Source organism: Vipera ursinii, assembly GCF_947247035.1.
Source record: "Vipera ursinii genome assembly, chromosome: 14".
NCBI classification, from domain to species: Eukaryota; Metazoa; Chordata; class Lepidosauria; order Squamata; family Viperidae; genus Vipera; species Vipera ursinii.
This window is the reverse complement of record NC_139527.1, coordinates 3,855,926-3,926,902: the sequence shown is the minus strand read 5'-3', so window position 1 is coordinate 3,926,902 and position 70,977 is coordinate 3,855,926. Positions and strand designations below refer to the sequence as shown.

Genomic DNA, 70,977 nt, shown 5'->3' with positions numbered 1-70,977 from the left:
ATGTTGCTAGACTGGTAAAAAAAAAAATCATTGGTTGCATTAAGTAGATGATTGGGTTAAATGTGTAGGTGGAATGGGGTCAATGGAGGGAAAACAGATGTGGGATTGTGTCAAAGGTTGCTAAGAGGGAACCTGGCAGTTTATTTATCTAAATCCAAATGACTGCTGGAGAAATTGTGTGAAAACACCTGAGTAGCTGAGAAAGGAGCTAATAATAGCAACTAAAAGCAATGTATGGATAGACTCCCTTGGGCTACCCAGAAGTTTTGATGTTCAAGAACTTGGATGTTGTAAAAGACGAGTGAAGCTACATTGGCAGCCAGCCACTCTATGAAGCACCTACAATCGGATGGAGAGTTAGAATTTGGGGCTGGTTTTTTTTTTTTCCTTAATTTTTATTTTAACAACTTGTCTTTGTTTGGGATCCAGAAAATGGAAAAGAACTTCTGTGACGCTAGAAGTTGTTGGAAACGTGAACATCTCTGGTGTTCCGTGGCAAGCAGTTGTTGGAAATGCAGAATACTGAATTATAACAGAGTTGGAAGGGCCCTCGGAGGTCCTCTAGTCCAACCCCTTGCTTGAGCAGGATGCCATTCCGGACAAATGTTTGCAAAGGAAGACCATTTTCACAGGGCCAGTTCTAAGACTTCGACTCATCCTCAGAAGACATAAGGATCAGTGAACTTCATGGACAGAATTTCCCTTGATCCAGCTAACTAGGGGGAAATAGTTTGTGCAACAGCTGGCCAACATAGGATTTAATCTACATAGGGATGAGGTGGCTTGTTGTCCCTGGGCGCAGAAGAACTACCCAATCACGTGGTCGTGATGGTGACACGCTGCAGCAATCTTTAGTTGTTTGCTACCATCTAGTGGATTTTTTTTGCTACCCGTCTATGTATCTGGAATATGGTCAACGGGTTTATGACAACAGGGCCCTTCTCTAACCAAGGTCATACGTTCTCTGAAATCAAGAGCGTCTCCTGCTGCGGGATCCATTATCTGCCCACCTTTCGGGGGGGAAATGTCTATGGAGATTCTCAGTCATCCAGGTCATTGTCGTCCCAAAAGATCAGTTCTTCAAGAAGCTTCTTGGATGAGGAGTGAAATGCTTTCAAGGAAAAAACAGTTGCCCTTGGAAAAAGCGCCTTTAGGATTTTCAGAGGGAAGACTGTCTTCCGTGGCACTCCATCACTGCAGCTTTTTAAGAAAAGACTGCACGGCCATTTGTCTGGAAAGGTATAGCTACAGGCGTCTCCTGCTCGGGCAGCGGGTTGGACTAGAAGACCTCCAAGGGTCCCTTCCTATTCCGTCACTCTGTCATTCTCTAAAGGAGAACCCCTGCCCCCAATCCTATACCTGGAGGCCATTCCCAAACCAGAAGACTCATGAGCCGTAACATCCAATCTCGTTCTTGATCCACCCTTGCCAGAATTTGGGGAAGGAAAAAAAGATGCAAAATTCTAAGGGCCACCTCGGGGGGGGGGGGGGAAAGGAAGGCCGGGGTCCCCAGTCCTGGGCCAAATCTTTTCCCGTGAAATCGCAGACAGAAAAAAAAAAGGAAAGCCAGGTTGAATTCAGCACACCTTGGTACATCTGCGTCTACGCCCCATTCCTGTGTGGTTCTCAACCTGCAAGGAAAGATGGCTTGTTCAGGCTTGATTTCAATGAAGACTGCCATGCTTTTTTTTTTCTTTTTCTTTTCTCCCCAGGCAGTATTATTGCTCGGCAGCCTGCCTCCCCCCCCACCCCCCCGCCCCTTCCTCACTTTCTCTCCTCTCCTTGTTTGATTCATTAATGAATTGCTGTTTGGTTTTTTTTTTAAAAAATAAAATAAACAGCTTTGAAAAGAATGCGGTCTTTTAACTTCATGTTCTTCCCCACCAGCTCTTTGGCAGTCAGACAGCGGCTTGCAAAGGCTATGACGGAATCAGAGGCTTGTTAAGTTGTCCTTTTTTTTATTTTACCCTCCATAGCTAAACAAGAGTCAACACATTCCTCCCACACCAGACAGACAACAGCAGCTCACACCCTGAAGTGAAGCACAAGAGGACTGGCTTCGCAATCCTTCGCCTTCCCGCCAGGCCTCCTTGGCTCTGCTTCTCTGCGCTGGCTGCTGACGTGTGTGTGCTGAAGAGGTTGGTCTTCTCCTAGGAGGGTCAATCAAGACAGCTCAGCATCAACGTCGGCTGAGAGCTAAGAGAACCACAGAGCTGGAAGGGAGCTTGGAGGTCTTCTAGTCCAACCCCTTGCTCAGGCAGGAAAACCCTATCCCATTTCAGACAAATGGCTGTCCAGTCTTTTCTTAAAAACCTCCAGGGATGGAGCACCCACAACATCTGGAGGCAAAGCTGTTCCACCGGTTCATTGTTCTCACGGTCAGGAAATTCCTCCTTAGTTCTAGGTTGCTTCTCTCCTTGATGAGTTTCCATCCGTTGCTTCTTGTTCTGCGTTCAAGTGGTTCGGAGAATAGGTTGACACCCCTCTTAACAGAATAACAGAGTTGGGAGGGGGCTTGGAAGCAAGACAAGAAACAATGGATGGAAAGTAATCAAGGAGAGAAGCAACCTGGAATTGAGGAGAAACTTCCTAACAGGACAGTCAACCAGTTGGAAAAGCTTGCCTCCAGAAATCGTGGGCCTTCATCATCGGAGGTTTTCAAGAAGAGATTGGGCAGCCATGTGTCTGAAATGGGGTAGGATCTCCTGCTTGAGCAAAGGGTGGGACTTCTAGATCTCCAAGGTCCCTTCCAGCTCTATTCTGATTCATTGATTGATTGATTGATTGATTGACTGATAGTGAGAACTTCAAGGCCAGATCATCAGGTTAAGGAAATTCATATCTCCATTCTGCTATGTTCCCTTCATCAACCCTGGATTTTATGCAAGTCTGCTCAAGCTGAAGAGGCTTGATTCTGCCACTAGAGAGCAGTAAAAGATCAAACATGGCTTTATGGGGGGGTTTTGCTTGAAGTCAGAGACAAAACAAGGGAGGGAGGGAGGAGGGAGGGAGGGAGAGAGAAGGAAGGAAGGAAGGAAGGAAGGAAGGAAGGAAGGAAGGAAAAGAAAGAAGAAAGAAAGAAAGAAAGAAAGAAAGAAAGAAAGAAAGAAAGAAAGAAAGAAAGAAAGAAAGAAAGAAAGAAAGAAAGAAAGAAAGAAAGAGAAAGAAAGAAAGAAAGAAAGAAAAAGAAGGAAGGAAGGAAGGAAGGAAGGAAGGAAGGAAGGAAGGAAGGAAGGAAGGAAGGAAATAAGTATGAGAATGTTGGAGGGAAAGAAGGATAATGAGAGAAAGAAGGAAGGATAATGAGAGGGAATAAAAGAAGGACAATGAGAGGGAAGGATGGAAAAGAAGTAAAGACAATAGAAGGAAGGAAGGAAGGAAGGAAGGAAGGAAGGAAGGAAGGAAGGAAGGAAGGAAGGAAGGAAGGAAGGAAGTTGTGCCAAGTTCAGAGGATACGTGAAAACCTTTTCCCTTCTAAGCATCCCCTCTCCACAGACGGGCACCCTCTTGGGTTTGCATTCAGTCTCATGGCATTAAATCTCATTACCCAGACTGGCTCCTGCCCCTGAGAAGCAACTCAGGATTTCTCCCTCCCCTGAAAAAAAAAAATTAAAATTGGAGGGGGGAATCTTCACCCCATTTCCCTGCCTGCAAATCTGGACCAGTCTCCCCCAAAGCCGTTTGTTTGGGTTTTTTTTTTTGCTCCAGCTCTGCTTGAAGACCCACTGGAAGTAGTCCTCACCCCACCCCGCACCGCCCCACCCCTAGAGGGTGGCAATGCTCCAGTTTGGAACCGGTTTAGCCAACCCTCGAGAAAGGGAAGCATACTGATTCCCTCAAATGGAAAAAAGAAGCTGGCGCTGCCCTTTTGCCTCTTCCCATAAGCAAGGTGATTAAAAGCCATGATTGATCGTTGCAGCGCTTGGGGGGGGACCGGGGGGGGCGGGAAAGGAGAAGACATTAGGGGAGCTGTTGATAATGGCTGGTTTGTTTTTTCCCAGCGGCTCAGGACAGAAATGGGGGCCAATAGCACCTCGCTAGTCTCTCAAGGGAGGGGAAATAAAATAACCCGCGTGAGTTTTCAAAGCAAGTGGGAGAATTCAAAATCAAGGTCGCGACTTAATTTAGGTTTTGAAAAGTGTGGGGTGGGGGAGGTGGGGGGGTGTGTTTCTATGAAAACGTACGACATAGAATCCCAAGGGCTGGAAGAGGGACCTCGGAGGTCATCTAGTCCAACCCGCTGCTCAAGGCAAGGAGAACTTATATCACCCCAGTCAAACGGTTGTCCAACCTCTTATTGAAAGCCTCCAGGGGTGAAGAGCACCCACCACTTCTGGAGGCAAGCAGTTCCCCTGATTGATTGATTGATTGATTGATTGATTGATTGATTGTCTCACTCTCGGGAAATTTCTCCTTAGTTCTAGGCTGGATCCCTTTTTCATCATCTTCCACTTGCTAATTCTGATCCTGCCTTCCGGTGCTTTGGAGAATAGGTCAAGCTGAGCAACTAGAATGATTAAGGGTCTGGAGACGAAAGGAACTGGGTATGGCCAGTCTAGAGAAAAGAAGGACCAGGGATGACATGATCGAAGTCTTTCAATAGTTGAAGGACTGCCACAAAGAGGAGGGAGTTAACATATTTTCCAAAGAACCAGAAGACAAGAAACAATGGATGGAAACTAATCAAGGAGAGAAGCAACCTGGAATTAAGGAGAAACTTCCCAAAAGTGAAGGCAATCAACCAGCGGAACAGCTTGCCTCCAGAAGTTGTGGGTGCTCCATCACTGGAGGATTTTAAGAAGGGACTGGACAGCCACTTGTCTGAAACGGTGTAGGGTCTCCTGCTAGAGAGCAGGATGGACTAGAAGACCTCCAAAGTCCCTTCCATCTCTGTCCTTCTGTACTCTGCCTCTTTCAGTATCCTTGACTTTCAAATATTTTCCATGTCCTTCATTGAAATATCCAAAACAGCCAAGGATATTTCAGCCAAGGGATTTGTGCCAAGGCAAAGATCAACGGGTCCTTCTTGAACCTTGTCCCAAGTACCCTAATTTAAATCCTGCCTGCCAGGAACGGAGGAGGGTGGTGGGAATCCATGGCTGCAGACAGTTTGTCAGTCTGCCTTGGATCCCCAGTCTCTGATTCCAGAGAAGAAAGAATTCCTGGTTGTTCATTCGTGTCTTCCTAAAGTGCAGGAATGATAAAACACTCTTCGGAGAAGATAAACAACAGTGGGATGCATGCAATCCCGGCCTTACCTTTTTTAAAAAAAAAAAAGCCCAATCCCTAGTTTGGGGAGGATTAAAAACATGGCAGCGGGGTTAAAACACAAATTCTTCAAAGGTGATTACTCTGCAAAAGAGAGAAGAGACAGATTGTCTCCCGGCTGGAGACAGGATCACAGCTTGGACTTTTGAACCTTCCCCATTGTAGGAAAACTTTGATCAGTGATGGAGACAGTCCTTATGGCTGCTCCTCCGATCAATTTATTAAAGCGACACAGGCCTCGTCTACCCAGAGGGCAGCTGGTGTCATTCTGATCGGCAAAACCGGCAAAGAAATGGTGCGGTTTGGGACAACGGGGCTGGGCCGGGTTGGCTGAGAGCAAAGGCTTATATTGCCTTTCAACGATGTTGCAACAAGAGTTATCTGCAGCGGAATAAAATAAGATTGGACAGGGGATGAAGGCTGAGTGACGATATTCAGTTCTGCTGTTACGGGGGTTTTGTTATTAAAAAAAAAAACAAGTTCCGTACTTAGGACTAAAACATATGAAGAACAGTTGCAGCATTTGGGTTTGGCTAGTCTAGAGAAAAGAAGGGGTGACCTAAGACCAATATTCTAGTATTTCAGGGGCTGCCACAAAGAGGAGGGGTTCAACTTATTTTCCAAAGCACCAGAAGGCAAGACAAGAAGTAATGGATGGAAACTAATCAAGGAGAAAAGCAACCTAGAACTAAGGAGGAATTTCCTGAAAATGAGAACAATTAATTGACAGAGAATGAGGTGGCTGGATGGAGTCACTGAAGCAGGAGGCGTGAGCTTAAAGGGACTCCAGAAGATGGTAGAGGACAGGAAGGCCTGGAGGAACGTTGTCCATAGGGTCGCAATGGGTCGGACACGACTTCGCAACTAACAACAACAACAACAATCAGTGGAACGACTTGCTTCCAGATGTTGAGGGTGTTCCAACATTGGAGGCTTTTTAGAAGAGACTGGACAGTTCCTTGTCTTGAATGGTATAGGGTTAGGGTTATGTCACCATGATCTCGGAGAGCAAAATGGACATTGCCAACAAACTCGGAGTGCTTGGGTATGGTTAGGAGAGCACTTACCTTTCTAGCCTGCCCTATCTATGTTTCCTGGTAAAATACATGGGAAAATCCCATTGGAGGAAAATTCCACTTAGGGTTAGGGTTAGGTCACCATGAACCCGGAGAGCAAAATGGACATCGCCAACAAACTTGGAGTTCTTGGGTATGGTTAGGAGGGCACTGACCTTTCTAGGCTGCCTTATCTATGTTTCCTGTTAAAATACATTTTATATTTTCTTGAGAGTTAGACTTCCAAATTCCATGAACTCGGAGAGTTCATCCGAAGGAATTCACCCCAGATCAGAACGCAATCTTTTCGCCCTAAATTTGTATTCCTGTATTGTTGTGAGAATCTGAGTCCCGCTCTAATCTCATTTTGATTTCCTTAAAAAAAAGTGGCACTTACCATCAAAAAACAGACTCTGAATGTGGAGAGGCAGCAATTTGCTTCCTGTAAAGCTGGGCCTTGACAGCTAATCTCTTCTTTGTCCTGTACAGTTGTCTCCTAAATCTGAACATTAAAGGTGATTAGATATCGGAGGGACTTTGCATGTCATTTGTTAATGCTACAAGAGCTTGGGTTGGTGCTGCCAGCAGTGGGGCAGGCCTACACATCACCTTCCCTCAGCAGGCCTGCACAGTCTCCAGATAATGTGACCCACCAGTGTTGGCCTCTTCGCATATTGGAAGAGGCTGGAGACGGGGTTCAATTAAAGATGGACTGCCCTCGGGTTGAGAAAGGAAACAGGGTGTCAGCCATGTCAAAAATAGATATGGGTTGCGCAGATATATGGAGGAAGAGGTGGATGCCATCGGGGCTATTAATTATCCAGATGGCCTTTAAAATGTCACAGCAAATCCTCACCCGTTCTTTTTTTAAACTTAAATCGCTAAAAGAGGCAAGGTTTCACCAAAAAGGTACGAAGGGAGGGAGGGAAGATCTTGCCTTGATCTGGCCTTGAATGGAAAGAAGAAGGAAGGAAGGAAGGAAGGAAGGAAGGAAGGAAGGAAGGAAGGAAGGAAGGAAGGAAGGGAGGGAGAGAGGGAGGGAGGTTCTTGCCTAGAATAGAATAGAATAGAATAGAATAGAACAGAACAGAACAGAACAGAACAGAACAGAATAGAATAGAATAGTATTGGAAGGGACTTTCCTGCAATCTAGCAGCCATCTCTTACCCAACTGGCAATCAGCAGGGAAATTAGGACTGTTGGAAATGAGTTATATCCCCCAAATTCCCAATCTTTCTTTTTTAGTTCATATCATCCACAAAATAAAAACTTTACATGGAGAGACTCCAGATAGCAGGATTGTGATCAGGCCCTGATTTTTCATCTCATTTGTCAAGCAGATCCTCGGAGTGACAAATTCGCAACTTCATAGTTCACCATCCTTGAGAATCGATTCCGCTTAAATAAATATCTTTGGTGGAACCTTTCTGACATCATCCATAAACCACAAGAGTGAAGCCTGAGGAGTTTATAATTGTACCAGGATCCCAAGCTTTAATGATAGCTACGTTGGCAGCGTTCCATCCGTTGTACATTGTGAATTGAAGAACTGAGATTTTGATAGAGAGAGACATGCCAGCAGGACTGGGTGTTGGGCGAACACAGGGCTTTGAAATAGAAGCTGGATGAATTCATGGAGTGTTGTGCATGGTGAGTGTGAAGCTACAAACTCCTGTTCCTGGAGAAAGAGCCTTCTCAAGTCTTTGGAACTTCAGAACTCTTCATACAACAGTATCCAATGAAATCATGTTTTACAGCGAGACTTTTTTCCAACAAAATTCAAAGGTGGATGTGAACTGCTGGGCATTTAACTATTTGTGTTCTTCTCAGTGATCCATGGTGTTCCTGATGGAGATCTTCCTCCTCCTCCTCCCCAGTTGAAACTGAAAAATTAATAAGCAATTGTTAGACAATCTGTTTTATTATATATAAATGGTAGCAGATTATTATATAGCCACATAGATGGGTAGCAGAGGATGGTTACATAGCCATACAGATTAAAAGTCACAATAGGCCTTGCTGCTCAATGGTTTTAACTGTCTCAACTGTCACGAGAAACTCTCCTTTAGAACATAAAGAAACCATAGATTATAAGCATAGATGCGTACTAAACACTGCCATCTACTGGCTGAATAATTCTGCAGTTGTTGCAATCCAAAATACTTCCTAATATGTATTCCAACAGCACTATATATACACAGACTCATAATTAGAACCCCGTGCCAATGAGGATCTCAATACAAGTAGTCTTCATACGACAAGCATTCATTTAGAGACCATTCAGAGTTGCAACACCAGTGGGGGGAGAAAAAAATGACTTAAGATCAGTTTTCACACTTATGACCTTTGCAGCATCCCCGTGGGCACGTCGTCAAAGGCTTGACAACTGGCCTGTGTTTACAACAGTTGCAGCATCCCAGGTTCGTGGGATCACCATCTGTAACCTTCCCAGCCAGCTCCCGACCAGCAAAGTCAATGGGAGAAACCACATTTGCTTAACAACCGTGTGTGATTCGCTTAACGACTGCAACGATTCACCGAGCGACCATGCCAAAAAAAAACCCTTACAAAATCAGCTGAGTGACCTCTTTGCTTAGCAACAGAAGTTCAGATCCCAGCTCTGGTTACACGTCAAGCGGTACCTATGTGTAAAAAAATATCTGTGGTCCATCCTTGGTTTTCTGTAGGGCAATTCCGACCAGACGCCCTCCTCTTCAATCGAAAAGAGCTTTGCAGCACATTCAAAAGGGGAATTTTTTGGGGGTGGGGGAGGAACCCCTCTCATGCCACTGATGAGGACCACACGGGAAAAGTCCCTCTGCAACAAGTGAGTCCACCCCTCTTTTTTCCCCCCCCACCTCCCTGCGGTTGGCATCTTCCTCATAATCATTCATTCTTTCTATAAACAGATCTCTCAGTAATGGTTCCCATTTTCTTTGAAGTGTCCCCTTCGTTCTGTTTTTTTTTCTTTCTCTCTCTCTCTCCATTCATGTGTTCAAAATTTCTTGAAGTCGGAGGGGTGAGGGAGAAAAAAGAGGGAGATGGAAACATCTAAAGAGCTTGAAAGTTGGGACATGGGAAAGGGATGGGGGGGCGGGGAAACCGCTCTTGAAATTCTCAATTAATCAGAGCCTTTATTCCCCTTTGCAGCCAGGCGATGACGGTGAACCATCATTATTAACTTCTTGAGCCTGAGCAAGGCTCTTTAAAGGCTCGCCCATAAGTACAGCAGGAAGAGAGATGCACAGTTCCACTTCAGTGGAAAGCTGCCACCCAAAACGTTTTTCCTCAAAGCAATTCTCCTAAAACCACCAAAGATGAATAGTTGTAGCTCAGGGTTGAAGAGAAGCTTCCTTGGCGCTCTCTGAGCTGGGTGGTTTTCTTGCAGATGTTTCCGTATCCAACGAGGTAACCTCATCAGTGCTAGAAGGGAGCGTGCTTTGTACAGGAGGAGGAGGAGGAGGAGGAGGAGGAAGAGGACGGCTGTGCAGTCTTTGGTGCTCTCTGAGTTTGGTAGTTTTTCTTGCAGACGTTTCATCACCCAACTAGGTAACATCATCAATGCTAGAAGGGAGTGGGGTTTGTGGGGAGGAAGAGGAGGAGGAGGACTGTGGGATCCTTGGTGCTCTCTGAGCTGCGTGGTTTTCTTGCAGACCTTTCATGACCCAACTAGGGAACATCATCAGTGATGATGTCCTAGCACTGATGTTATCTAGTCTGGATAATGGAATGTCTGCAAGAAAACCACCAAACCACCATGGACCCCACAGTCCTCCTCCTCCCCTTCCCCACAAACGTCACTGCCTTCTACCACTGAAGATGTTACCTAGTTGGGTCATGAAATGTCTGCAAGAAAACCACCCAGCTCAGAGAGCACCAAGGAGCCCACATCACTGATTCCCTGAGCTGGTCACACTAAGCTAGGTTTGCATCTACATGGCTTGCTGACTAAGCTTTTATTCGCTGGGTTCCAACATGCTGCTAATCTACACATCATGGCTTAGCAATATCATGACTCCCCCCCCCCAATGTGTAGATTTTAGGATACAATGTGGGACTTTTTTTCATTTGCCAACAAAATTACCTTTCTTCTGGCTAATTTGGGGAAGCCTATCTTCCTAGCTAGGCAGTACTTCTGACTGTCTGTCCAAAGGACTACTACAGCTTTTAATTCATTAGTACAACTGGAGGTTAATCAACAGGTATGTCTTTGGGTAAGGTTTGGAACCAATTTTTACCTGATGTTGAACATGGCTGTTAACCCAAAAGTTGGTGGTCCTTCCAATATCTTGGGCGGGGGGGGGGGGGCAACCTGTTCTTCAAAACACCTGAAGGCAGGACAAGAAGCAACGGATGAAAACCGACCAAGGAGAGAAGCAACCTAGAACTAAGGAGGAGTTTCCAACTGTGAGAACAGTTAATCAGTGGAAGGGCTTGCCTCTGGAAGTTGTGGATGCTCCAACATTGGAGGTTTTTAAGAAGAAATTGGGAACGATATAGGGTCTCCTGCTCCAGGTTGGACTAGAAGACCTCCACGGTCCCTGCCAAGTCCCTTATTCTGCTATTGTTCTGATGCAGAGGTCATAGTCAATGACCTTGAAGGACAGGATGAAGAACTGCTACCAAGGCAACAATCAGATAAACGTGATTTGTCCCTGATCCAAGAAACTAATTTAAGAAAACTTCTCAGACAAGCCCCCCCCCTCCTCCCCTCCCTCCCATGAAGATAAAGTGGGGGAGGAGGGGAGCCCCTTCAGACTTGCAAGATTGTGTTCTAATAAAAGCAATATTAGGGTTAGCGCATTGGTGCCTTAGTCTGGCCTACATTACTATTTTCAGTTATTATATTAGGGTTAATCTTCAATTTGATTCACAGACTGGGACTGGTAAAAACTTTACAGTTCAAGTCCTAATCAAGGACCTAAGAGAGCTGTTAAGCGAGTGTCTGAGTATATAGCCAGTTCCAGGTAGGGTAGGGTGGGCTTTTTGTTGTTTTTTTGGAAAGTCAGAATATGCAGGTCTAACAAGTACAAAATTTTCATTGATCTAGGCAGCCCTTTGGGTATTGTTCCAAGGGCTCCTATTATTATTGGTACAACCTTTGATTTATTTTATTTTTTCCTTCGCAATCGCTCAACTCCAATTTGCAGATCCTGGGTATTTTGTTATTTTTCCTGGCTGTTTTCTTCGATTCGTACATCACCTGGTTTTGCAATATCAATGAACCAGCTTCACCCCCCCATAGTCATTCAGTTGTTGTTATTAACAGTATGTCCCACCTTTATTATTTTTTTATAAACAACTCAAGGCAGTAAACATTGCTAATACTCCTTCTTCCTCCTCCTATTTTTCCCATAACAACAACCCTGTGAGAGGAGTTGGGCTGAGAGAGGGGAACTGGCTCAAGGTCATTCAGATGACTTGCATGCCTAAGGCAGGACTAGAACTCACAGTCTACTAGAACTCACAGTCTCCTGGTGATTGGACCCAAGTCACCCAGACAACTTTCATGCCTAAGGTGAGACTACAACTCACCAGCCTGGTGCCTTATCCACTACGAGACAGTCACTTGTCTGAGATGGTATAGGTTCTCCTGCTTGAGCAGGGGGCTGGACTAGAAGACCTCCATGGTCCCTTCCAGATTCTATTCTATTCTATTCTATTCTATTCTATTCTATTCTATTCTATTCTATTCTATTCTATTCTATTCTATTCTATTCTCTCTTACAGCCTCCTGATGATTGGCCCAAAGTCACCCAGCTGGCTTCCATGGCTAAGGTGAGACTAGAACTCACAGTCTCCCGATTTCTAGCCTGGTTCCTTAACCACTACACCAAACTGACATCTGCCTAACATCTGCTTTCCTGTCACATTACATTTGGGTTCCCCTTGAATATGTAGCACGTGGAAGCCATTACTACTGCTAAATTACCACAATCCCTTGGCTGAAGGAAGACCGAAGGAAGGCATAGCCCAGTTCTCAAGTCAACCAAAACTGCAAATTCCCTTTTCTGGGCTGGTGGGAATTTCCCTGTAGCTCCCAGCTGGGAGCAAACCAATGGAAGGGATATATCTGAAGGTGGGGAGCAGTTTGGAGAATTGTCCAGAAGATAAAAGGAGCTTCAGTCAGAAGCATCTGGAGGGGGGAGGGAGAGGCGGAATGACAGAATTGGCTCCTTGGAACAAGACAACAATGTGTTTTGCATTCGGCTGCTGAAAGATGACCAGCCTCCCTTTTTCAGGCGATAAAGGGGTGGGCTCCCCCACCCCTTAGGAACTCCGCTCTTTTAGATACCTTTATTAGATATGTTGAGAATGAGGGAAACATGTGGATAACCTGCATTTATCACTGCCGCCATCACTTCATTTCAGCCGCTGATTAACGGAAGGAAAGAATTGAAGGAGGAAGACCATTGGAGATGCATTTTGACAACACCTTCTCTCCCACATCGCCCCATCTAAAATGTTGGATTTTCCTTTGGGGCACAATCTTAGGCATCCTCTCCAGTATCTCTATCCATCCCTCCATCCCTCCCTCCATCTATCATCTATCTATCACCATCTTTCATCTATCATCTATCTATCAGTCTATCTATATCTGCCATCTATTTCTATGTATTTCTATCTATCTATCTATATCTATCTATCTATCTATCTGTCTGTCTATCTATCATCTATCAATCTATTATCTATCTATCTATCTATCATCTATATCTATCTATCATCTATCAGTCTATCTATATCTGCCATCTATTTCTATCTATCTGTCTGTCTGTCTGTCTGTCTATCTGTCATCTATCAAACTATTATCTATCTGTCTGTCTATCTATCATCTATCAATCTATTATCTATCTATCTATCTATCATCTATATCTATCTATCATCTATCATCTATCTATCTGTCTATCATCTATCTATCTATCTAGGGTTTCCTGCCTGAGCAGGGGGTTGGACTAGATGACCTCCAAGGTCCCTTCCAACATAATAATAATAATAATAATAATAATAATAATAATAATAATAATAATAATAATAATAATAATATCTATCTATCTATCTATCTATCTATCTATCTATCTATCTATCTATCTATCTATCTATCTATCTATCTATCTATCATCTAGCTTGCACTTCCGTTGCTGAAAGGGGCATAGGAAGTAAAACAATGAAAGAAAACCAAATTTTTCTTAGCGAAGGCTTTAGACAGGGACCCATTGAAGACGGCAATCGACCCACGTGCTGTGGAACTCCCCGCAGGAATTTTTTTCCCCTCGCAATTCAACCGACTTTGGGGGGGGGGCAAACTATAGTCCCTAGAATTAGTCCACCCCCTAGAATTTGGGGCTCGAGGCACAAGCAGAATAACCAGGCGTCCTTCATTTAGCCATCCCGGCGGCCTTGTAAATCTCCGTCCTTTTTTAAGTGGGGAGCTTAAATCCCAGAGTTTGTCTTTTTCTTATTTTCTTTTTCTTTTCTTTTTTTTTAAAAAAAAGGAAAAAAGAAAAAGAGAGAAGTCTGGCCATCCCTTCTTTTTTTTAAAAAAAAAAGAGGGGAGAAGAAAAAGTCTTCGTGAGTCCTCTCCAAGTTTTTTTTGTTGAAAGATGGGGCGACACGTCTGGAGTCTTTTGAAAGTGGGGTTCGCTTTGCTAGCCCAGGAAAAAATTGCCAGACTTCTCTCTGCAGACGGAGTTCAGGCTCCGGGAATTCTTAAAATTGGAATCCCCCACCCCACCCCATTTTTCTCAAACGGAACTTCGTAAACCGCGCGCAACCCAGGAAAGAACTTTTTACACCTCGAAAAGTCATTAAAAACAAAAAAAACAAAACCGGTCTTAGGCTTTTCAAACCCTGCCCGCCGTTTCTTTGAATATCCACGACGCGGTGGAAACCCGTTCATTGGGATCAATGCGCACCCGCCTGTCTTCGGGTTCAAAATATTAATTTAAAAGTGGGGTGGGGGGGGCCGGGGAGGTGGGGAGGTCGCGGCACGGGAGGACGGAGTTTTTTTTTTCTTTTGTCTTTTTTTTTAAAAAAAGGTTTTATTAGTTTATAATATACGATGCAATCGAAATACAAAGTCAATTGCGGGAAAGATGGGGAAGGGAAATTGGGAGAAGTGAGGTAAGGGAGGGGGAAAAGGGGGGGGAGGAGTTTCGATGCAAAGATAAAATGTATTGTAAAACTTTTCAATAAAAATAAAATAAAATAAAAAAGATAAATAAAAAAGTAAAATAAAATAAAATAAAAAAACAAACTTAAAAAAGAGATAAAAAATAATAATAAAAAAAGTAAAAATCAAAGCAACCTGATTATAGTGTTTTGTCTTGTTGTTGTTTTTTTTTAAAAAATAGAGGCGAGGAAAGCTATCTTAGGGCTCTGTAATTCACACACACACACGCATCAATTGATCGGTGTGGAAGATATCACAGAGAGCCTTTAAAAAGCGAAAGTGGGTGGTGGCAAGGGGGCGGCACAACGCTACGACACTTGGTAAGCAATCCCTTGGTTTCGTTTAATTTTCCAGATCTGCACCCACAAACACGCACCCACCCTCCGCTGTACGCACCCTCCGTTATTCAGCTGCGTAAACGCAAAAGTAATGTTTGTTTTCGGCTCCTTCATTTTCCAAGCGAAAGGAAGGGGGGGGAGTAGAGACTGTAATGCTGAGGTTCCCCCCCCCCCACCCGATCGAAAGGGAGCCTCGGAAGAGGGTTAGGGGGTGAGGGCTGTTGACTCGAATAGTTTTAGATTAAATTATTTATTTTGGATATGGTCGCCCTGGTCTCTGAGAACACGTGGATAGGGACTCTGCAACTACGAGTTTATGCTTCGTTGTTTGGATGCGTTAATGTTTCGCAATAGGTTAAAAAGGCCCCCGATTGGACAAAACTCGGCTTTTAAGGCTGACTCGCGCCCCCCCTTTCCCCCCCCAAGTTCGATCCTGTTAAAGAAGCTTGTTCAGTCGATTTTAATTCTACGGGAGTGCTTTAACCAGGATCGAACGGGGGGTTGGTTTGCAAGATCGTTCGGCATCTTTGGTGAGTTAGCCCTTGCCTTAATTTTTCGACGGCACTAACGACAGCCCCTTAGACTTATATACCGCTTCACCGGGCTTTAACCGCCCTCTCTTAAGCGGTTTACAGAGTCGGCACCTTGCCCCCCCCCAACACTTGTTTTTCATTGCTTTAAAATGGACGCAGCATCCTAATACTTACACAGCCGCTGGGTCTGATGGAGGCGGGGGTTTCCTCTGGGGTCTGAATTCAGCCCCGCTGAACTTCGGAGTCAGTTTATTGAATTCAGTGGGGTTTACGTAGATCGGTGGGCAAGACTGAGTTGGGTCAAGACTTGGCTCTGCCTTCTGTTTTCCACTTTGGTTTTAACCTACAAGCCACTTTTATACGGCTGGTATGGTCTTTATTTATAAACTGCTCAGAATGGCCTAGGTAAGAATGGACAGGGCATACGTTTGATAAATAAAATATCTGTGCATCAAGATTTCTCTTTGACACTGCCTGATTTGGGAATGGATCCATTTATTGACCTCCCTGGCCATCTCATTAAGCAAAGCCTTGGTCCCTTTTACACTAAATTATACAAGCCAGTGTAGTAAGTAGCAAGCATGTAAAGCTTATTACTTGCCACAAGTAAAATCAAGGAAATCACCCTTATGATTTTACTCAGAAACTTAATTGTATAAGTCAGTATAGGAAGCAGTATGTAAAACTTACACCTAGTAAAACCAAAGTAATCACTATTATGATTTTACTCTGAGGCATAAACTAGTTTGCAAATCTGTCACAGTTAATGGTATAGCTGCCTTCAGTTGTGAGACTCAGCCAAATCAGATTTTTCCACATTAATGAATTTATTTATTTATTTATTTTCTTTCTCTCTCCCCCTCCTCTCTCTCTTTGAGTTTTGCTCTCCTGAAAAACATAGGTTAACTCAATCCTCAAGATCAGTGCGTTAATTTAGCTTATACATTTTGTTAAAAACAGTGTTTCTATTATTGCTTTTCCTGAATCTAATAATAATAATAATAATAATAATAATAATAATAATAATAATAATAATAATAATAATAATACCATCCTCAAGGGGAAAATTGTCAATGAAAATTTCGGGTCTCCCAGTCAGAATGTTCAACTCCGATCCTGTTTTAATAAAGGCTTTAATCTCCCTGGATGCTTTAAGTGTTGTTTATCTATTCTAGCATGTATTCCGTTGAGAATCGATTGATTGGTGGGGGGGGAGAAGGAAAGAAAGAGAAAGAAAGAAAGAAAGAAAGAAAGAAAGAAAGAAAGAAAGAAAGAAAGAAAGAAAGAAAGGGAGGGAGGGAGGGAGGGAGAAAAAGATGGAGGGAGAGAGAAAGGAAGGAAACGGGGTGAGGATTTTTCACATCCTAATTCAGAATTTTAGAAATTATAAAGTCACTCATCCTCTTCATCCTTGATCGGCCTAGAATTCAGGGTCAAGAGAAACAAGAAGTGCTACGAAAATTTAACTTTCTTTTTCTTTGTATGCAAAAGAATTGAAAATTTGCTCTCCACGCTCCCCCCCCACGCTCATAAAGCGGAGGTAGCAAGTTGCCCTTTCAAATAGATCCTAGTTTTGAACCGCTGGGGAAGGATACTTATATTATTATGAATCGCTTGGCTTCCTTCACCCACAGATTATTGGGGAGGGGGGCAGAACGAGCTCCACTTTTTCCATTCGACAGGAGTACTTCTTCCCTGCCCCCCCCCCCCGCCCAGCTCCGAGGTTTTTTTTGCTTGAAGGCAAAAGATACCAGCAGCCAATCTTCCGCGTTTATATATGTACAGTATTTATAGATATGTTTATTACCATCCTAAGAAAGCGGGTGGTTTTCAAGCTAGGATCCAAAATTAATCAAGTAACCGGTTGCAGTGGAAATAAAAATAAAATCTGTGGTCCTGATGCCCTGAAGTTGCAGAGAACAATCTTAATAAAAAAGTTTGCTAGTTAATTTAATCAATAAATTACCTATCTACAATATGTAGACAGGAGTTTTTTCCCTGGAAAGTCACTGTCTTAGGAAGGAAGGAAGGAAGGAAGGAAGGAAGGAAGGAAGGAAGGAAGGAAGGAAGGAAGGAAGGAAGGAAGGAAAGGAATGAGGAGGAGGGGAAGGGAAGGGAGGGAAAGAATAGATAATGAAGGAAAGACAGGCTATTGATTGATTAGTCTGATGACTCTACTTATCTGCCTACCTACCACAGCTTGTACACTGCTTGCAAAGCCTGGGAACGGTTGCAGGATTTGGGTATTGCTAGTCTAGAGAAAAGAAGGACTGGGGAGGGTGTGTGTGTCATGACAGCAGTATTCCAATAGTTGAGGGGCTGCCCCAAAGAAGAGGGGGTTAACGTATTTTCCAAAGAATCAGAAGACAAGACAAGAAACAATGGATGGAAACTGATCAGAGAGAGAAGCAACCAGGAACTAAGGAGAAACTTCCTAACAGTGAGGACACTTAACCAGTGGAACAACCTGCCTCCAGAAGTTGTGGGTGCTTCAGTCACTGGAGGTTTTTAAGAAGAGACTGGACAGTCACCTATCGGAAATAGTATAGGAGTATGGAGTAGGGGGTTGGACTAGAACACCTCCAAGGTCCCTACCTGATCGATTGAGCTATCTTTCCCTCTCCCCACCTCCATTGTGGGAAGATTGTGCACTAAAGAAAATTTCAAGGATTGAAACGCAACAGCAGTGACTTCCCTGTTTCTGCTATCAGCAGTTGTGGATCAACCCACCCAGTGCCCCCACCCCTGGGCAGCCAGATGGTGGAGGAGATAACATGAGTCAAACTGTCTCCTTGCCTTTTAATCCGATTTGCTGCCATGGTGGGGTTGAACTCTTTGATGGAGAGTCAACCGGACAGAACCATGGGAACTGGGTGTTAAACGTCCACGCTGTTGATTTTTTGGGGGTGGGGTGGGGGAATTAAGTGGATCAGAAAGTTGCTTTCTTTGGGGATGGCAGAAGCTTTTTTTTTTATTGAGCCGTGCTCAAGGAACCCAGCTGAACGGCCAGGTGGTTAAAATAAGTAGAATTCTATTTTTTGCAATGTTACAGCAAGGGCATAGAGGATGAAAGGAACATTCAGTGTTAAGATTCAGATTGGATTGAGAAATAAATAGAAAAGGGCCGGTGAGGTCGCGATATATCTTTTCCTGGTTAAGAAAGTGGGAGACTGTGAGGTCTAGTCCAGCCTTAGGCATGAAAGCCGGCTGGGCGACTTTGGGCCAGTCACCAGGAGATGGTGAGTTCTAGTCCAGCCTTAGGCATGAAAGTCAACTGGGCGACTTTGGGCCAGTCACCAGGAGACAGGGAGTTCTAGTCCTGCCTTAGGCATGAAAGTAAGGTAGGACTGTGGGCCAGTTCCTCTCTCTCAGCCCAAGCCACCTCACAGGGTTATTCCATACTCTCTAAGATTCCTCAGCAGAATTCCTTAATTGCAGTGATCAATTCTGTACTTCACAACACATAATGAAAGCCAAATGTCCTTCTCGAAGTCCTTCTTCTTCCCCAATGAGGAGGGGGGGAAAAAAGAGAGGCCGAGCTCACAGTTAGAAATGAAATTGCCCCGTGGATCTTATGGAGATCTTTTCTTAGTCTCTGTCCAGTATTATATCCACTCCTGGGTTTCTGCGATGACAGGTTCATTGTCCTACTAGGATACTATCCTTGTAGATAAACATGCTGAAGAGTGGGAGGAGGAGGAGGAGGAGGAGGAGGAGGAGGAGGAGGAGGAGGAGAAGAAGAAGAAGAAGAAGAAGAAGAAGAAGAAGAAGAAGAAGAAGAAGAAGAAGAAGAAGAAGAAGAAATAATTTTCATTCCTCATTCTTCTTCTCCACTTGTGGGAGCTAATCCAAGTTCGCCAACAGCCCTTTGAGAGGCACCATAGTGAAAACGCCATATTATGTGGTTGAAATGAGCACGGAGTAGGGTTTTTTTGGGCTTATCCAGGATGCCAGGCCTGTGAACATATCCTTCCCTTTGTGGTGACCTTGAGGAAGTAGTTATAGATCTTGTCTTCGCCACCAGAGCTGTTGTCTTTGACACCAGGGCTCTTGATCTTCAAGCCTTGAATTTACTGCCTGCAGGAAAGGCTTGACGTGGAGTTAATGGATGCAAGACCACTCCAGTTGAGTGAAACATGGTTTGGGGAAAGCTGGAACTTGTCTCCCACCAGACCAGATTAATTAGGTACTTCTGCCTAATTCACTGGATGATCCCCAGATATTGATGAAGTGTAAGTCTCAAGGATGGCCAGAAGTTAGGCACGCTGGGAACAATCCTTAGAGAGGTTGGGAGGAATGTCCACCACTCCTTCTTGGCATAAAGATGGGTGACCTGCTGATCGGTAAAGAGAAATTCAAGCTAGAAGTTGGGAGGAATTTCCTGACAGTCAGAACAATTAACCAGTGGAATGGCTTGCCTCCAGAAGTTGTGGGTGCTCCATCAGTGGAGGTTTTCAAGAAGAGACTGGACAGCCATTTGACTGGGATGGTCTAGGGTTTCCTGCCTTGAGCAGAGGGTTGGACTAGAAGACCTCCAAGGTCCCTTCTAGCCCTATAATTCTATATACTAGGAACTTGAGAAGAGGACTTGAACCTCGGTTTTCTGGTCCTACCAATTCTGCAACCAGGCACCAGGCTGAAATTCCCATCTCACCTGGATCCTTTCAATCTGGGCATCCGTACTGGATAGTTTTATGCCAAGTTTGATCCGTACAAGCAGTCTTCAGCTTATAACTATTTGTTTAGCCAGCATTTTAACTTACAACAGTACTGAGTTCTTGCCCTCAGGACCGCCCGCAGTGTCCCCCACAGGTGTCTGGTGGTTGCAGCATCCAAGCAGTCATGTGAAATCCAGAGCTCATAGAGAAATCAGGGAGGGGGAGGGGAGGAGGAGAGAAGGGAAGAAGGGAAGGGAAGGAAAAGGAAAGAGGAAATTAAAATAAAAATGAAATGGAAGGAAAGAGGAAAGTGAAAGTGAAAGTGAAAGAGGAAAGGGAAAGGAAAAAAAAGGAAAGATTCTGATAGTACAGTTTTTATTGTCCTGGGGGAAATTCAGAGTATTCTGGCATTAACCAAGCACCTTGTTTGCAGCCAAGCGAAGGTGCAACTTCAGACTGGGTGGCAAGACCCGAGCAAGAGGGAAGTGGAATGCGGGCGGTCGTGTGAAGTGATCCTTGCCAGAAATCGCTCGACGTTTCCCAGCCGCTCTGCAAAGGCAGCTCCGAGGAGCTCGGCGCTGCTGGCCGTTGCGCTGGACAGGAGCTTTGGACGATAACTTATCAGGGCGCCTTCTTGGGAATCGGCCCCGCTTGGGAGGCCAGTTGGGAAGGAAAGGGGCGCGGAGGTGCGGGCCAGCCGAGCCCCGGCGCGCTCCGTGGGAAAGGGAGATCTTTGGGCCGCCTCGCCTTGCAGGTAATGCCCTGCGGAGCGGCGGGCGGAGAGATTTACAGAAATGGGGCAAAAAGGCAGGTTGCTCCTGAGGACTGGTGGCTTGTGGAGAAAGAAAGAAAGAAAGAAAGAAAGAAAGAGAGAGAGAGAGAGAGAGAGAGAGAGAGAGAGAGAGAGAGAGAGAGAGAGAGAGAGAGAGAGACGGAGATCATTCCGTGTCCGGTTTGGAGACGAATTCCCCCAGTTGGGAACTAAAGACGTGGGGATGCGTCTTGCTGATTCGGGTCAAATGTCTGTGGAGATGCTCAGACATGCGGCTGTCCCAAAGGTGCCTTTTCAGGAGGCAACCGGACTTCCGTGTTTTGCTTTGAAGACGTTTCGCTTCTCATCCAAGAAGCTTCTTCAGCTCTTGACTGGATGGTGGGGAAGGGAAGGATTCGTGTTCTTTTCAGCTGTTCCAAGAAGGCTCCACACCCTGAGGACACAGCTATCAGCCTCCAAGGGGCCTTGACCACCCTCTAAAAGGAGGCAAATGACCAGCTGTCTGCAAGGAGTATAAATCCTTCCACTCCCCACCATCCAGTCAGAGTGTGGAAGAAGCTTCGCAGGATGAGAAGCGAAACGTCTTCAAGGAAAACAAGAAAGTCCAGTTTGGGAGTGGGGGTGAGAGAGCACCTTTGGGATCCAGGCCAAATGCACCCCACCCAGTCCTCTATGCTATTGAGACTGCACTTGTCTTAAGAGGTACCCCAATCTCTGAAAAGTCTTCCAAGCTTTTCAGACATTGGTGTGTGTGTGTGTGTGTGTGTGCGTGTGTGTGTGTGTGTGTCTTAGCAATCCATCAACCTGTCTCTTTTCCCTTCCTTCCCCTTGGGATATACAGGTACCTTATTTGCGAGGATATCATATACGTCTCTGCCAGATCACCTAATCCTGCATCAGATTAATGGCTTTCAAGCCGGGTCAAAATGGTCGTTTGGAGCTGGGTGCCTTCAAGCTGGGATTCCTAGTTTGTGGCTTTCTGGCCTCTCTCTGTCTCGAGTCCTGGGGGCACTTGGAGACATCTTCCCCTCCCTACCTTGCAGCCTTCTTTTTCTAGGTTTTATCTTCCTTGGGGCAGGCAAACTGAAGGGGGTTCATCAAATTTGCTAAGCACATTGATTTGTGCTTCTTAGATTGTAAGACACCCTGAGTCTTCGGAGAAGGGCGGGATATAAATGAGATAATAAATAAATAAATAAATAAATAAATAAATAAATAAACTTAGGAAGAGGTCTGTACAGTCATAAGCAACTCCTTTTTATGTGGAAATGAATTCATGTGGGTGCATTTTGTAGTAGGACACACACCTACGTATATTTGCATCTATATCTATATCTACATAGCAGGGTTCCAATCTCTGGGGGGGGGGGCTGCCCCAAAGAAGAGGGAGTCAAGCTATTCTCCAAAGCACCCGAAGGCAGATGGAAACTAAGCAAAGAGAGAAGCAACCTAGAACTAAGGAGAAACTTCCTGACAGTTAGAACAATTAGCCAGTGGAACTCCTTGCCTCCAGAAGCCGTGAATGCTCCAACACTGGAAGTTTTTAAGAAGAGACTGTTCAGCCATTTGTCTGAAATGGTATAGGGTTTCCTGCCTAAGCAGGGGGTTGGACTAGATGACCTCCAAGGTCCCTTCCAACTTATTATTATTATTATTATTGTTATTGTTATTGTTATTATTATTATTATTACATCTATATCTATATATCTATAGTTATAGCTAGCTAGCTAGCTACATGAAAATTCAGCTTTGGTATAGGTCCAGATAATTTTTTCCAACTAGCCTCAGTCAGGATCTTTCTTCCCTTTTGCAAATTCAGACTTGTACATGGGTGGTTTACGGAACTACCTTAAGAACTTGTTTCCCAGTATTTTAAAGATCTTCCCTTCTCCAGAGGATGAATGAATAAGGATTTCTCAAGGCCAGCAAGGTCTGGCTCCTTCCTAGACATTCCTGCTGGAACCACAGGTGGCAAGTTGGGATCACACGTAGCCCTGACGCTGAGATGGAGAAAAGGCGTTAAGTGGGCCCAACGGTTGGACTAGAAGACCTCTAAGGTCCCTTCCAACTTTTTTTATTCTGTATTTTGACCTGAGGCTGCTGGGATTTATAGTTCAATGGTATGCAGGAGGCAGCTTTTTCCTACCTATTGACGGAAACCTTCAGAAGAAACATATCTTAGATCTTCTTCTTTTGGTGCCTTGCATTTGGCAGGGAATTTTGCACAAATTATCACGAAAGAAACCCAGATACACAGCCAGCTACCCATCATAACAACATTTTCTTGCATCCACTCAGAATAAATTGCGCAACTCCCCAAACATGTCTTTTTTCTTTTTCAAAAGGGCTTTCAAATGAAGCTAATCTGGGGTTAATTTGGATTCCTGGGGGCTGAGCAGGACCCACCCCCTCCCCAAACACACAGATAATGGTCCAGCTGGTGAGCAAGTCCCTTGTAAGGGAAGAATTCATGTCCTAAGGAAAACATTACATAAGTGCCTGTGATATTAAGGGCAGGACCCGGGCCCCACTTCCAGACTGGCAAAGAGGCAAGCCAGCCTTTGGAAGATATCAGGAAGAAAGTTAAGAGAGGAGAGACAAAGGAAGGGGGAGAATTGAGAGAAAAAAAGGTGGAAATCAATGAGAGAGAGAAGTGGGGTGGGAGGTGAAGGTGCCATTAAGAAATGGATTAAACCTCAGCCTTAGCAATCAATCAATGAATCAGAAGAGAGATTATTATTATTATTATTATTATTATTATTATTATTATTATTATTATTATTATTATTATTATTATTATTATTATTATTATTATTATTGCCTTGGTGGAGCAGTGGGCTGATGCCTCCTTAAGTAACACCAGCTGCCTGCAATTAGTGCAGGTTCGCATCCCACCAGGCTCAAGGTTGACTCAGCCTTCCATCCTTCCGAGGTAGGTAAAATGAGGACCCAGATTGTTGGGGGCAATAAGCTGACTTTGTAATAATGCCGCTTGGGGTGTGTGTGAAAGCCCTAATAAGCAGGCATATGCATAGAATGAAGGCTACTGCTAAACTTGTAAGCCGCCCTGAGTCTTCGGAGAAGGGCGGGATATAAATGTAATAAAAAATAAAAAATAAAAAATTATTATTATTATTATTATTATTATTATTATTATTATTATTATTATTATTATATAACTTTTATTCATTAAACATGAAACTCAGACAACTGAGTTTCAAACTCAGTCAACTGAACACTCAAATTGACTGGCAGTAATGGCTGACATGGGGTCGCTGCCAGCATCCTAGGTATCAACCAGGTCTGTCCTTAAAATGTAAGATGTTCCGAGTAGCGCAGTTTTTTGTAGCTTTGCTGGAGTTATTGCAGGAAGCTGCAATTTCTTGATGTGTTTTGCAAAGTTTTTGGACATAGTTCCCAGTGCCCCAATGACTATTATTATTATTATTATTATTATTATTATTATTATTATTATTATCATTATTATTATCATTATCATTATCATTATCATTATTATTATCATTATTATTATCATTATTATTATCATTATTATTATCATTATCATCCGCTGCCTTGTTGTGGAAAGTCAGTTGTGGTCGTAAGTCGAGAGAACCACCTGTATTTCATAAAACTTCAGGCTCCTACCCGCAATCTCTATTCCAAAGTAGAACAAGGTCAGCCTTCTTGCCTCCTCCAGTTGCTTGGTACTACACCTCCCAACCTTCTCAGTCACCAGGATGGTATGGAGGATGGGATGTGGAATCCCCCTGGGTGCACCAGCTTTGGAAAACAGAGCTCCCCTCAGATCTTGCCTCACTCACCAGCAGTGAAAGCCCATAAGGAGCAAGATGGAGTAAGCTAAGCCAATGAGGTCTATTAAGCAAACATCTGGCGTGGCGCGTGTCACGAAGAGGCTTTCTGGCCTTCTGCCCACCTTTGATCATTCATTAGAGAACAGAACCTTAATGGAGGGCTTCCTTTGTAGTGGGGAACTTTTAAAAAAAAAAAGAAGAAGAAGAAAAAATAAACACAGGCCGACATGCTTTCCCTCCCCTTTCCTCGTCTTTTCTTTTCTTGGAAAGTGTGTCTTGCTTTCTTCTTCACTTTCTTCTGCTTAACTCAGCAGCAAAGTCACCTCCCACTTCCAGCTGTTTGAAAGGAGGCCTTGATATGATCCAAGCCCTATAGGGTTTTGGGGGGTTTTTTGGCTCTGATTTCTGCCTTTTCTTCTCGTCCTTTCACAAGTCTTCCATGCTGGCTTGCAGGAAAGGGTGCCGTCAGGTGGATAGACAGCTGCCTGGTGAAATTAAAGGCTGAATGCTGGTTTTCTGTTACAGCATTTGCAACCCTCTCCTTGGTCTGGTTTTCTGGCTTCTAGAGGTTAATCTTATGCCTCTCTCTCCCTCTCTTTTTCTGTCTTGATCTTTATGTGTGTTTGTGCACTTATATGCTCTCTATCTATACCTATCTAATCCATATTGTCTGTTTGTCTCTCTGTCTTTTCAATGAAAATAAATAAAAGGCAAGATATCTATCTATCTATCTATCTATCTATCTATCTATCTATCTATCTACCTATCTACCTATCTATCTATCATCTATCTATCTCTATTATCTCTCTCTATCTTTCTCTATCTCTATTATCTATGTCCTCTATCTCATCTTTCTCTCTTTCTTTCTTTCTTTCTTTCTTTCTTTCTTTTCTCTCTATTATCTATCTACCTATCTATCTATCTACAATATCTATCTATCCATCTCTACAATATCTATCTATCTATCTATCTATCTATCTATCTATCTATCTATCTATCTATCTATCTATCTATCTGAACATGGCCAGGTTTTCTCAACCTAACCCTTCCATGATGATCGTTTGATCTTTTACAAGTTGGGTTGAGAATTTGGTTCATCTCTGAAGATCAGTATTCAATCCAAAATGAAGACCATTTTGAGGTTATAATGTTAATATTCCCATTTGTATTCCATTCAAAGTTTGGGTTTCTCATAGCATAAAGTCTCAATATTTCATTGTGCAAGACTTTTTAAGTTGGAATATCCTGGATAGAATTTGTGGTGGTTCATAATTTCACCTTATGATTTACATTTACTTTCACCACTGTTCCTGACACAATTCCAGGCATTCATATTCTGTTCTGTTGTATTGTATTTTCAGAGTTCAACAGTGGTTTGCCGGTTTCCAAAAAAATATGATGTATTCCATGAGGTACAAGGAATTGTGTATCAAAGATTTGTAGCATCTACGACACTTAAAAAGCCTTTGCTCTTTTCCCCTCTGTATCTTACACTTCCACCCATTTTAATGTTTTTCCTTCTTTGTATTTTTTTAAAAATTCCCTAATATCTTTAACTTTATAAATATACTGCGTGAAGAATGACAGATATTGGTAGCTTCTGTTCAGAAGCCACGTGCTACAGTGAGAACTGAATGGATGGTCCTGAAAAAAATGTTCTTTGGGTTCTAAATAAGAGCTGAAAGCTCTAGCTGATTGATTGGACCCAATTACGTGCTACAAACCACATTAAAATGTGGATCTAATCAGATTTCAGCTCAAGCTCTTCCAGCTATCTCTGTAGCCCTATTGATTCAAGATGTCTGTCTGCCCTAGGAAGTCACAAGGAGCATGATAAACGATTGAGGGAACTAGGTATGTCTAGTCTAACAAACAGAAGGGCTAGGGGTGACAGGATAGCATCTTCCAGTATTTGAGGGGCTGTGACAGAGAAGAGGGGACTGACTTAATTCTCCAAAGCACCCGAAGGCAGGACAAGAAGCAAGGGGTGGAAATCAATCAAAGAGAGAAGCAACCTGGAACTAAGGAGAAACTTCCTGACAGTGAGAACAATTAACCAGTGGAAAGGCTGGCCTCCAGAAGTTGTGGGTGCTCCATCACTGGAGGCTTTTAAGGTGAAATTGGGCGGCCCTTTGTCTGGAATGGGATAGGGTTTCCTGCCTGAGCAGGTGGAGGGACTAGAAGACCTTCAAAGGTCTTTCCAGCCCCTATAATTTTATCTTTTATGTCCTAAAAAAACCAACTGACCCATCTGGAGTCAGCTCCTTTTCTCAGATCATGGAGGACACAGGCAAAAAAAAAGACATTATGATTTAAAACAGAGGTGTCCAACCTTGGCAACATTAAGACCTGTGGACTTCAACTCACAGAATTTTGAGAGTTAAAGTCCACAGGACTTACAGTTGCCCAGGTAGGACATTTCTGGTTTCAAACAGTAGGGACACAGCCCGTTTCTTACTGCTGGGAACCTACATAAGTGTCTGTGAAAAGGTCCATAAGCGACCAAGTTCTTTTCCCACACACAAGCCTAAGGCAGGGTGTGATTGATGCAGGTTAGGTCAATGTATGTGTGAGCACAGCTCCCGCTTGGTGGATGTGGACTTCTGAAAGAGAAGCTCTTTTGTTGGCCAAGGAAGAGCTAGACCAAGCTGGTCCCCTGGAACTAGACAGTTGCAAGGCAGGCTGACCCCTTGCTTAGCTTGGGCAGGGTGAATGGCCAGTCAGGGAATCTTGATCTGGAGAAGGGGGGGGAGAGGGAAGGAGGAAACCCTGCAGTCCCGATAAGGCTGGAGTTATCAGCCTATAAAAATACCACTTTCACTTATCGCCTCCAGTGTTGCAGCTGTGGCAAAATTAGGGCTGAAGGGAGGGGAGAGGGGGAGAGAAGGAGAGTAGGAGAGAGAAGGAGAGAGGAGAGGGGGGAGAGAGAGGGAGAGAGAGAAGGAGAGGCAGAGAGGAGAGAGAAGGTGTGTGTGAGAGAGAGAGGGAAAGAGAAGGAGACTGGGAGAGGGAGAGAGGGAGAGGGAGAAAGAGAAGGGGAGGAAAGAGGGAGAGTGGGAGTGGCGGTAAAAATGACTAGAAAATGACTAAAAATGACATGATAGCAGTCTTCCAATATTTGAAGGGCTGCCCCAAAGAAGAGGGAGTCAAGCTATTCTCCAAAGCGCCCCGAAGGCAGGAGAAGAAGCAAGGGATGGAAACTAATCAAAGAGAGAAGCAACCTAGAACTAAGGAGGAATTTCCTGACAGCGAGGACAATTAATCGGTGGAAAGAGAAAATCCAAAATAAATTCCCACTGAACAGAACAGAAATCAAAATAATGCCATTGGATTACTCCGAAGCATTTTTCCGACTAACCACTTCGATGAGTTTGTTAATTTTCCCGACTAAGACCTTGAAGTTGCTCTACCACCCTAATATAGATTTGATTTAATTCTAATATATTTTACTGAAAGGTTGTTTTTTTTTTAAAAAAAGGACGCTTTTTTTAATAAAAAGTTTGTTAGTTGGGAAAGATGCAGCTCAGAACTCCGGCAACTGGACCCCACCTCAATGATTCTCCCACAACAGACTCTCTCTCTGTGTGTGTGTGTGTGTGTGTGTGTGTGTTTGGGTTTGCGCGTGTGGGTTTGTGTGTAGTCCCTGGCGCTCTCTGAGCTTGTTTGCTTGTGCGCAGCCCTTTCCTTACCTGAGTAGGCAACCTCATGGAAGTTTTTACAGGCTAGGGCGCGTTCCTCAACTTTTCTCAGGGTTACTACACAACAGCCAGCTCGGCTTAATCTCTCTTTCACCCGTGCACAATATTCGGAGGGTCTTCGACCCCTTGGAAAACAGCGAGTCGAGCGCCTTTTTCTTCTTACGGCGCCCATCCTCATCCAATTCCGGCGTCTTTGGACGGAGAGGCGGCACTTTTAAAACCGGGTCGCGCCTCCGCCCGTGGAATTTGTCTCGGGATCATCCCGTTCTTGGAGGGTGGGGGCCGAAGGGCTCCCGAAAGTGCCAGAAAGAGGGAGGGAGGGAGGGAGGCAGGGAGAGAGAGCAGACAGGATAGAGTCATAGAAATCATTTCAGCTTGAAAGGGATTGCTGAGGTCTTCTAGTCCAACCCCATGCCCAAGGCAGGAGAGTCATTATACCATCCCAGACCAATGGTTGTCCTGGTCTCTTTTTGAAAACTTCCAGTCACGGAGCATCCACAACTCCAGGAGGCGGGTTTTCCCGCGGTCAGAACATTTCCCCTTAGTTCTAGGTTGGTTCTCTCTCTGACCATCTTCGACCCGTCGACATTTCGCCATGCGCTTTGGGATGGACGCCCTTGCAAGGGTGAGGGAGCGTGGAGGGATTGCCAGAAAGCATTGCAAGACTACGGGTACCATTTGCGCTTCAGTTTGAGATGCAGGCGACGAGCAGACTCGACCCCCCAACAGCCAGTCTTCCACGGTGACAGGACACAAAGCAGAAAACGTCCTGTAACCACGAAGGCTCCACAACCATTTGCACTACTCAGGTGACCCTGAGGATACAGGAAAAAACCTCCAGGTGGCCTCAACGACCCTCTAAAAGGATGCAAATGACCAGCTGCCTGCAAGGAATATCAATACTTCCCTTCCCCACCATCCGGTCTCCAAAGAAAAACAAGGAAGTCCAGTTGCCTCCTGGAAAAAGCAGCTTTTGGGACCTTCCACCCATGACTTCTACTCCTGCCTTCTAGTGCTTTGGAGAATAGGCCGACCTCCTCTTCTCTGTGAAAGCCCCTCAAGTATTAGAAGGCAGCTAGCCTGTCCCCCTAATCCTTCTCTTCCATGGGGTAGAGACATACCTGGTTCCCTCAACCATTCGTAGGTTTAACCTTCAGACCCCTTTATCATCTTTGGTGCTCTCCTCCGGACACAAAGAACCAGAATCAAGTATTTCTTTATTCCATAGAGAGAGACACACCACAGAGAAATGGCTGGGATTTGGGAACATGATTTTTAAAAATGGAGGCTGGGAGGAATCCCGCCCACCCACCAATCAACTATCCATCTTTTATTGTGGAGCAAAATAAAAGTTTTTTTTAAAAGGATTTTTAAAATTACTTTGTGTAGGAAAGGGAAGGGAAACATAAGAAAGAGGAGAAGGAAGGAAGGAAGGAAGGAAGGAAGGAAGGAAGGAAGGAAGGAAGGAAGGAAGGAAGGAAGGAAGGAAGGAAGCAAGGAAGGAAGCAAGGAAGGAAGAGAGGGAGGGAGGGAGGGTGGAAAGAGAAAGAGGAAAGGGGAAGGAAGGAAGGAAGGAAGGAAGGAAGGAAAGAAAGAAAGAAAGAAAGAAAGAAAGAAAGAAAGAAAGAAAGAAAGAAAGGGAGGGAGGGAGGGAGGGAGGAAAGAGAAAGAGGAAAGGGGAAGGAAGGAAGGAAAGAGAAAGAAAGAAAGAAATCTTTGTTTTCTAGAATCCATAATCTTCAAAGCAACCACTGACATCAACAGGCTGGTGAAATTTGGAGAGAGAGAGAGAGTAAAACTATTAAGGGTTCAAATTCTCAGTTGTGTATCTGCTTGAACCCTGCAAGAGACCCATTATTTAATAATGAGCATCTAGAACTCGTTTCTAATAAACAAGGGTAAACAGTGGAAGCCCACACAAATCTCCCTGCAGAAAACTCTCACAAAACACACACACACACACACACACACACACACACTCTCACACAAACTTTTGAATGGCTCTCTCTGTTCACCAACTCTCCCTAGATTTTAATAGGATGTTTACTGCTGAGAAGGAAATCTAATCTATGGACTATTATTTGACCATTACTTGAAATTATATCCCCTTGACTTCATAGAGATAGCTTATTGAACTGATGCTAAGAAATTCTAAAGTTTGCTTTTAACTAAGCATATATTTTTGGATGCTTGCTCCTGGAACTGAAATGGGAGAAAGTGTCAAAATGCATAGTTTAAGTCAGTGACTTCGAATGTTAGGGGGGGGGGAATCATCCCTTATTTATTTATTTAATATCTTTTTTTGGACCAGTTTTTGTTTTGCCTTTCCATCCCCTTATTTGAGCCTGTGATTTTAAAAGATCTTTATCTGCCACCTCGATATTTTGCCCCAAAGTTTATAGGATGCTAAAAATGGAAGATTTCACCCACTTCCTTTTCAGAAAGTTGTAAAATCTCACTCAGCTTTGGGATTCAGGAAAATTCATTTGAGTTCTAGAAAGGCAGGGCAAAATTAACTTAGATCCTGCGGATTTTAATGACATTTGAATCTATTTCTGGTTAAATCTTGACTTTGACGATACATTTAAATTTAATTTAAATTTAATGGTACCTTTAAAAGCAGCTTGCTAAAAGCACTTTTATAAATGTGTGTTATAAAAAGGCTGGTTTTTAATGAAAGGCTTCCAGGAAAAACAATATTTTTGAATGAAAAGGGGGAAATCTTAACCTCTTCAAAATAAACCACTTCTTTATCACCAACTTTTTAAAAGCAACCTTTCTGTACTGAAGTATGTTGTTGTGTGCAAATATTTGCAGAACAATTGTCCTGCAGTATAGCTAATAATTTTCCTCATTCCCACCCCCCACCCCATTTACAGATAATGTTCACATTTTTCAGCTGTTTTGAAGATAGAACAATTCAGGTTTTTACTGCTGAAAAAGTTATTTGAACTGGAAAATAAACGAATACATCAAAGAAAATTTGGATAGCTCTAGTTAAATTTCTTTTACATCAAAGAAGCTTTGATACATCAAATGCATAAAAAAACTTTTTGGTTTATGCCAGTTAAATTTCTTCCAAAGTTTTGAAGACAGTTGGGATCCTGACTTCAAGATCAAACTGAAAATAGGCTGGCTCAAAATTCCTTTCAATACTCAGAATTTATGCGCTGGGTAAACAATTCACCAATCTATTTACATATGGATATTTTCAAGGCAAGTGTGTGAAAGTCCACTTACTTCATATTTTCATCCATTTCAAGAAGTCTATTTCCAAAAAACACACCCCAAAATATATAAACAAATAAAAGACAGGGGATCAAGTAGAAATTAAGATACCCTGGTGTTATTTGCTAGTTCTTACTATCTGTTGGTTCTTCTGCTCAGCCAGGAAGAACCTCATATAGAAAAATAAAATAAAGTTGCAGGTCACAAGTTGGTGAGATTCCTTGTTACCCTCCTACTGCCATTCAATGGAGAGAAAGGTCACTTTCCAGCGGGAGTTTGTAGTTGTTACTTATATAGTATGTAGTTTAAGGGTGGCCATCCTACTTCCGAACTGAACACAGAAAGGGGCATAAGATGGTGGCTTTGCAAGACAGCAGAGAGACCACCTGTTTGTAGCAGAAGAGAGGGGTACAAGTAAAGGGGAAAGAACCAGGATTCCCCTACACAAGTGAGAATCAGGGAAACAAACCCCACTGCTTGCTTGTTTCTTTACGTCCTGCCTTTATTGTTTTACACAAATACTTCAAGGCTGCAAAAACATACCCCACACAAGTGTTCCTCCTCCTATTTTCCCCACAATGAGAGGGAGAATATTTATTTAATTTAATTTTATTTATTTTCTTCATTTATATCCCACATTTTCTATTAGGGATATCTCTACCTACCTACCTACCTACCTACCTACCTACCTACCTACCTCTCTGTCTGTCTATCTAAACTATCTATCTATCTATCTATCTATCTATCTATCTAAACTACAAGTCCCGGCAACCAGAGTAAAACACTTGACTTGGAGGCACCAAAATCAGTTGATTTTGTGGTTCGTTTTTGTTTCTTAAAAAAATCGATATTTTACTCACTCCAGAAGCATCTGGCAGTGCATTTTAAAAACTGCATCTCCGCTGAGTAGCCGCATTCATCATTACTGGATTTACTTCTGGGTTTCCCTCCTCGGGGAAAGTGAAAGTGATGCATCCCTAATTCTTTAAATTCCAGAGTAAATAGAAAATAACGTGGAGGCCCTAAACTCAGTGGGGTTTATTGCTTAGTTGCTGGGAAGTTCTGGCCTGGTTGTTTTGTGTATTAATCCAGCTTTAGAATGGAACAGAATATCTTTACTGTGTAACTCACAACGAAAGTAAATGGGTGGTGGTGGGGTGTGAATGTGTGTGTGGGGGGGGAAGACTTCCCATGGGTGCCAAAATAGGACCCGGGCCTTATTTTTAGAGATCCTTTATTAAACTTATTTCCCATCTTCGGGGCAAATGAGAGGGGCTTATTCTGGGGAGGGGGATCCCAAAGAGGCGGAGAAACGTTCGGCAGTCCCTGGACAAACTCTACCAATTTTAGATTGGTCGCCGCCGGGGGACACCCCCATCCCATTCTTCCGGCTTTTTAAATTGAAATACTAACACTATCTGACCACAAGGACAGATCTGGGGGCTCGGCTATGCCCCCCCTCACAACAAAGCACACTTACCACGGTTAGAGTAATTAAGGGTGGCGATTTGGGGCCGAAGAAGAGAAGCAGCCAAAAAAGTTATTTCAATTCCTCCTCCTCCTCCTCCTCCTGGCCTTGGGCTGGTGGGCTCCATTGCCCGGTGTAGTTCTCTCTTTTCCTTCCTCCCTTCTTCCAATTTTCTTTCTTTCTTTTTACCTATTTGTTTGGGCCCACCATTTCTTTCTTTAAGCTGGTCCTCTCTCTCTCTCTCTCTCTCTCTCTCTCTCTCTCTCTCTCTCTCTCTCTCTCTCTGTGTGTGTGTGTGTGTGTGTGTGTGTGTGTGTGTGTGTGTGTAGGAAGCTAGCCTTTACTCTTTCTAAAACGCCCCCCCCCCGCAGACCTCAGCAAAGGAGGGAGCTGCTGGACAGGACAGGGCGAAACGAAGAGCGTCTACAAAAATGAGTTCACGGATTCGGGGGGGGGGGGGCGCCGCCCGCCAGGCTGAGCCACCCTCAAAACCCCCGGGTTCAACTCCCCGGCGGAGGCGGGAATCTCTTTCACCCCCAAGGGAAGCGTCTCCTTCTTTCGGGACACCCCTAGCTACCTCTTGCGTTTCAAGGGCCCCCCCACCTCATCGCCTTCAATTCGCCGCCGCCCCCTCTGCCAATCGGGCCGGCGGTGGCTTTGCTGCGCGTCTCGACCTGCGCCCTTCTCCCCCGTCCTCCCCCAAGCCGGGGATTTGGGGAGGGGGAATAAGGCCCGAAAAGAAGAGTTGCGGGGGCTCCGTGGCTCAAAAGGGGGCGACGGGTCCGGCTTGACAAAAGGCTGGCGTGGGCCGTGACGTCTCCCCGTCCTATAGGTGCAGGCGCCCGCGAGCTGCCTAATCCTCGCCTGGAATTCGCTGGATTTTCCTGCAAGCGGGGCTGGGCCGGGGTCGGCATTTCCCGAAAGGAATGAGAAAGAGACCCCGGGTTGCTGCTGGCTCCGCCGGGCAAGCCTCGGGCTATTTGCTGGGACCCAGAAGCGCTGGTGGAGAAGAGGAGGAGGAGGAGGAGGAGGAGGAGGAGGAGGAGGAGGAGGAGGAGGAGGAGGAGGAGGAGGAGGAGGAGACGCGGACAGGATCGGAGCCGGCCTTGAGAATCGCTCGCAGTTTCCCGGCGGGGCCTTCTCCTCCCTTTCCAATTGGTTGGCAGGTCGGACTGGAGAAGGAGGTGAGCCAAATGGGGAACGAAGCGGGGGGCGCGAAAGTGTGAATTCTCTTCCTTTCCCCTTTTTCAATTGCAAAGGCAGGCGAAGAGGCTGCCTCTGGATCGGTCTGTCTTGCGGGGCAAAGGTGTTTGGATCGGAGGGGGGGGAGGGGGAAGGGCAGGGGAGGCATATTATCCGCACCTTCTGTCCAGGTGGAGCTTTGTGTAACTCCATCGCAAGGGTGGGGGTGACCAGAAAGGGAAACCTCAAAACAACCGTGGCAAAACTGAGATTTGCCCATTGGGCCTTCTAGGAAGGAAGGAAGGAAGGAAGGAAGGAAGGAAGGAAGGAAGGAAGGAAGGAAGGAAGGAAGGAAGGAAGGAAGGAGTAAAGGATGGGTGGATGGAGAGAGAGGGGGAAGAGAGGAAGGAAGGAAGGAAACAGTAATGGATAGATGGAGGGGGTAGGAGAGGAAGGAAGGAAGGAAGGAAGGAAGGAAGGAGTAAAGGATGGGTGGATGGAGAGAGAGGGGGGAAGAGAGGAAGGAAGGAAGGAAACAGTAATGGATAGATGGAGGGGGTAGGAGAGGAAGGAAGGAAGGAAGGAAGGAAGGAAGGAAGGAAGGAAGGAAGGGAAACCCTGTCTTGTTGTTGATAGAATCTGATTTAAGGGAGGGAGGAATACATCCCTGGACTGTGCCTGCAAATGCCACGCATAATTCGCATAATTCGATATAGTTGCAGGCAGGCGTCTAACCATAGAGCGCATCCTTGCGTGTCCTGCGTAGGTGGTGTGAGGGTTGTCACACCTACCCACGAAATGAGCCAGGTTTCAGCAATAGTGGCCCCCGCTCTTTCCCCTGTGATGCTGGTATCTTCCTGGCAGAATGAAATATCAATGCCTCTGCCTTGGACTCAGAAGGTTTTCCACATTCACATTCCCCCCCCCCCCGCAAGGATTATCATAACTCCTGCTGTATTTGCACTTGTTACTATAGAGTGTATTTTTTTCACTTGTTACTATAGAGTGTATTTTTTTCAGATGCAAAAAAAAAAAGAAAAGAAAAAGAAAAAGAAAAGGGCTTTTGAGTTTTCAGCCAGACATTTTCTCGGAGAAAGGGATGGGGAAAAATGTGAAATTATTAATTTGCTTAACTGCCTTGGGAAGGAAGGAAGGCCCTATTTAACATGGGGCAAAACCCACTTAAGCAATGTCTCACTTAACAACAGAAACCTTAGGGCTCCATTGTGGTCGTAAGTTGAGAACTGCCTGTATATCAAGTTAACTCAAAGTTGGCAGCCCAGCAAGGTCAGATGTGATGCAACTTCTAAGACTAGCCGTTTGCTGTTGGTCTGGCAAGCTTGGCAAAAGACCGCCTTTGACCCCCTAAAAACTAAGGTGCTGTGCCCCCAGATGATGATGATGATGATGATGATTTATCCCATGCCTTCACCTCCAAGGTGCCAGGTGACCCAGGAGAAGCCTCAACTTTTCCCTAGACCCAAAAGGGACAATGCGGTGGGGATCTTCGGAAAGAGTTCCTCATTGTAAGAAGAGACTTATTAACACACACACCCTGGTCAGTTCAAGAGCTTTGCTTTCCAGCAGTTCAACCTGGAATTCCCAGGTGATTTTTTTCCCATGGTTTGATACACAACAAGCCAAGGAAGGCCAGGGGACCATGGGAGATCTGGAAATTGGACCCACCAAATGGATTTGTCCGCATTTCGGGGCGAGGTGGGGGGAGGTGGGTGTTGGCCACTATGCAAGGCTCCAGACTCCACTGGGGTTAAATAGACGTCCTCCTGACTTTCCCAGAATAAACTTCCAGCAAAGTTGGGGATAGGACTTTATTTATTTTAATTTTTCTCTATATTACACTTCTTAACCAACCCTCTCTCTCATAGAGAATGGGTTTCATACTTCCTTCCCCCCACCCCCACCCCCCACTATATCCAGTGCAATTTTCTGGGCAACACTTTTTCCCCCCAGAAGTGATTTGCCATGGCCTCTTTTCTAGGGCGGAGAGAAAGTGGCTGGCCCAAGGTTGGTATGGCACCTAGGGTGGGACTAGAACTCAGCGTCTCCGGGTTTTCTAGCTTGACGCCTTTAACTAGACTAAGCTGACTCTCACAGCTCCCTTGTAAGTAAACTTTATTTGCACTTAGCTAGGTGGGTTTAGACACAGGTTAAGTATGGTGATCCCTACTAAGAATGTAATGTAATGTAATGTAATGTAATGTAATGTAATGTAATGTAATGTAATGTAATGTAATGTAATAATATAATATAATATAATATAATATAATATAATATATAATATAATATAATATAATATAATATAATATAATATAATATAATATAATATAATATAATATAATATAATATAATATAATATATATAAAATAATAATATAATATAATATAATATAATATAATATAATAAATATAATATAATAAATATAATATAATATAATAATATAATATATTGTAACAAGAAAGAAGAAGGCTACGGTTCTAGAATTCAGATCTTATTTTTGTCTTTCGTTGTTTTGTTAAAGGAGGGCCAGATCTAAAGCGTCTTTTTCCAGACTCCAGAATGAGGCAGTGAAGCTGATTATTATTTTTTTTTTTGACCTGTTCAACTTTACCCTCAAAATAATACATGAAAAGAGATTGGAGGGAGAGCCCAAAGCTTCGAGGCCAGGGACAAACAGATCCTTCGCCTCCCCTTGACGGCTTGCTTATTTTGAGTGCGGCCGGTTTTCAGAGCTGTGTATATTCTTTGTGGCCTGGACTTTATTTCTGCCTTTATATGGGTGGGTGGTGCCAAAGGGAAGGGATAAGCTTTTAAAAAGGGATTATAATTATTATCGTAATTAGTCTTGATTTTCAAAGTCATCAGTGCCCCTGAAAAACTGGAAAATGAAAACAAACCTTTTCTTGCTTCTTTCATTCTTGCATTCCCCCCCCCCCGCCTTCTTTCTTTCTGTCCTCTCTTTTTTCTTCCTCTTTCTCCTCCCTTCCAGTCTTCCGTCGTTCATCTATCAATCTATCCACTACTTTCATTGCCCTGTCTTCTTTCTGTCCTTCCTTTCCTCCCTTTTCTTTCCTTCCCCCCTTCCTTTCTCTCCCATCTTGTCCTTCCTTTTTTCCATTCTTCCTTCCTTCTCTGTTCTCTCCCCTTCTCCCTCCCTCCCTTCCCTCTTATTGTCCTTCCTTCCTTCCTTCCTTCCTTCCTTCCTTCCTTCCTTCCATTCTTCCTTCCTTCTCTGTTCTCTCCCCTTCTCCCTCCCTCCCTCCCCTCTTATTGTCCTTCCTTCCTTCCTTCCTTCCTTCCTTCCTTCCTTCCTTCCTTCCTTTCTTCCATTCTTCCTTCCTTCTCTGTTCTCTCCCCTTCTCCCTCCCTCCCTCCCCTCTTATTGTCCTTCCTTCCTTCCTTCCTTCCTTCCTTCCTTCCTTCCTATTGTCCGTCTTTCTCTCATTATCCTTCCTTCCTTCCCTCCATTCTCATTATCTTCCTCCCTTCCTCCTTCCTCCCTTCCTCCTTCCTTCCTTCCCTCCCTCCCTCCTTCCTACTCTGACTCTCCCCCCCACAAAAAAAAATAACTCAGGAACCTAAGCAAAGGAAATCACAAGCGATCTGATTTCTCTCTCCCTCTCTTCCCCCTCTTGCGACTTGATGAACAGCAATAGTGGAGGAGTTGGAAAGCCCACCCCCGCGTATGGTTTGTGTTATTAAAATAAGCTTTTTTTTGAAAGCGAAGAGAGGAGGGAGGCAAAGCGTAAAGAGAGAAGAAGAAGAAAAGAAAGATTTCCTAAGCTTTGAGTCTAACGCGCGCACACACACACCCCTTTCTGCGGGCCTTTTCTCCGCACCCCCCCCTTCCCCCCCTTTTTTAACTTGAGAAAGAAGGGCAGAAACTGGAGACAAAATTCGAGAGGAGGGGCGAGACGAGACGGGAATAGGAGAGAGTTAAGAAAGAGACGGGGAGGAGGGAGGGAAGGGAAGGGAAGGGAAGGGAAGGGAAGGGAAGGGAAGGGAAGGGAAGGGAAGGGAAGGGAGGAAAGTAAAAAGAGGGAGGAAGTGGAAGTTAAGTAAAAAGAGGGAGGAAGGAAGGAAGGAAAGGGAGGAAGTGGAAGGAAGCAAAGTAAAAAGAGGGAGGGAGGGAGGAAGGGAAAGGAAGGGAAGGGAAGAAAGTAAAAAGAGGGAGGAAGTGGAAGTAAAGTAAAAAGAGGGAGGGAGGAAGGAAGGAAGGAAAGGGAGGAAGTGGAAGGAAGTAAAGTAAAAAGAGGGAGGAAGTGGAAGTAAAGTAAAAAGAGGGAGGAAGGAAGGAAGGAAAGGGAGGAAGTGGAAGTAAAGTAAAAAGAGGGAGGAAGGAAGGAAGGAAAGGGAAGAAGTGGAAGGAAGTAAAGTAAAAAGAGGGAGAAAGGAAGGAAGGAAAGGGAGGAAGTGGAAGGAAGTAAAGTAAAAAGAGGGAGGAATTGGAAGCAAAGTAAAAAGAGGGAGGAAGGGAGGAAGGAAGGAAAGGAAGTGGAAGGAAGTAAAGTAAAAAGGGAGGAAGTGGAAGTAAAGTAAAAAGAGGGAGGGAGGAAGGAAGGAAGGAAGGAGCGAAATCTTGGCGAGAGTGTCTTTTGTGCTTGGGAGAAGAAATACGCGGGGTCGCGGGGGGGGGGAGGGAGGAGAGGGGGGGGGAGGTCTGCGAAGGGCCGGCCAGAGCCAGCCTCCAGTGTGCAGTCGCAGCTGGTTGGCCAGCCGGAGCGCTGCGCCGCTGCAAAGACGCCGCCGTTTCCTTCGCCTCGGCGCACCAGGCTGGAGACAGACCGTTCCCCGCGCTCGCTTCTCTTTCTCTCTCTCTCTCTCTCTCTCTCTCTCTCTCTCTCTCTCTCTCTCTCTCTCTCTCGGGCTCCCGGGCCTCCTCTTCCTCCCTCCCGGGCCGCGGGAAGCCAACCAGCTCCTGGAGGGGGGATCTCGCCACCCCACCCGCCCCCTGCCCAATCCCACCCGCCCCTCTCCTTTCCAATTTCGTTTTACTTTATTGGGGTGTTTTTCCCCCTCCCCTCCCCTCCCCGTGCGCCTTTTTGGGGAGGGAGCGGAGAGAGTGGGGGGTGGGTGGGTGGGTGGGCGGAGAGAGAAGGTGGAAGGAAGGGGGGGGGAAAAGGAATCTGAAAAACTGCACCCAGCGATCTGGTGGTGGAGGGGGGGGACTGCTGCGCGTGCACGTGCTTGGCAAAGCTGCCTGGGCAAGGAAGCAAAGGGAGCGAGCGAGCGAGCGAGCGGAGAAGAGAAGCGAAGGCGCACGGCTGTTCCGGCCGAAGGAAGGAGATCCGGAGAAAGAGGGCCTTCGCAAGCGTTGTCCTCCCCTTCCCCACGAGAGAGAGAGAGAGAGAGAGAAAAGGGGTGGGTGGGTTTGTCGCTCTCGCTGTCGCCGCGGCTGGAGCCCCCGCGCTGGGGGAGCGCGACCGCGGGGTCCTCGGAGATGCGGTGATTCGCCGCTGCCAGCCGGGCTAAAGGTAAGAAAGGCACCTTGGCTCCGGGGCTTCGGGTGGCGGTGCCAGGAGCCAAGCTAAGAAGAGTCTGTGTTGGGGGGGTGGGGGAGGGAGGGGAGGGGAGGGTGTCTGCAAAGGGCGAGAGGGAGGAAGGGCGAGCGAGCCAGCGAGGAGAAGGCTCCAGAGCAGGCCCAGCCGCCAAGCCCAGCTGTCAGGCCGGCTCGGGGTGAGCGGAGGGCGGCCAAAGCCGAGCGCTTGGAAAGGCAAAGAGGCTGGTTGCCATTGTTTGGCGCTCCAAGAAGATGCCAGCAGGCCGAAGCCGGCGGGCGGGTTGGCGCGATCCAGCTGCCCAGCCTCGGCCTGCTGGCTTCCCAGCGGTGGCTTGCGCGCCTCGTCTCCAAACTTCAAAAGCGGGGGGGGGGGGGGGGAGATGGTGGTGGTTGAAAAAAAAATGGGGGGGGGGGGGGAGAGCAGGGGCTTCGTCCTCGAGAAGAAAAGCTTTGCGAAGGCTTGTCGGATTCCTTGCATCTTTGGCATTCAAGATTTCCCCCTAAGCCAGCTTTTGCGCGCGACCCACGACCCAACCCGGTCCCCACGACCCCTCTTCCCAGGGTCTGAAAACGCCCCGCTTTTCCTTCTGAGCCTCGTTTGTTTTCATGCAGACCCAATCTAGGTAACGTCAGCACCAGCCCTGACCTACAAATGAAAACTGCCTTTCTGCAGTTTTTTTTTCCCCCTGAGCTACAAAAATAGGCGCCTTTGTGGGCTTTTCCTTCTTCCCTTTGGAATAGCCAACTTCCAAGGTTGGGCTGGAGGATTAACGGCCTGGTTTGAAATGACCTCCTGCTCCCTCGCTGTCCTTAACTAAGTGAACTAACTCTCCCATCCCATCCCATCCCATCCATTTCTCTACCTTGCCTTGAAGGTCAGTAGGAAACCCAAGGCTTTTTAAATACCCTCTGGGTATATTTTATTTTGGTTTCTCCACCTCCTGGTTCAGCCCCACTGGGGGCTAAAAGAGAATTTACTGTATGGGATGATTTATTGTATTTTTTTTTAAAAAATAACTCAATCCAAAGGTTTATTATCTCTTTCAAGAAAAATGAAATCCAGCTTTGTTGAATTATTGCAAATATACATCCAGCCTGGACTAAAATACAGAGGATTTTTGTCCCAAAGCCTGCCATTAATTATGTTTGGGAAACCTGATTTCCTAAAGTTTTAAAATATGGTATATCTGTGTCTCTGTAAGTGTATAAAATGTAGATAGATAGACAGACAGACTGACAGACAGATAATTTAAATATACTATATTACAATGTATTAAAATATTCCTCTTCCCATCTCAAAGCAAAAGATAATTTAATATATTATACTACTTTAATATAATAGTTTAGATATTCCTCTTCCCATCCCAAAGCTTTAAAAAATCCCTTAAGATTGAATAAAAGTATGTACGTGTATAAACTGTAGATAAATAGATATAGATAAATTTAAATATACTACTTTAATATAGTTGTTTAAATATTCTTCTTTCCATCCCAAAGCTTTAAAAATATTCCCTTATTAAGACTGAATAAAAGCTTTTCCCCACTATTTTAAAAGACAGTCTGGCAGCATTAAAATCATGCAATTTATTTCAGTTGGGCATTAATTTGTTGTAGATTTTAGTAAGTCCCCACATCCGCCTCCCCCTCCCTCCACACTTCCAAGTTAATAGCCCTTAACTGTAAGATGTTCACCAGGGTTTTATTTAGAAAGTGAGAACTCTTTCATTTCTGTTCTTTTTTTTTTACTTCCAAGTAAATATAGAGCATTTTTGTCAGTTTGGATTCCAAAATGGCCTTATCTCTGGAATAAATTCCCCAAGCTTTTTTTTCTGTGTAGGTGTGTATAAAATTTAGGTTTAGATTTAATGCAATGTTATTTGGAAGTTCCTCTCTGTAGTAACAATTTAGATTTGTGAAGGCTTGATATTAGGTTTAGAAGATAAAATTATGCACAGGGAAATGAACTGCAGTATAAATAGTGTTTGATGATAGGGATTTATTTTTGAGAACTGGATTTGGTTTAGCTTTCCTTCCTATATTTTTTCATCTTACTTTGTATTTGTTTTCTTATTATTATTTCAAGGTTTGATTGTGAGAAGGCTAACATCCTGGGCTAAAGTTGCCCAAGGCCAAATTTATAGACTTGTTAATTGCATGATGCTTGGGGATAAATCCGTATTTTGTTCTTGAACACAAGGGCTGATTTTTTTTTTATGAATTTCTTCCCCTTTCCTCCATGTTGTAACTTACAACCTTCCTTCAGACATTACTTACCCTTTGCGGAGAAAGACTTCTCGGTTTAGATGAAAAGGCACACTTGTTTTTTTCTCTTTCCTTTCTGGAGGTGAAAATCCTTGTCACTTTTTCTGCTCCTTCGCTTCTAGATTTAAAATAATTTAAAAATAAAAAGAAGCTGCAGCAGGGTTTTGTTTTTTGTTTTTTAAAAATACAACACATTGTAATTTGGCATTTTGGAAAGCAGGAATAAAAAGTGAGAAAGGAGAAAAGGAAGCACACTTGGAAAACTTGTCTGGGAAATATCGAATATGAATTTTGCATACATTTTCTAAGCATACAATGATCTATCATGTGCTGTCTGCAAAAGCTTGCTTTTCTCTTTCTTTCCCCCTTCACTATCCATTTTCCTATTTCTCTTCCCTTCCTTCTCTGTTTCACTTTCTCCTTCCTTCCTTCCTTCCTTCCTTCCTTCCTTCCTTCCTTCCTTCCTTCCTTCCTTCCGCATTTTTTTCTGAAGGCACTAAATGTGTCTATACAAATGCAGACACTATACTATACAAATAACTGCAGCGGTGCATTGTGTGAAATTGTGTGTCTACCGTCTGTGCACTTATGTGAGCCAGGAAAAATTTAACAGAGACTTATATAATTGTGCAGTTGTAATTTGACATTGTCGTTTGTTAAATATACAGCCTCTAGAAAGGAAAGCCACAATACACACACAACTAGAATAGTACACCCAGGCCCCACATTCACATAGTTAACTAGCCTGGATTGAAAACTGGGAGGTTTTTAATTTAGCCTATTTATAGGAACACTGCCCTGCTTTTAAACATGTTTTGCAAGCTGCCCCATTTGCAAGGTCACCTATCCTGGGAGGCAGGATTTGTGAACTCTGGTTTAACGTGTTGTGGGAACCCAACCTCAGTGGCTATATGGGTGAAAAAAGTGTACATAGTGCTAGTAATCTGTAAATGTAGATTTTTCCATAATGCCCTCATTGATGATATATATCCAGGTTTGGTTAATCTCTGCTCAGGATTGTGTTTCCTACTCCCAGCCAACCCCACAGCCCAGTTCTAACCCTGCGGCTGAATTTACACCCCAGAGTGAAGTTTTCAACCCTAATCTGGATTATTTGAGCGCTCTTTATTCCAGGAACGACACTTAAGATCATTCTCCTAGGATATTTGCATGAAAACCCAGAAGATTGGTGTCGGCACCATCTAGGGTGCTAGGCAGAATATTTTAATATTCTCGCTGGGGTGCCAGTTTGTAATGTCATATTTTTTGAGGGGTGGAGCAGGGGTGGGTGAGTAGGTGGGTAGGTGGGAAAGACGCCTGCTGCCCTTTTCTGGATTTCTGTGTCTCCCCTGCTGGGTGGGGAGGGGGCTGGTTCTCTCCGGACCCCCATTGTTGGCCTGCGTGTTTCAAGGGCTTTTGGGCGAGGCCTGCCCCCCACATTGGCTTCTCAGGGCAGAAAAAGGTGGGGGAGTCCTGTGTGGTTCCCCCCCTCCCAGGACTTTGTCCTCATCATTCCTTTCTGTCGTCCTACAGCGGAGGTAGCCTGGAGGATGGCAGGGCCAGAGGAAGACTTTGGGTTGGCAACCACACCGGGGGATTCACCTCCGAAACAGCTGAGCCCCGAAGAAGACAAGGCGGAGGGGCAGTTGGGGGGCGGCAGTAGCAAGCAGCCGGCCTCGCCTCAGCCAGCCTTCACCCAGCAGGTAAGGGAGGGGCATGGGGAAAAAAAAGATGATTGGCCATGGCAATCATTTAAGGCAATAATAATATCAAATGGATCCAGTCTGATTAGCTCTCCTTTTCTTTCTCTTTCTTTCTTTCTTTTCTTTCTCTTTCTTTCTTTCTTTCTTTTTCTTTCTTTCTTTCTCTTTCTTTCTTTCTTTTCCTCCTTCTGCTTCTCCTCCTCTTTCTCCTTTCCCTCCTCCTCCTCCTTCTCCTTTTCCTTCTCCTGTTCTTCCATCTCTTTTTTCCTTCTCCTCCCCTCTTCCGGTTTCTCTTCCTTTTCTCTCTTTACATCCTTCGCCTTTCCTTCTTTCTCCTTCTTTTCTTTCCTTCTCCATTGGGCTGGTCACAGGAACAATTACAATCTGAAGAGGGTGGGTAATTCTTACTGTTGTTATTGTTGCCTGCCCCACAATCTTAAGAGAATCTTCTGGAACATTTATTAGCATGAATAAGAGCCCTGTTTCCATGTGGGCTTTAGGCAAATTGAATTACAACGAGATTGTTATTGAGATTGTTATTTTGGTCCGGTCAGGCAGCCAGAGGTTGAGACCGGATTTGGTATTTTTCTTCCCAAGGACTTGGTTAGGCAGATGTTGCTGCAGTAATGTTTTCAACACCCTCAGCATCTGCCTATTAATATGGTTCATTGCACAGTCAGCCAGATGTTTAGACTGGATTTGGCTCTTTGGTCCACCCATCGAGGTCTTCCCCGAGGCAGATGTGAATGTTTGATGGCGTTTAAAGGGATCCTGGCAGGATGTCAGCGTAAAGCTACCTTTTGCAATTGACCAACGGTGATTTTCTGTTTTGGGGGGGGGGGTCAATGCCGGTGGTGTTCAAGTGGTACTCCAGATGTTTTGGCATTGCACCCAAGGCACCCATTGCAATTAGGAGCCTGAAGCCCGAGGGGGTCTCGTGGAGGGGGTGGCACTGATGAGGAGGGCTCTCTCTCTCTCCCCCCCCCTGTTTATAATCCAAACGTCTAAACAAAGAAAGCCGGGTTGATCGATCGTGTCGCCGCTCCACACCCGGGGGACGGTCGTGGGGAAAGTTTCTCCTCCGTCTGGGTTAAAAAAAAAAAGGGGGGGGGAAAGAGGTCCCTCTTGGGGGCTCCGACAAGTTTTCTATTTTCCTTCTCCTCCTGAGGAGGGCAGAGGGAGAGGGCGGTGAATTCACCGCCTGGCCGTTTTCTGGACCCGAGAGAATGGCTTCCCCGCCGGGTCTTCGGGCAAACCGAGCGAGGCACCCCCGAATCTCAGGTTTTTTTTGGGGGGGGTGCCTTTTATTCCGAAAGTCCCCGTTTTCTCCGTCTCTCCCGGCCGAAATGAATCCCGGGGGAAGAAAGCAGCGAGAGCCCAATCGTAGTTTGTTTAATGCCCGAAAACGACAGACTGGGATTCCCCCACTTCTCCGCGGATTTAAACCAAAATTAACACCTTATCCTTTCCGGCCTTTGAACAAACCGCGGTTCCAGAATCCCTGCTAAATCGATCCTTCCTTCCTTCCTTCCTTCCCTCCCCGTGCAAAGCGTGTAGCCGAGGTCCCTTTCGCTCGGCGGAAGCCACATTGAACTCGATGGGCTTCGTGTTAGCTAGCCCTGTAGACTCTGGCCGACTGCAGGGTTGTAAAAATACCCCCAATAATAGTCGCAAACGTAGTTCCTCTTTTTGATCGCGGGCTGTTTGAACTAACCCCGTTTTCTGCTTGGATGCCCAGCGCCGAACCTCAAACCCAAGATATTTCTGAAGCGGGGATTAATGACAACAGCGCGAGCAATAATACCACAATGAATACCCGATGATCTGGGTTGGCAAGAGAGAAAGGAGTGGAGAAGTAGGTAGCAGGCAACTGGCAAGTCGGCTGAAGAGGTTGTGAGAATGCTCCCCGAGAGTCAGGGGCCCAGACAAAGTTTGGTTTAGCGCCCAACCAAAACGTGGCCAACCTGGGTTTGTTTGTCTTGGTGCTTGGTAGCGAAGGAGACAAAAGCTCTTCAGCGTCTGGTTATTTCCCTTTGGCTGTGAATGATGGGTTCTGTAATTCAAGGCTCAGGAAAGTACCTGGCAAGGAAGAAGCCGAGACTGTGGCGCACTCAGGCTGTTTAGAGAGATTTAGCAAACAGAGATCCTTCTTTTCAGGTGCGTGTTTGTTCATGGGAATTACTCCTAAAGCCTCTTTTTTTCCCCCTCGCGTGTACTGACTGTAGGATTATCATTTCTCCTTCTTCACTATCTTTCTTACTCCCCCACCCCTTATTGGTATTATTATTTTATCATTATCGACAATCATGATCATCCTGTTGCTTTGCGTGTACACTGAAAACTTCTGCACTGGAGACAAATTCCTTGTGCATCTAATCACACTTAGGCAAATAAACTACAGGTAGTCCTCAACTAACAACAATCCATTTAGTGACCGTTGGAAGTTACAAGGGCTCTGGAAAAAAAATGTGAGCGATGGCTGTTTTTCCCACTTAGGAGCCTTGCAGCCTCCCCCTGCGGATTGCTTGGCCACTGGCTCATATTTATGACCTTTGCAGTGTCCCGGGGTCGTGGGGATCCCCTTTTTGCGACCTTCTGACGTTCCCTTTTGCGACCTTCTGACAAGCGAAGTCCACAGGGGAAGCCGGATTCATTTCACAACTGTGTTTGTTAAGTCACTTCACCAAACTGCAGAGATTCACTTGACAAAGGTGGCCAGAGAAAATGTAAAATGGGTCAAAATTCACTTCACCAATTTCTCACTGAGCGGCATAAGATTGCGGGCTCAATTCGTAGGTCGTAAGTTGAGGGCTACCTGCGTTCAGTTCAATTCCGTCTCTGCTTCTCTTTCTGGGTGGCACCACCACCGTGGTGTCTGAATTCTCATTCTGACACAGGGCGGACAGGCAAAATCGGCTTGCTTGGTTTTAAATTAAGACCGGCTTTTAAAGCAGAAGTTAGATCTTGTCTCTTCTGCTGGTTTTCATTTCTTTGTCTTTCACCTGCTGTGTCTTTCTGTCTGTCCTTGCAGAAGAAAAGCCCCAAATCAACCTTTAAGCAAAAAGAGAAAAGCCTCCACACCCCCCCTCTTCACACTTACATTTCTGGCTTGCACCTACGTAAGGGAGCTGCCTGCAGGATTGTCCTCTGGGAAGGCTGGAGCTGTTTTTATTTTTATTTTGTTGTTTTTTCTTCTCCAACATCTGTTCATTGGTGATTAAGGATGAAGCCTTGTTTTCTAATCTCTCTCCTTGCCTACCAATTATGAGCTGCAAAAGAAAAAGAGAAGGGGGGGAGGGCGGGGAGAGAGAAAGAAAAAAAGAGAGGATTATTAAATCTATGTTTTCCTTCTTAGAAGCTGGTTTATTTTGTCTACCCGGGATGATGGCGAAGGTATATTAAGTGTACATGCTGCCCGATTCCCAGTGGTTCATCATTAAGATGAGGATAAAGAGAAAGGCAAATTGCGGGACCCATCCTTGCCAAAGCGAGATCTACTAATTGAACAACTGCAGCGATTCACTTAGCAAATCGTGGTGAGAAAAGTTGTAAAATGGGGCAAAACTCAACACGTTTCTCACTTAACGGCATAAATCCTGGGCTTAGTTGTAAGTCGAGGACTACCTGTATTTGGGAATAACTCTTATTAATCTCAAAGACCTTGGTTTGTCAGACAAGCCCTGCCTTAAACTGTCCCATTTAAATATTTTCCTGATGGGGGAAGCACGCTTCCTCCTTCTTTCTGAAAATCTCACTCACTTCTAGCACTGATGTTACCTAAATGGGTAATAAAATGTCTGCAAGAAAATCAAGCTCAGAGAGCACCAAGGACCCCACAGTCATCATCGTCCTCCTCCTCCTCCTCCTCCTCCTCCTCCTCCTCCTCCTCCTCCTCCTCCTCCTCCTCTCCCCCTCCCATTCTTGTTGATTTGATACTTGTTGGTTTGGCCAAGTGTACTAGGAGAGAAAGACTCCTATTGAACTCAGAGGAATTGACTTTGGTCTACAGCAACAAGGGAAGCAGTTGGACTATTGATCCTAATGGGCTTTAGCCTTGCCTAGGCATAAGATGCCTGGGAAATAAATTTTAAGTTCATTGCTTTCCCTTTTCCATCTCCCTTCTCTGTTTTTGTCTCTTGCCACTTTCGTACAAGGAGCTAAGTTGCAGTTTAAAAGTATGTGTGTGTGTGGGGGAGGGTTTCATAATGTAGAAACAAGGCTAATAAAATGCATGGGGAAATGTTTTATTTTCTCCTGTTTTGCCTCCTACTGAAAATAAAATTTATTTATTTTTATTTATTTATTATGGGACTTATATGCCGCCCTATCTCCCAGAGGACTCAGGGCGGCTAACAACAATAAAAAACCAGCAGTACAAAAGTTAAGAAAAATTTAAATAACAGCCCCAAATATTAATTACACAGTTAAAATTAAAACTTTTAAAAACCCATCATCAATCCATCAATCCATCCACTACTTTGGATGTCCGCATATCCTTCCATTTACCAGAGTCTCGAATGGACAAATAAAAAGAGTTTTATAGGACTAGGGTGGAAGAAAGGCCATGGTTGCATTTTCCCAACATACTAACTCTGGGTTAACTTTAGGTGTGTAATGGAACTGTTTTTCCACTCTGGCTCAATATGACGAGGCAAAGCACAGCTTAAGATATCCTGCCAAAATCAGTCCTGCCAAGCTCACCCAGGCCATGCTAAGAAGAGGAGGCAAGCTGTGTGAAACCACATTCACACAATAGGCTGTGCTCGCAGCTTTATGGCTCCCTCGAGTTACGACCACAAAATCAGCCATGCCGTGGTAACTTCAAACAGCCCCTAAGCGAACTGTCGGCAAGTCGAGGACTAGCGATATTTATTTTTGGTGCCTTCACTCAGCCTTGACGCCTGGCAGCTAGCTGGGCTAACCCTTGCAAGATTCCGGCGAGATTTCACAAGGGGTTTGCCATTGCCTCCATCCCAGGGTTCAGACTGCAGGGCTGGCTGAAGGTCACCCTGCGGGCTTCGTGGACCGGGGAGAACTAGAACTCACGACCACCCAGCTTGGAACTGTAAATCGCTCAAGTACCGACCGTACCTAGCTTTGGCATCTCTCCAGGCTGGAGCTGAGTGGCGCCTTTGGGGATTCAGCTGGGAACCCAGATATCTAACCGAAGCAACAGGAGGAGTTTAGAATAAAACCCCCGGCGGGGCGATGGGAACGTGGCCAGATCCTGGTTTGCCTGAGCGCAAAAGCAATCCAAAATCTGATCCACGCCTGCCTGGCATTCATTTCACCACGCTGCTGCTACTGCTCCGGATCACAAGCCTGGCTTCTCTGCCTGCAGAATCTCTCCACCACCACCCGGAAAAAAGAAATATTCAGGAGATCTCCATGCCTTCCTATTATAGCTCCTTCTATTTTGATGCTTTGGGTTTATCAGCGCTTGCTGCTGGTATCAGAAAGTTCCAAGCGGCTCTCACACGGACACGGGCAACTCTGAAAACCGAGGGGAGGGGGCGTTGTGCCCCTCCCCTAAAAGCCCTCTCCGTTTGGGGAGATAAAGGCCAAACTTTCTGGGGCTGCCAAGGGATAAAGCCAAAGACAGCGCAAGCTGGAGCTATCCCTGGAAGAAAAGGAAAGGAAAAGGAAAAGGAAAAAAAAAAGACTCTGGTTCCTTCCCTTCCCTCGCCAGACCCATTCACACGTTACGCGGTCTCCCCACCCGGATTAAGCACTGAGGGTGGAACGCCACGAGGACTCCGCCGATCGGGGCTGTCTGAAAGGAACGCCCGTCAGAGACACGCCTTTTCAGCTGACTTTTCAAAGAAAGCGAGTCGGGCGCAAGAACGGGCTTCACGTGTTGGTGGAGGGGGAAAAAAGGGGGGGGGATCTAACGCGCGCGCGTTTGGGAGACCCGCGGAAATCAACGCGCGACGGCCTGCAGCCCGAAGAAAGAAAGTGGTGGTGGGGAAGGAAACAATAGACAGAAGTCATAAAAAGCACGTGTGAACCCCACGTTTGCCTTCCCCCCCCCTTGGGTATATTTCCTTTTTGGGAACAGGGGGCCCTGAGTGAAACACCTCGGATGTCTTTATTGTTGTGAGTTCCTCTGATTTTGTTTGTTTGTTCATTCAATTTCTGCAGCTGCCCAGCTCAGCAAATTTATTTATTTATTTATTTATTTATTTATTTATTTATTTATTTATTTATTTATTTATTTATTTATGAGACTTATATCCCGCCCTATCTCCCGAGGGACTCAGGGCGGCTAACAACAACAAAAATTAAAGGTCTCTGTACAGTAAATTAAAATTTAAAATTGAAATAAATTAAAGATTAGAGTTCAAATTGTAAACATAATTAAAATCCCTGTCAGTCCAGGTAGGTATTATTTTATATATAATATAAATATATATTTATATCAATTATATCATTGGTGTGCGTGTGTGCTTCACATAGAAACCTATTCACGCAGAGAGAGAGAGAGAGAGAGAGAGAGAGAGAGAGAGAGAGAGAGAGAGAGAGAGAGAGAGAGACATATAAATATTTTTCTTTTTGTATTTTTTCTTTCCAGGGAATGGAAGGAATCAAAGTATTTTTACATGAACGAGAACTATGGCTCAAATTTCATGACGTGGGAACCGAAATGATTATAACAAAAGCTGGAAGGTAAGATCCAGGGAGACGAAGGGAAGGGAGGGAAAATCCAGAAAAGTCCATATTTGTCTACTGCAGAAAGAGCCGGGGATTGTATCGCCTTAGTGAAATATGTTATGCGTTCGTTCCTACGGTTTGGGTGTACATATACTCGTCCATCTTACTGTTTAATACTAGGATACGTTCTCTGTTCCAGACATTTGTGTTTTTTTTTAGCTAGAATGACATTTTTTTTCCCCTCTGTCTTTTGTTTGATTTCAGACGAATGTTCCCCAGCTACAAAGTAAAAGTCACTGGACTCAACCCCAAAACGAAGTACATCCTTCTAATGGACATTGTGCCCTCAGATGACCACCGATACAAATTTGCAGATAACAAATGGTATGTAACAACAACAACAACAACAACAATAATAACAAAAAAACTCGCCATTAGTCAATTGCAAAAGGCGGCCTTACTAGGAACCGCTTCCATCCTGCCACGAGATCTGTAATACCATCCAACATCCACATCTGCCTATCCCAGGTCCTTGGGAAGGACTCGATAGGTAGACGAAAAGGCCAAATCCAGTCTGAACATCTGGCTGACTGTGCGATGATCAATAATAATAAAGTTGGAAGGGACCTTGGGGGTCATCTAGTCCAACCCCCTGCTCAGGCAGGAAACCCTATACCATTTCAGACAAATGGCCGTCCAGTCTCTTCTTAAAAACACTGTTGTTAGAGGTGGGATCACAAATCCAATCCAGGTTTGTGTTTTTTTTAAAAAAAATCAGCTGATTTCTAGTTATCCAACCAAAAGAAAACAGAGGACCACTGTTGATTCCAAGATATTTCATTTTGTGCAACCAATCTGAACCAAATATCTTCTAAAAATAGTAACCAAAAGGAAATGATATCAAAGGAGCAGATCTAGTCTATTGGTAGTCCTCAACTTACAACTCTTCATTTAGTGACCGTTCAAAGTTACAGCGGCACGGAACAAAGGGATTTATGACCAATTTTTACACTTATGACCGTTGCCACGTTCCCCACAGACATGTGATCAAGGTCCCTTCCAATTCTGTTATTCAGATAAAACCGGTTTAAGAAGTCTTTTCATCTCCCCATCATCCTTTGCTGCTCTTCTAGCCTCTTCTGATTTTTCCAATAGGTTAAGGGCCAAACAAAGAGAAAATAAGAGAAGTAGAACTCCACCATATTGTGTTGCTTTTGATAGGTCAGTCACTGGGAAGGCTGAACCGTCCATGCCTGGAAGATTGTATGTCCATCCAGACTCACCAGCTACTGGGGCCCACTGGATGAGGCAACTGGTTTCCTTCCAAAAGCTCAAGTTGACCAATAATCATCTTGACCCCTTTGGCCATGTAAGTATGATTTAGCTCTTCCAGACTGACAGTAGAGTTTGATCAGATCCCTCCCCCTCGAAGTTGTAGCTCTAGAGGACATAATTGCTGATGACTATGAGCATCACCTCAGAGGAGAGCAAGGGTCTCCAAACTTGGAAACTTTATGAACCTGTGGACTTCAACTCCCAGAATTCCTCAGCTAACATGGGGAATTCTGGGAGTTAAAGTCCACAGGTCTTAAAGTGGGCAAGTTTGGAGATCCCTGGTGTAGAATATTTGGGGTGTCCTGACGAATAATCCCAATCGGTCTCAGAATATCTTCATGTGGACCTTGAGTCAAGCATGAAAGCCACCATTTGTTATATGGGACCAGGAACCAACTCCAACAAGTAAATTTTCAGGACTATTTGTAAGGTGGCAGCATAGAAAAATGTATTCAAGCCTATACACAAGAATCGGATCAACTGATGTTCAGCAATAAATTGGTGCCGGATAAGGATCAATGGAATTCAGGAGGGGTTAAGATTTGAACCGCTTGTGGCAATGCAAAGACTCCAAGCTAATGGCACATTTAACCCCACCTGCAGCTCGGCCTGCTCTTCTCCTACATATATATCTGTGGGGCTGTTAGGCAGAAGGGGGAACCACATGATCAGAGATGGAGACAAAGGGATCAAAATAGGAGCAGGTTGCTTCTTAATGTCCAGGTTTGCTTCAGATATGAAAACATGCTAGGCCTCCAGATTCATTTCTGGATGCAACATTTAAAAACAATTTGATGCTTGTCAGCATTGACCTATGAAAAAGTCAAATAATGTTAAACTTGTAATAGTGATAACCTAAGGCATAATTGATACTGACAGAACATGTCTTCATCTTTATTTTCAATACTCTAAGTTACCCAATCAAAAGAGTCTCAAGAACTTTAAGACAGATTAAATATCACTGTATTGAAGCAATGTAAAGTATTAAGATGAATACCAATATTGACAAAAGGGAAAAGACAAAAAACCTTGACATTTTGGAAATCACAATTAATATGGCTATAAACTACTTCTTTATCTTTAAAGGTTTCGGTCATATAAATACTAGAGCATTCATCCTGTATAAATTATTATTTTTATAAATAACTCAAGGCAGTGAACATGCCCAGTGCTTCTTCCCCCTCTTATTTACCCCACAGCAACAAAGTGAAGTGGGTTGGGCTGAAAGAGAAGGGCTGGTCCAAATCACCCACCCAACTTTTATGGCTAAGACAGAACTAGAACTCTCAGTCTCCTGGTGATTGGCCCAAAGTCACCCAGCTAGGTTTCTTGCCTAAGATGGGACTAGAATTCATTGTCCCGTAGTGATTGGCCAAAGTCACCCAGCCAGGTATCTTGCCTAAGGTGGGACTAGAACTCTCAGTCTCCTGGTGATTGGCCAAAAGTCACCCAGCCAGGTATCCTGCCTAAGGTGGGACTAGAATTCTCAGTTTCCTGGTGATTGGGTCAGATTCACCCAGCCAGCTTTCCTGCCAAAGGCAACACTAGAACTAGCCCCTCAAGATAGCTTATTACGTCACTCTTAGTCCTTCTCTTTCTTAGACCAGACATACTCAATTCCAACATCCTCTGCTTTAGCTTCCAAACTCACAATCCCACTCCTAAAGTCTTGGAGGATTTGGGTGCCCTTTCCAAAAACAAACAACAACAAAAAGGAATTAAACGCTGCAATCGAAAACATCAAGCCGAATCATCCGCCGAGTTTTGTTGCACCAAGGCCTTGATTAACTTGAGGCTGCGCGTTGACGCTCAGCCAATGGAGTGCTTAACCACGAATCAGGCCGGGCTTAAATTGATGGAAGTGAGCGGTTGAGGGGTGTCGGCAGCGGCAGCCACAATCTGTCAGCAGTTGACTTTAATTGAACGCTCGCCTCTCCAAGTGGCACTCATGGACACGTGGAGTGGGGAAAAAGGGGGGAGAGGAGAAGGAAGGCGGCCAGGCCTTGTAAACCAAATCAGTACAATGTGTTAAAACGATCTGGGAACCGGGAATGGAGTTGAGCCCAACCCAAGTTACAATTTGAATTAATCGTATGGCTGGCTCCGCTCCTACCAATCATAAATCAGAAGAGAAGGAAATCTCCAAAAAAAAAAAGAGCAGGACTTCATTTGAAACATGTCTCACTGGTGGAGTTTTTTTTAATTTAGTTTGTTTGTGTGTGTGTGTGTGTGTGTGTGTTTAAGTCACCAAATCTCTTCCATGTTTTGAGCACTCTCTGTAGCAGGCAAAGCGACTCAAGGGTATTATCTAAGCAAAAAAAAAAAAAGAGCCAGCTCAGAAGAGTGATGGGGCTGGCTGGCTTAATCTTTGTGTGTGGAATGGAATTTGTTTTAGCCCGGAAGTTGATTCCCTTCTCCACACAATAATCCTTACCCTCAGTATTCCAATGACCTGGAATACCACAACCACTTTTAGTCACCCCGGTATAAAACAAGATGGCGAGGCTTTAGAAAGAGGGAAGAGAAGAGCAGCAAGAATGACCAGGGGGTTGGAGGCTAAAATGCATGAAGAACGGTTGCAGGAATTGGGCATGTCTAGGCTAGTGAAAAGAAGGACTAGAGGTGACACGATAGCAGCCTTTCAATATCTAAGGCCATGAAGAAGTAGGTCAATGTATTTTGCAAGGCACCTGAAGGCAGAATGTGAAGCAATGCGCTAGTCAAGATCTAACCTAGAACCAAGGAGAAATCTCCTGACAGAAAGAACAATTAATCAGTGGAACAACTTGCCTTCAGAAATTGTGAGTGATCCGTCACTGGAGTTTTTAAGAAGAGATTGGACAACCATTTGTCTAGGGCTTCCTGCCTGAGCAGAGGGTTGGAAGAGAAGACCTCCAAGGTCCCTTCCAACTCTGGTATCCTGTTACGGTGTTTTGGTCAACTCTTCTAGATTGCGTCTCTCCTTGACTAGTTTCCATTCATTGTTCCTTGCCTTGCCTTCTGGTGCTTTGGAAAATAAGTTGACACCGCCCCGCCGCCCCCCTCTTCTTTGCGGCAGCCCCTCAAGATATTGAAACGCTGCTATCACGTCACCCCTAGTCCTTCTTTTCTTAAAGCCACTCACTTGCCAAAATGAAAAATTGCTGAACCAAGTCTCCGCCCTAGTCAGTGTTTCAGGGATGAGTTGAGTTGTAATTACAGAGAAGATGCTGAGACTTTGGAGAAAGGGCAGAGAAGAGCAACCAAGACGATTAAAAGGCCTGAAGACTAAAACACATGAAGAAGGGTGGCAGGGTTTGGGTTTGGCTAGTCTGGAGAAAAGAAGGACCAAGGCTGACACGATAGCAGTGTCCCAGTATTTGAGGATCTCTTGCTTGAGCAAGGGGTTGGGGTAGAAGACCTCCCAGGTCCCGTCCAGCTCTATTCTGACTCTTCATTCTGAAGTAAGTCAGCGACAAGGCTTTGGGCTCGCTCTGTTAATTCTCTCATCTGTTTGCCTCCTTAATATGAAAATATAGCCACCTTAGAACTTGGATTGGGTTCCTGGCAGGGCTTCGGAAATACTCTGCTGCCTTCTCCTATTTGTGGTGAGGAAAACCAAATCAAGTTGAACTCTTGAAGGAAGCCTGGACTAGTTCCAGCTTTCTTGCCTCTCCAAATGCTGACTTTTCCTCCACCAAGAAGCTTCTCCGGGGACTAAGAAGACCCTCCTCCTGGCTGCCAGATGCAACCGTTGGCACCTGGTGGTTTCTGGTGCAGGTTCCCAGCCAGAGGGGAAAAAAAAACCAACCCACAATATCCTTCAAATGTTACGACTAGATGGAGCAGCCCGGCCCTCCTTGTAGGCGAGTCTTCCTAGCATTGGAAGCAGATTGTGAAAACAGGAGGCCTGTGCTGGACGCCTCCGAGTGTTTTGAGTTTTGCTTTCCTATTGCTTGTTTTCCTTTTGGGCTTGTTCAAAAGAATAACATTCGACCACATCCCGGGAAAGTCGGGATGGAATTGCAGTGGGAAAGAGGCTCGCCGCAATGATATTTATGGCTGTCGAAAGCGGGTCCAAACGGAGGACGTCGCCTAATAGGCAACAGGAGAGGGAATTGTGAAACGTGATGCTAATGAGCAGTGTCACAACATAAGTGGTGTGGGTCCACGTTGAAGCAGATGGGTGAACTGTGTTCTTTCTGGAGTGATTGAGATGTTCAGTAGGAGAAGAATGTCCTCCATAGATACAATAGACTGCATGATACAGAAAGTCCTTTGTCTGTCCTTTCCTCTCCCTTTCCCTCCCTCCTTCTCCCTCCCTCCTCTCCTTCTCCCTTTCTTTCTCCTTCTCTCCTTCCTCTCCCTTCCTTCCTCTTTCTCCTTCTCCCTCTCACCCTTACTCTCCTCTCCCTTCCTTCCTCCTTCTCCCTCTCACCCTCTCCTCTCCCTCCCTTCCTCTTTCTCCTTCTCTCACCCTCTTACTCTCCTCTCCCTTCCTCTTTCTCCTTCTCCCTCTCCCTCTCACCCTTACTCTCCTCTCCCTCTCCCTTCCTCTTTCTCCTTCTCCCTCTCACCCTCTTACTCTCTTCTCCTTCTCTCTCTCTCTTCTCCCTCTCCCTCTGTGTATTGGACTGCACCACCCATGATCTCCACTGACACAACCTTTACATTGCTCAAGATAATAATCCCACCCCAGAACTTTACAAAGCACAGCTTGTGGCTTAGCGTTATGTGAATTGGGGTCCCCGTAGTTTGGAAGATAAATCATAATTTATCGTGATGTATTCTGGGCCTTCATAGGTAGAACTCTGAAACGGATGCATGCACTGGTCTCTTCGGTGGACATCTTTGTGGGAAGAGCACGTTCCCTTCTCTCCACCCCAACTGATGGAGGTTGCCCTACTTTTACCCTTCTTTTGCAGATCATCCTCAACTCCATGCACAAATACCAGCCCAGGCTGCATATTGTCAAAGCGGATGAAAACAATGGGTTTGGCTCCAAAAACACAGCCTTTTGCACCCACGTCTTTCCAGAGACGGCCTTCATCGCAGTGACCTCCTATCAGAATCACAAGGTAAAGTGGCTGATTTTGGGGGAAAAAGCTTTGCCAGCCACGTTACTAAGTTAACAGCTGCGGAGATTGACTTAACAACTGTGGCTAGGAAGGTCCTAAAATGGGGGGGGGGGGGAAAACTCACTTGACAAATGATTTGCTTAGGAAGAAAAATTTGGGGGGCTCCGTTGTGGTCATAGGTCAAGGACTACCTGTATGCTGGACAATTACTATGACATCAAAAAAGATCTTCGCTGTATAATTTGGGATGTGTGGCTTTATCTCAACCTCATCATCTTCAGGAATTATGAGGAGAAAGTATGGGGCGGTTATTTTCATTTGCGTAGCCTTGAGTTTGTAAACGGAAGAAGGCATTTATGTTTTTAAATTTAGAATACAAATGATATGAATTATATCTTGGCGGTTCTTGGAAGAATTAGCAATCTACAACAGAAAAAAATCAATGTTCTACAAATCAGTAGGGAAATATCTCAAATTCCCAGACAGTCTGTTCCTAAAATATGAAGTGCCTTTGTCAAAAGATACCGCCTAGCTGTCTTTTAAAAGATGTTACATGGGAAGCCATGAAAAAAAAGGCAGTGGAAAACATTGGAGCATTAAAATCTGATTTAAGAATATAGAATATAGAATAATAGGCTTGGAAGGGACCTTGCAGGTCTTCTAGTCCACCCCCACCCCCCACTCAAGCATGGTTCTTCATTTCAGATTACCCAACTCAAGATTGAAAACAATCCCTTCGCAAAAGGATTTAGAGGCAGCGACGATATGGAATTGCACCGAATGTCACGAGTACAAAGGTAAGCGGTTATCCGGTGTGGTATTGCTTGAAGATGTGTGGACTTCAAACCCCAGAATTCTCTACCTTTTCTTTGAAAACACTTTCACTTCTCCCCCAAGAAGCTAGAAGAAGTTAGAACCCAAGAAGCTTCTCGGATGAAAAGCGAAATGTGTTCAGGGAAAACACCAAGGAAGTCCAGTTGCCTTTGGGAATAGCCTCTCTGGGCCTCTCCAGATGTTGACTTGACATCTGGGTAGATGGGAAACACTATGGATCCTCAGCAAGGTTGGGAGTCTGATAAGGGCAGGTTTTACATCAAGAAGATGGTCCCGAAAACGGCATGGGTTTTAATGCGAGGGAAGATAATTCAGTACATGTGGTGGTGGTATGATGCGACGCAAACATTTAAAGTGAAATTAAATCCAACATCCTTTCCACGGCCCCATCCTCTCTCTCTTCCGTCCTGGAAACAAAGCAAGACTCATGTCAGAAACAACCTTTGGGCTTCCCTCAACGTTTCTGTTTGTTGGGTGGGGGTGGGGGGTGGGGGGAAATTATGAACAGGTGGTTGATGCCGATTCCAGCTCATCCTTGGCCTTAATGGAACTTGGGAGAAGATGTTGCTTAACAAAAGGCAGCGATCCAGGGTGGGAACGATACGGGGCGTTGCAGGCAGAAAGGACCACATGTTTCCAATTGGTAATAAATGCTCCAGCTCTCCTTGTATATATACATTTTATAGGCTCAGGGCATTTCCCTTTCGGAGAAGGGGACGGCTGGTAAAAGGATAGCGACTGGGGGGAACCCAGCTGGGAACCGCATGACAGACTCTTCCTTGGGCAATTTTTTTTTTGCTTCCTTGGGCAAACGGAGTGCAGATCTGTGGCAAACAGATTCCTGGGGGAAGCACAGCGTTTTCCTACGCAGGTAAGTCCTTGGCTTGTAGCGGTCCATTTCGTGCCGTTCGGAGTTACAGCGGCATGGGGGGGGGGGGAAAAAGGACTGTTTTTCCCATTTGCGTCCGCTGCGGCCTCCCCGTGGCCACGTGAGCAAAAATTCAGAAGCTTGGCGACGTATTTGATGACGGTCGCAGTGACTCAACCGACTCATACTTTTGACGGCGGCAGTGTCCAAGGGGTCAAGTGATCCCCTTCTGTGACCTTCTGACAAGCAAAGTCAACGGGGGAGCCGGATTCCCTGAACAACCGTGTGACTAAGTTGACAACTGCAGTGATTCGCTTCAGACCTGTGGCCGGAAAGCTCATAAAGTGGGGCAAAACTCACTTAAGCCCTCTCTTGCTTAGCAACAGAAACTTTGGGCTCAGCTGCAGTCATAGGTCGAGGACTAGGTGGACCTGCATGTCCAACTCTTTGTCCCTCTTCTTTTGCACAACGCTCTGCTCTCTTGGTTACACAGGCAGTCCCCGGTTTATAACCCTTGGTTTAGTGACGGTTTGAGGTTATAGGTAGTCCTCAACGTACGACCACAATGGAGCCCAAAATTTGCATTGCTAAGGAAGATGGTTGTTTAAGTAGGTTTTGCCCCCATTTGACGAGCTTTCTTGCCACAGTTGATAGAGATAGAGATAATGATGATGATAGACAGAGACAAAGATAGCGATATAGATAATAAATAGATATAGATATATACAGTAGAGATAATGATAGAGAGATAGAGAGATATATAGTGATAAAGATAATGATAGAGACAAAGATATATATAGATAATAAACAGATAGAGAGATATATACAGTAGAGAGATAATGAGACAGATATAGAGATATAGAGATAGACAGATAGATAGATAGATAGATAGATAGATAGATAGATAGATAGATGGATGGATGGATGGATGGATGGATGGATGGATAGATAGATAGATAGATAGATAGATAGATAGATAGATAGATAGATAGATAGATAGATGATAGATGGATAGATAGATAGATAGATAGATAGATAGATAGATAGATAGATAGACAGATAGATATTTTGGATAGATGATAGATGGATAGATGGATGGATAGATAATAGTGATCTATGATAGATAGATAGATAGATAGATAGATAGATAGATAGATAGCCTTTATTGTCATTTTTTATTGTGGCCACAATGGCACACATTAATAATAAAATTTAGTTGCTTGCTAAGCGTACACATACATTGCACGCATTATGTTAAGTGAATCATTGCAGTTGTTAAGTTAGTAACACGTTTGTTATGTTAATTCGGCTTCCCTGTTTGACTTTGTTTGTCAGAAGGTCGCAAAAGGGGATCGCATGACACCGGAACACTGTGACTGTCATAAACATGAGCCGGTTGCCAAGCGTCTGAATTTTGATCACGTGACTGCGGGGATGCTGCAACGGTTGTAAGTGTGAGAAACGGTCGTAAGTCTCTTTTTCCCCAGTGCCGTTATAACTTTGAGCAGTCACAAAACGAACAGTCGTAAGTGGAGGACTACCTGCCCTCTTTACTCAATCCTCTTATTATTGCAAATTGCCAGTCTTGTGGTATGCAGGGCGTGCTGGTTAAGACATTGGTATGCTGACCCTGAAATGAACCATCCCCCAACTCTTGGTCCGCAAAACCCTACTTTGGTACCAGCTTGAAATGGAAAACTGCTTAAAGGGCAAACTTGACATGACCACTGATTGCGCCCCCATTTTTTTGCCTTTGATTTCAGCAAGGAGTATCCGGTTGTGCCAAGAAGCACAATCCGGCAAAAAGTGTCTTCTAACCACAGCCCCTTCAGTGGTGAAGGCAGGTCTCTCTCGGCTTCTTCTAACCTTGGACCCCAGTTTCCGTGTGAGAACGGCGTCTCTAGCACTTCCCAGGACTTACTGCCCCCTGCAAATCCATATCCTGTATCTCAGGATCCCGGGCAAGTTTACCACTGCACCAAGAGACAAGGTGAGTAGTGTTTAGCTCAAACATTTTCCTGGAGGATTCGGTGGGTTCATCTCAGCGGGTATGGTGGCCTAGTGGTGAAGACCCTCGCCTTCCACTTGAAAGGTTGAGAGTTCGATCCTAGGGAGTGGCCAAGGTTTCGCTCTCAGGGTGCAAAGAGAAAATATCTGCTGTGAACTCCGCATAGGTGTCAGGAAGGGCATCTGACCAGCAAATGCTCAGCTCACCCCAGCCCAAATCAAGGGATTACAGGGTTGTAAAAAGAACAAGAATGAGGTGCCTCCTCTTGCAGCTAGAAAATGTGGTGAATTGGGAATCAACGCTATGTTGATTTACCCGCCTACCTAATTCAGCCTAAGGCAGTAGCCACAGCAGCTCATATTTGTGTAAATTTGTTTGGCTTGCTAACAAAGAATCGGTCTCCCTTTATTCTTTGTTAGCAAGCCAAAATTTTTTTACATATATATATATATATATATATATATATATATATATATATATATATATATATATATATATATATACATACACATACACATACACACACATATACACACACACATACATACACACACACACACATATACAGTGTGTGTGTGTGTGAATGCCAACCCACACACCCTTGTTCTTGAAATGACGTTCAAAAACATTTGACTTCTAGATTATCTTTCAAAACTGAAAACTTCCCCAAGATGTCAATGAGGATTCTCAGTCATCCAGATTTAAAAAGTGAAGCATGGATCTCTTTAAAAAGTGGGATTTGATAGTTTACTAAACGTTCATTTTTGCTGCATGCTTCCATTCCAAATTGGCTCAGCCACTCGGCTAACTCTCTGAAAAGCCTGGCTAATCTCTCGGAATAGCTATAAATTTCAACCTCTCCAAAATAACCTGCCATTAGCTATTTAAGTATTGGAAATAATCCCAAGCCCTTTCTTAAGGCCTCCCAACCTGATAAGTTATCTGCAACCCAGGCACCAGTTATCTTCCTGGATGTAGATTCAACTTCTGTAGAACTATGGGGGTCACCTCTGTGTATTTTATCTATGCTGTAATATGGGCTGAAATATCTTGGAAAGGCAGTCAAGATGACTTTGCTAGATGGGAAACAGAACCGGAGCGGGCGAGAAAAGACCATGAAGAAATGTAGAAGGACTCAAATCGGAGACGCCCTGAAGCTTCAGCTGTGGGGTGGAAGGGTGGAAAAAGCTCGGATTGGTTCCCTCTCTCTATTCCAGCCAAAACATCTTAGGAGATGGTTTGGATAGCATGAAAGTCCATCACAAAATAACAGAGTTGGAAGGGACGTTGGAGGTCTTCTATTCCAACCCCTTGCTCAAGCAGGGGACCTTGTACCATTTCAGAGAAAAGGTTGTCCAACCCCTTCTTAAAAACCTTCCGTAATGGAGCACCCACAGCTTCTGAAGGCAAGCAGTTGTTCTCAGGAAATGCCTCCTTAGTTCTAGATGGCTTGATTAGTTTCCATCCGTTGCTTCTTGTCCTGCCTTCAGCTGCTTTGGAGGGTAGACTGACCCCTTCTTCTCTGTGGAAGCCCCTCAAATATTTGGAAGACTGCTACCACGTTGCCCCTAGTCCTTCTTCTCCTTAGACTAGATCTACCCAATTCTTCTACAAGGTAGGCTAGGGACGAGAGGACTCTTGGAGAAATGACAAAACCAGATTTAGGGTTAACCCTAAAGCTCCCTCATCCTATCGTTTGAAAGTGAGCTGCTTCCCTCCCACAAAGAAGCAACTACAGAAAGTAAGGGAGGGGGCAGCCGCAGTGGTCTCTTGATTGGAGCCATCCTGTCAACATGAAAACCATCCATCATTTGTCTCCAGCCATGGAAGAGTGATAAAGACGAACAAAAAAAACAACAACAACAACCCTGCTTTCTTTCCAGTTTTGGGATCCCTACTTGGTGGGTGGCTTCCTGTCTTCTCCCCTCGCTCACTATCTCATTTCCTTGCATTGTAATACGCAAGAGGGCTATCTTGCCCATGGTGCACTCCCCCCCCTTAGCTGCATAGATCATGCCCCATCCTAGGAGACAACAACAGAGGGCCGTGTCTCCTTGCTATCTCCCCAGTGGCTCAGGTCTGATAGGCAGCAAATGTCTCATTTGTCAAAGCTGTTGAGTCCTTTCTGTCTTGCATGATTCTTTGGGCTGTTTATTATTATTATTATTATTATTATTATTATTATTATTATTATTATTATTATTATTACTATTACTACTACTACTACTATTATTTATTATTATTACTACTACTACTATTACTACTACTACTATTATTACTACTACTATTACTATTATTACTACTATTATTACTGCTGCTATTACTACTACTACTATTATTACTATTATTTATTATTTATTTATTTTACTAATTAGATTTCTATACCGCCCTATTCCCGAAGGACTCAGGGCGGTTTACAGGGCAAAGTGAAAAACAGTTAAAACAGTACAAAAGTTAGAATACAGTTAAAATTAAAATAGAATTCAATAACGTTAGCCCAAATTTAAAATTTAATTTAAAATTTAAAAATTTAAAACCCCTCAGTCCAGGCCAGCTAAATCAAACCAACAGGTTTTTAGGTCCCGGCGAAACGAACGAAGGTTGGGGGCAGTCCGGAGTTCCACAGGCAGGTCGTTCCACAGGGCAGGCGCGCCCACAGAGAACGCCCTCCCCCTGGGGATCACCCGCCGGCACTCACTGACCGGAGGCACCCTAAGGAGGCCCTCCCTGTGGGAGTGCACCTGCTGCCGGCTTCAACTCCCCTCCGCCCTGTGCGTTCCCACAGAGAGGGCCTCCTCAGGGTGCCTCCGGTCAGGGAATGCCGACTGGCGGCCCCCAGGGGGAGAGCCTTCTCTGTGGGTGCCCCGGCTTTGTGGAACCAACTGCCGGTGGAGCTCCGGACGGCATCGGACCTCCGAACTTTCCGTCGTGGCCTGAAGACCCATTTGTTTGAATTGGCTGGTCTGGACTGATGGGGGAGCTGGGTTTTAAATTGTTATTTTAGATTGCATTATTGTTTTTTAATTTGGGCACTGATTTAATCTTTGTTTTAACTTTTGTATAGTACTGTATTTTTATTTGTTTGCCCTGTGAACCGCCCTGAGTCCCCAGGGAGAAGGGCGGTATATAAATTAAATAAAACATAAAACATAAAACATAAACATAAACAATGGGAGATTGATGCTGGCAGCAGGTGGTCCCTCAGATATCCTGGACCGATGGCATTTAGGGCTTTATAGGTCATCACCAGCACCTTGAATCTCACTTGGAGGGCAACCGGAAGCCAATGCAGCTCACGGAGGAGAGGTGTTATTATTACTACTAACTACTACTACTACTATATTATTATTATTATTATTATTATTATTATTATTATTATTATTATTATTATTATTATTATTATTATTATCATCATCATCATCATCATCCAGAATGGCACCTTTACAGGGCACGGCTCAGTCTTAGGGTGTTCAGATTTTAAATCAAAACTATTTCTGGACAGGGAGAAGGAGGAGAGAAAGAGGAGGCAGGGAGGAGAGAAGGAGCAGGAAGAGGAGAAAGTTATGGAGAAGAAAAAAGAGGAGGAAGAGAAGGAGGAGAAAAAGGAGAAGGTGGAGAGGAGGGAAGGGGAAAAAGAAAGGGAAGGAGAAGGGGGAAAAAGAAAGGGAAGGAAGAGAGAAAATTGATCTGTTTTGAGTCCAGTTCAGGAGTGGACAGCTTTTCTGCTCATATTTGGCTTGGAAGGGGAGGGAACACGCACAGAGCATGTATGTTTCCTTGCAACCCTGTCAAATGGTCACATGGATAGAGGACTGGCCCAAAGTCCTCCAGACAGTTCTTGTGGCTGAGGAAGCCTCCTTGCTCCTAGTTCAGCACCTTCTCCACTGGACCGATCTGCCTCTTGAGCTGAGACAAGAGGGATTGGACCAGGCAACATCTATGGTTGAGGAGGAACTAGAACCTGGTCCAGCACCTTCTCCACTCTGACCCCAGAGAGGGATTGACCCAAAGTCATCTACTGAGCTTCGGTGGCTGAGTTGGGACAGGAACCTGGGTCTCCCTCCTCCTTTTGCATCTCCACCACTACACCGCACTAGTAGCTGGTCTCAGAAGGAGGGCTCGCCAGAAGAGCCACCTGTGAGATTCCATGTCTGAAGAGGGATTAGAACCTCTACACAAGAACACAATGGTTTTCCATTTGCTTCCAATTAAAGGGAGTTGACAGGAGTCATCTCGATGGAGCATGAAACCCTATTCCTTTTCTCTGACATTGAAAAGTCCTCCTTTTCCTTCACTCCTCTCTGCCTGGTCGTTCTCTCTTTCTTCTGCTTCTCATTCCCTCTCTTCCTCCTCCTCCTCCTCCTCCTTTTTTCTCCTTCCTAGGTCCTCTTCCTCTCTTCCTTGTTCTTCTAAATCCCTCCTGGCTGCCACTACTCCTTCTCTCCTTGCTGCCTCTTTTTCTCTCTCTTCCTTCTGGCTGTGAAACGCAGTGCAAAATGGGCTTCCCAATTTGTGTCTCCTCAGATGACGAATGTCCCACCGCTGATCTCCCTTACAAGAAACCCTACATGGAAACATCTCCAGCAGAAGAAGACTCCTTCTACCATCGCTCCAACTATCCCCAGCAGCAAGGACTGAACAGCGCCTACAGGACTGAGTCGGCTCAACGCCAAGCCTGCATGTACGCCAGCGCAGCTCCGGCCCCGGAAGCGGTGCCCAGCTTGGAAGACCTCAGCTGCAACACATGGTCAACCATGTCCTCTTACAGCAGCTGCACTGTAACGCCCATGCAACCCATCGACAGGTTGCCTTACCAACATTTTTCAGCTCACTTCACCTCGGGCTCTCTGATGCCCCGCCTTGCCACAGTGGCTGGTCATCCCTCGCCCCAACTCGGGGACACCCATGCCATGTTCCAGCATCAGACCTCCGTTCCTCACCAGCCCCTCGTCCGGCAGCAAGCCAGCATCCAGTCTCCTCCTGGAAGCTTACAGCCACCCGAGTTCCTCTATGCCCACGGGATGCCCAGGACACTTTCTCCACACCAGTACCATTCTGTTCACGGGGTGGGCATGACTGCAGAATGGAGTGAGAACAGCTAACAAGGGAAGGGGTGAGCCGTGACTGGACTGAATGTTCACAGATAAGCACTCTAGAGATGGACCAGGCTCTCTTCTCTGGTGAGACCATGGGGTGGTATCACCTCTGCTTCGGTGTCTCCAAGCCACCGACCATCACAGCACATCTTTGCCCCCTTCCTGTGATCTCCTCACTCAGCGCCCCCCCCCCTGGGTTTTGCATTGGTACCAACCTGTCCCCTTTGATGGTTTTGTTTGATTTTGCTTCCGAGTGAGACACCAAGAGCTTCATGGCTCTTCTTGATCTCCTTTCGGTGGGGTGAGGTGGGAAAGAATATGCGGAACTTTCCCCTTCTCTTGATTCCTCCCCTTTTTGGTGTTGATATTGACAATGTTCTCTAATAAATGATAATATATAGCTTTCTCCACATTCATTTCTCTCTCTCTTTCTCCATATCCTTTTCGGCCTCTCAGTTGGACGTCTCTCTCTCTCTCTCTCTCTCTCTTTTTTTACAGGAATTTTAAAAGCTGCAGCTGAAATGAGTTGTGAGATACAACTTTTCAGCTGTTTCTCTTTATTTTCATTACAGGCCCTTTTAGTTTAAATCTGTGATTCTCAAAGCTGGCAACGTGAAGATGGCGGGATTTCAACTCTCAGAATTCCTCAGCCAGGAAAGTAATGCCGGCTAGGGAATTCTGGGAGCTGAATTCAGTCCACCTATCTTAACGTTGCCAACTTTGAGGAACGCTTGTTTAAAAGGTTAATTAAAGGTTAATAAGAGATTCTTAGTCTGATTTTTTTCCCTACATTCCCCTCTCTTTTTATTTGATGGTCAGTGCTGGAAAATATCAGAACAAAATCTTCCTTAAATACACAAGCAATTTATTTTTTTCTAACCCTAACCTCACAGGATTGTTGTTGTGGGTAAAATAGGAGGAGAAGGACGTTGTGTTGGATATGTTCGCTGCCTTGAGTAGTTTGTAAAAAATAATAAAGGTGGGATATAAATACAAAAATAAATAAATATTGGGGACTCACATTCCATAATCTTCCCAAAGCTTCCTTTGGCTTTGCCAAAAGAAGCTCCTTCACTAGACATGTTGAATTTGTAGATGTCAAGAGTATTTAAAATGATTTCAACCTTCCAGTAGATGGCTGAGGGGAATCTTTCTTTCCTCCTGGTTTATTTCTGGAACTGGCATAGCTAAAGTTCACAGTCAAACTACGATTCAAGAGCTAAGAGCTATTTTGAAGGGGGAGCTATTTTAATCCTATCAGATTTCTTTGGACACTCTTCTACCAGGCTGTTAATTCCTCTTTGAAGTATGGACTTCCAATTCACCACTTTATGTTTTTTCTAACTGCAGTAGAAAACATCAAACTTCTCTCTCAAATTAAAACTTATTTGCAGTAACAGAGTTGGAAGGAACCTTGGAGGTCATCTAGTTCAACCCTCTGCTCACGCAGGAGATCTATACTATTTCTGGCGAATGGCTGTCCCATTCTCTTCTTAAAAGCTTCTAGCGATGGCGGCTTTTAAGAAGAATGAGAATTCTTAAGAATTAGAATTAAACTCCAATTAGAAGGAGAACTTCATTTTTAAAAGATCATCTAGAGCAGCGTTTCTGAATTGATCTGGAGGATATGTTTTGATCATTTCAAGGTTGTGCGTGCCAACACACAGAGACAGATGCAGATATATACACAAATGTGCATAAAATACATACTTATCCAAATGAAGTACATACTCAGATTTGTGTACTTGTGTAAAGGTGTATGTCTAAGAGAAGCAATCTACAACTAAGGAGAAATTTTCTAACAGGACAATTAACCAGTGGAACAACCTGCCTCCAGATATTGTGGATGCTCCATCATGGTGGGCGGGTTTTAAGAAGAGACTGGGTAGCCATTTGTCTCAAATGGCATAGGGTCTCCTGCTTGAGAAGGGGGTTGGACTAGAAGACCTCCAAGGTCCTTAGCAATTCGGTTCTGGTTTTTGTCTTTATATGAACACGCATCAAGCATGATCTTTTTTTAAAAAAAAAAAAAAAGCTTCACATCTTTCAATATTCATTGATTTTAGTAGGAGACATAGAAAGATTTCCTAGGCTGAATTGGACAAGCCTGTCCGTAAACATCAAGGGATGACTCTCAATTCACCACTTGATTTTTTTTAAACTGCAATAGAAAACATCACTTTAATTCTATTTCTTTCTAATGTCTGGATGAATTTCTCCTGGCTCCGTTCAACTCTTCTTCTTTATATTAAGATATGTCTTGGCTTGACTGTAATGACTGTAATGGGAGCCCGCCCATCGAGAGTTGTAATTTTGTGAAGATCATCAAACAGGTCCATGACATAGAAGTGATCTGATTTCCTGACTCTTTTTGTGGCGCTTGTTAAGTGAACAGAGCTTAGAAAGCTAGGGCACTCTTTACGAAAAACTGGAGGTAAGTGGCAGTTTTCAGCAAAACCATCCTAAAATTTGATCACGGGACCGTGGGATGCTGCCAACAACCATAAATGCTTAGTCACCTAACTGTGTGTGTGGGGGGGGGGCAACCATTGGAACTTCAAAACTAGCTTATGTAGCCCCCAGGTAGGTCCGTCATAAATTAGTCACTAAGCGATCAGTCTTAAGTTGAAAACAATCTGCCGTTTTCTCCATCAATTATTTTCCCCTTCATAATTTTAATCACACCATTGATCTCAGCCAGGCTGGCTGAAATGGGATGCTACATTCAATCACATCATGTAATTTAGCATGAATAATTATCTTCATGTGAGCAGCTACGTTCATTTTTTGAGGATGACCTCATGAGCAAACCAGGGCAAGCGAAGGCAAACAGCTGAGTGTTCTGTAAGCATTAATTTCTTCTGAAGAATTTTTCCAATACTGGTGGATTTATTTCCTTGTCAGCTATCGTGACTTTTGGCAATCTCTCTTGTCTTTTTTTTTAAAATTAAGCGTCTTCAAAGCAACGGGCTATTTCAGTCCAATTAGCGTTTCATTTTCTTGAGGTGATTGGAGAATTAACCTACATGCACACGCCCAAAAAGCAAGTTAGAAAAACAAATCTAAACCGGCAAATTTATTGAAAATCGGATCCGTAAATAATTGTTCTGTTATTTTTGTCTTCCTTTGTAAAAAAAAAAAAAAGACACATTGCCACAAAACCCAAATCGGGCTGAAGAACATTATCTGCACGTGCTAGATGTGGTGGAATGTAAGCATTTTACATATCCAGCCCACTCCAGCGTGGACTGCACAAAAATTCCAGCTCAATTAAAAGCACAAAGTTCTGCACTTTATCAATGCAGGTAAGTCCTTGATTTACAACACTTCATTTAGTGACTGCTCAAAGTTACAACAGCACTGAAAAAAAATGACTTATGGCCGTTTTTCAGTTACAACCTTTGCAGCATCCCTGTGGTCACGTAATCAAAATTCAGACACTTGGCAACTGACTCACATTTATGACGGTCGCAGTGTCCCAGGCTCAGCTGATCCCTTTTGCGACCCTCTGATAAGCCAGATTCACTTAACAACTGGGTTACTAACATCAACTGCTGCAATTCACCACAACTGTGGCAAGAAAGGTCGCGAAATGGGGCAAAACCCACTGAACATATGTGCCACTTAACAGCAGAAGCGTTGGGCTCAGGGGCTGTCGTAAGTTGAGACCTGCCTGTATTTTACCTATCCAACCCACTCCAGGTTAGACTGCACAAACAGGCCGGCTAGATGGAAAGCACAAAATTTCTACACTTTTCCAATGCAGCTATTTTTCTTTTTCTTTTTAAAGAAAATGGGTTAATTGCAAATGCCCTTCAGCCAATGGAGATATCTTTAATGGGTGAGTGGAATTATTGCACTCGACCATAAATTTGGCTTCGTTCCAGCTTCCCTCATTTAATTTTTAAAAAGCAATTGATTCAATGAATTGATTCTTGACCGAATAGGAGCACTTCAATTAATCAATCCTCTTGCTTATAAAATAAAAAATAAAAAATGCAGAAAGCGTAACAGAAGCATTCAAGCAATGAAGAGAGAATGTCTCTTACCAAAAGACAAAGCTTGGGTAGATTCGAAAGAACACCCCCTTCCATCCAAAAATACCCCAAATTAATATATAATAAAATAGAGAGAGGAGGGATCTGGAGACTAGGGTATGAAAAATTGGTGCGCCAACTGTTCTTCTTCTTCATAAAATTAAGTCTAGGGAAATTCGTTGAAAAGAAATGAAATACAGGTAGTCGACTTACAATCGTTTAGTGACCATTCAAAGTTACAACGGCATTGAAAAAAGTGACTCTTGCAACATCCCCATGGTCATGTGATCAGAATTCAGATGTTTGGCAACAACTGATTCCTATTTATGACGGTCGCAACGTCCCCGGGTCATGTGATTCCCTTTTGCGACCTTCTGACGAGCAAAGTCAATCGGGGAAGGCAGATTTGGTTAACAAACCGTGTTACCAGCTAAAGAAGTGCGGTGATTCGCTTAACAACCGTGGCAAGAAAGGCCGTCAAGTGGGGCAAAACTCAACTTCACACCCGTCTCACTTAGCCACAGAAACTTTGGTTCAATTGTGGTCTTAAGTCAAGGAACCACTGTCTTGATTTGACACGGAAATTTTGGGGTCTCCTAAGTTGAGGAACCACCTGCAGATTCACCTGAACTCAAGTACATCTCCCCTTCTCCTGGCGAGCCAGTCTTCTGGGAGGGTCTTCTCAGGGTGCCACCGGTAAGAGATTGCCGGCGGGTAATGCCCAGGAGGAGGGCCTTCTCAGTGGGGGCGCCTGCCCTTTGGAACCAGCTGCCCATAGAGGTTAGGACTGCCCCCGACCTCCATTTATTCCGCCGGGGCCTGAAGACCTGGCTCTTCGAGCTCTCTGGCCCAGGCTGAGGATTAATTTATTTTAATTGGGGTTTTATTTATACAGGGATAAATTTAATCTTTTTTAAACTTGGTTTTTAACTTTTGTATTTTTGGTTTTTAATTACCCTGTAAACCGCCCTGAGTCCTCCGGGAAAGGGCGGTATATAAATGTAATAAAATAAATAAATAAAATAAATAAATAAATATTGGAGTGATCAAGGAAAGCTTGGAGGTTGACCAATTGCAAGCTAAAAACTGTCTGCAAGGAAACACCCAAGCTCAGAGAGCACCACGGGCTCCACAGTTAGGAATAAGTTCCTTTGCTTCCTTGCATTCGAGATCATGAGCATCAGCTTCTCAATCTGGCGTGGTCCAGAAGGATCGATGAGGTATTCACACACACACACACAACACCCCACAAGCTTGGAGAAAGAACTGATCTTGCACATCCCAAAGATTGAGAAAAAGTTGGGTGCTTTCCCTGTTTAATTTAAACACGTATGGGCAGACCTAGCTGAGTAGAACAGGTAAAGGAGAAGGCACCTCTCCGTCTGACTTCCATATGGAAAACGGATGGAGCAGCCAGCCTCTTTTC

General features: G+C 44.6%; 1 protein-coding gene across 1 annotated transcript; it reads left to right on the top strand.

Moving 5' to 3' along the window:
- Window positions 1-43,470: 43,470 nt before the first annotated feature.
- TBX5 (T-box transcription factor 5) lies at window positions 43,471-65,520 on the top strand (the record flags this gene model as incomplete). Its single annotated transcript, XM_083373578.1, has 8 exons — window positions 43,471-43,665; window positions 50,237-50,331; window positions 50,581-50,700; window positions 51,538-51,685; window positions 56,556-56,708; window positions 57,414-57,505; window positions 60,174-60,400; window positions 64,943-65,520. The coding sequence occupies exons 1-8, from the start codon at window positions 43,513-43,515 to the stop codon at window positions 65,518-65,520; spliced, it is 1,566 nt and encodes a 521-aa protein (XP_083229704.1). The 5' UTR covers window positions 43,471-43,512.
- Window positions 65,521-70,977: the final 5,457 nt, after the last annotated feature.